The sequence below is a fragment of the Durio zibethinus genome, chromosome 13 (genome assembly GCF_047325235.1).
Source record: "Durio zibethinus cultivar Kanyao isolate XHJ-2024 chromosome 13, ASM4732523v1, whole genome shotgun sequence".
NCBI classification, from domain to species: domain Eukaryota; kingdom Viridiplantae; phylum Streptophyta; class Magnoliopsida; order Malvales; family Malvaceae; genus Durio; species Durio zibethinus.
Genome location: NC_143174.1, coordinates 12,503,959 through 12,576,047, shown reverse-complemented (window position 1 = coordinate 12,576,047; position 72,089 = coordinate 12,503,959). Strand labels below are relative to the sequence as shown.

Genomic DNA, 72,089 nt, shown 5'->3' with positions numbered 1-72,089 from the left:
AGTGAAATCCCATGCTAGTTTCATTTCATGAAACTTGTCCCCTTTTACTTCAATGATCCAGTCAAATTAAAAGTCTCAGCTTGTCAATTTCATTAATATGACTGATGTTTTCAAAATCGAATCATGAATTATTATCATGATTGTCTAAACATTCATTATTGAAATATGGAAGTGGGTGAAATATGAAAGGCATGTACATAAAAGTAATGAAATAAATGAGGAAATGTAATGAAAATGCATATATCACTTTATTGAAATGATGAAAGATAAATAAAAGACTCTTGAATGTTCCAAACTTTTATTATTTCTTAAAGTTCCTAAGGTGACGGACATTTATAAAAAATCCTTTAAAATTATGCTTCAGCGTGCTTAGGTAAAAATTTCTTGATGACACATGTCCCTACTTTTTGATCAAAATTCACCAATTCATTTTTTACCAAACTTTGCACTTTATATTTCAATGTTATGCAGTTTTTTGAAGAATGGCCAATAGTCACAAGTAGTTTAGCATCATACCATTTGGGGTAGAGAGGCTTTATAGGTTTTGAATAAATTGGTTTGACTAAATAGTTCTCAATGAGTTGAGGAAGTAGCTTAGTGTATGTCGTAGGAGTTGAATCTATAAGAGCTTTTTCTGTTTTCACCTAATTCTCAAGATGAGCAACTAACCAAGAGTTGGGTGACTATATGACTGGTTGATGAGCATAAAGACTTAGGGAGACATTGTTGATGGTTGGTTAGTAAGGTTGGTACATTAGGTAAATATAATATGGGGTGAAGCCTCTAAACTGTTACCCTCATAAATTATAGCTTAAACATCTCCTTATTTCTTTTTTAGCATAGCCCTTTTTTTTTGTATCACCATATTCAAGCTTTCCATTCTTGATGGCATTTTCAATGTTCTCTCCAAAAATTACCATATCATTGAAATTTTTAGTGGCATTTGAAATCATCCTTTTAGGGTAAGGAGCCTTGAAAGTATTAACAAATAAGATTGTGTTCTTTTTTTCAATGAGCAGTGGTTGAACTTGGATGGCAATATCCTTTCATCTCTGGGCATATTCTTTGAAATTTTCAATATCTTTCTTTTTCATGCTTTATAGAGATATGCGATCTAGTGCCAGATCTATAATGTGTTTGTATTACGTAATGATAGCCCTTGCAAGTTCTTTCCATCCACGAATATGAGATCTATCCAATTGCACATACCACTTAGTAGCTGAACTAATAAGAATGTCTTGAAAAATATTTCATTATGAACGTATGCAACCATCTTACGATAATTCATCGTAATATGTGTGATAGGGCATTTGGTCCCATCATACTTTTTGAACTTGGGCATTTAAAACTTTGATGGAATTATGACATCAGAAACCAGGCATAATCTAGTAGCAAGTATTAACCATAAAAGTTTTCTCCTTTAATGGCTTTAAGCCTTTATTCTATGAGATTTATCTTTTGAAAACCACAGCTTTTTTTAGTTTCAATAGAGCTTATCTTTAGCTTTTCTTATTCCTTGAGATCATTAAAGTTTGGAACTTGTGTAGGATCAAATGTCTGAATGTCAAGAACAAGGGTAATGGGAGCAGGAGCAGTAGTTGTTAGTATGTTGGTCTACACAAAAGGATAGTTTGTAGTGAATGGCATTTGGTGCTGGGCCTTTAAAGATGCATGTGTTGAATATGGACCAAAACCAATAGGATATAATGGATCAAACTCATTTTGTATCACCTTCTCTTCCACTACTTTGTTTTCATATTCATGTTCTTCAGCAACTCAGTAATTATTTCCAGCCGCTCTTTCAATTCTTCTTGTGCTTTTCTAGCTTTTGGTGCAAAAAATGTTTTCTTTTTCCATGATCCTTGCTTGATATGTAGTGTTGTAATGCCTTAGATTGTTTAAAAATTGGACTATCCTTGAACCTTGGTTTTCACAATTTTTTATAATTAAGATGACTTATTGTCATACACTTCAGAGAGATGTTTATATTGAATGCATGATGTAGTAAGGAAGACTTACCACATAACAATTGTTAACAAAGAAAATCTTTATTGAATTGAAAGTTATTTCTAGCCAATCCAATATTACTTCCATGAAAAGTCTAAAGTTTATTGTGGAAAATAATCCCTAATTTATCAATATTGGCTTTCCATTTCATTAAAGAAATCTAGTAGTTCTTGGCCATGTGCTTCCACCGATGGCACCCTTGTTTCCATTCTTCAACTTTTTCTACCATGTCTTTAGCTTTGTAAGTAGCCATGGTAATTTGATCAGCAAACATTTCAACTGGTTATGTTTTCTCACATATGCCTCATTTGCTTGCTCACATTCTTCATTCACAACAACCATTTGTGTTTCAATTTCGACCACTACCCCATTAAGTATTTAGATGTGCTTTTTGTGCTTCGGTGAGTGCTTCGTCTTTTTTTGCTTTTTTGCTTGCAATTGTCCATTTTCTTTAAAAAGTTGTGGATGACTGTGTGATCTTAAGATCAGAAAAAAGATTTTCTATTCATCCATTCCTTGTCTGAGTGCTTGAAACTTTTTGTCCATTATTCCTTCTAACTCCCCTTTTAGCCTTTTGTTTTCAAGTTTCAATTCATTTTTTTTTCAACTTGGAGCTTTTTTTTAGCAGTTTCCACTGCCAATAGGGGATCAAGAAGTGGTGATTTTATTGGACCATTTGGAGTTGTTTCTTTAGGGATTTTAATATTTTTATCTTGCCTAATGTGCCACATAAAGTACCCAAAGGTAACCTCATTTGAGTGTCTCCTCTTATGTTCCCTTTGAAGCAAATTCCAAGCTTGCAGGGCTTTGGCTATTTTTATGGAGCCATCAATTTCAACATATGAGAACTCCATTTTACTAAGTCTAGAAGTGGCTAGGATAAACTGTGTATAGTTATATTGTCTTTGCACCATGATGGGAGAATAACTTACTGCACCTCAAAGGCCTAAAAAAGGAACCCAAAGCTTATCTTCAAAACTATACAACACTGGCCCATAAGGTATCCAAAGAGCTCTCCATATTACATCTTGGCTAGTGAGCTTGCATAGAAATAAGATCTATGCTTCATTGGATTTTTATGTAGGCCATTCATTTTCATAGAATTCCTTAATAGTGCTTGTAGTGATATATGGCTTACGAAATTTACCACCATTATTTTTTATATGACTTTTCATCCAAATGGTTAACAATTGAGCATATTCAGGAAAACGACCCTTTCTATTTTGGCGACAATAATTTAAAGATTTAATAGTTTAAGCCAAAATTGCAAGAATATGTTTGATTGAGTAACCAAGTTCATAAAAACAATCCACCACTGTAACATCAATATAGCCAATTACTTTTAGAAATACCACTATTCCATATAGAGCCAATGCCATCAAATCCATTCCTTTTTCACTGTCAAAATATTTGTATATAAAGTCACGAACAATGTACCACGGAATACCAACTTTTTTACCTTTTTCTTTTACCAAATTATCAACAGTTTGGGCATTTATGACCATCATTTGAGCAAGCTTTTTTTGATAACCAATTTTTTTATTTTTCCAATACACTTTATTCGGATTGGGGAGATTCAAGTGGAGGAGAGTTGAATATTCTTTAATAGTTGGCACCATGTCAACCTCATTGAACACAAAGTAGTAATATGAAGGGTCTCAAAATTAAACCATAGCCTTAATAAGCTGATCATCAATAGGGACTAAAAGAAGTAATGCAAGGTCTATAAACTTCTTTTGGAAAGTTTCCTAGGTAGTAACACTCCATTGGTTCAAATACTAACAAATCACTAATATCATTTCATTTAAGATTGAGATGGTTTTTGGCAAGCAGAGTAGTTACATAATTAGCTGGCAAACAATCATCTCCTTTAAGCTAAGCTTCCTTAGACTTCATTCTCAAGCACATAGGGAACTTTGATTGGCTCTCCATAGAAGTAATTAAGATTCTTTTTGTTAAGATTGTTTAGTGACAACCACTCTTTATGTAAATCTCAATGATACATGCATACATAATAAAGTAGAAAGAAAAAAATGTTAGTTAACATAAAATAATATTTACAAGGAATAACAAAATATAAAAGGTTAGTATACAAAAATATATATAAGGAAAACATAAATTTACATGAATAATAATTGTCCCATCATGTGTCCTATTTAGGTTTTTTTTTTTTTTTGATTAAATGGAGGATAGGGCTCTAGCCTAGGTTTGGATCCTTAGGGTTTATGTATATATTGGGTTCAAAGGCTTGACAATCTAAAAGCTCTCAAATTGTTCCCTACATCATTGTCCGTTATAGACCAATATGGCACCCTAATCTTTACCCACCATTATAGGCTCAAACGGAAAGGTTTCAATTTGAGTGGGAGTTTTCGCTAGCTCACATGGAGGTTATCACCTCATGAGAGTGTAGGTACTTACTCCCTTCTAATAAAGGTTAAAGCCCTAAATATAGAGCTTATCTATGAATGCAAATGTGGTGTGTGTAAAGGGACATGCCGAATAATCAAATACATTAATGCACATAAAAAATTAAAATCTACAAAACAAGAAAACAAAAACAAATAGTTTAGTAATATGAAAATCACAAATAATTACACAATAAACTATCAAAGCAAGGCTTAAGATAATATATAACTAACTAATGGCTTAACCCTTTAATGTCCCCAGTGGAGTCACCAAACTGTCATAACATCCAAGTTAGGAGAACCTACCTATTAGACATAAAAACTATGGAGTCGTCACCAATATTTTTTACTAGGTGTGATCGACCTCCTATGTGAATCTATCCTTTTAAGGTTGTTCTAAGCCTAAGCTAAGAGCCTCTAAAAAAAATAGTTTCTAGTCTACATCAACATAATTAAGGTTTAGGAGTCGGTAACTAATAGGGAAGGTATTAGCACCACTTTACATCCAAAATTGGTACCAAGTTAATTATGTGTTATCTTACCTAAGCCTTGTCAAAGATGGTTTTATCATGCAAATAAATCAATTCCAATCTTTTAATTTATTTACAAAACATGGTGATACAAAAAATTCTATCAAGAATATCAAGCAATCATGCAATAAATATTAAATCATACCATGTAAAAACTATCATGCAAATATATTATAAATCTACCAAATATCATGTAATAATATCATGCTTAGATCATGCTAAAATATTCATGCAAGAATGTCATACAAATATATTAATTATCATGCAATAATAACAATCATGTAAATATATAATATCATGCAAATATATTAATAATTATGTAATTAAATATAATCATGCAATTATACACACAATAAATATAAAAGCATCCAATTAGCTATCATTCAAATATAATATTAATCATGCAATAACATATAATATCATATTATATAATAAATATAATATTATGCAATAATAATAATAAATAACTATGCAAATAAATATATTAATAACCATACAATCACACAAATAAATAAATTAATAATCATGCAATTAAATATATAATCATGAATTAAACATGCAATTAAATATATAATATTGCAATAAAAAATATTAATAATCAAGCAATCATACAAATAAATAAATTAATAATCATGCAATTAAACATGCAATCAAATATATAATCATGCTAATAATAATATTAATAATCATGCAAATAAACATGCAATTAAATATATAGTCATACAAATAAAAATATGTAAACCATGCAAATAAATATGCAATTAAATATATAATCATGTAGGTAGTAATGTATTAATCATGCAAATAAACATGCAATTAAATATATAATCATGCAAATAAATATATTAATAATCAAGCAATTAAATATATAAATAATCATGCAATCAAATTAAATATAATCATGCAAATAAATATATTAATAATCATGCAAATGTATTAATAAATAACACAAATAAATATATTAATCATGCAAACAAATATATTAGGCAAATAAATTATCTTGCAAAGATAATATTAGTCATACAAATTCATGCAAAAATAAATACCATGCAATAAATATAAAAATAAGAGTAAGCAATTAAATATTATTAAATTTTTTCAAAAATAAAAAAAAATGAAAGCAAATATTATTTCAATGAGTTCCGACAAATTTTCACCTTTTAAAAACTGATGTTTCCTACTATAAATTTTAGCCTTTCTTCCAAAAACTTCAACTGGATCTTCTTACAAATTTTTTTCGCTTGATTGCTTCTTCCTTATTGATTCAAAATTTTATCCAAATTTTCTCTCTTTTCAATGACTTCTATTTGATCATGAAGTGAATTGCTGTCAGGCCCCCCTTTTGATATTAGATTCAAGGTTTTTGTACAGGGATTGAATCCCTTTCGATTTAGAAGAAATTAATTCAATTGAATCTAGGATTTCTCTCCAAATTTTATTTTTTGTATAATCTTGCTTTTTTCAATATATTGAGCCCCAAGTCTTTTCAAAATTATTTAACCATTAAAGTTAAGATCTGAGATAAATTAAGAGTTGAATTGATTCCAAGATTTTTCATGCAAAATCCCACATTTTCTTTGTTATTTTTACTTTTTTTTATTTTTTTACCAATTAACTTTGACTCTTTTGACTAAAAAAGCAAAAATTAAACAAAAAATTAAACTTAAAAAATTAAAATACAAATAAAATTTAAGGCTTAATCTTTAGACTCAAAATTAATTTTTCTAATTAAGGCTCAATTGCATAATCAAAATTAAAATTTGAACCTCAATGCATTTCGAAAAATCCTGGATAAAACAGGGTGTCTACAACAACACGTGAATAACATATGACATTTATAATATTGAAATATCATCTTTTCAACAAAGACTACGTTTTCTTAGGAACATTGTCTTTATTGAATTCTGAAATTTTTTTTTCATATTTTTAACAAAGACTATATTTTGTATCTTAGAATTGTCATCTTTGTTAAATTCTAAAAAATATTTTTTTCATATTTTTAATAAAAACTACGTTTTTATCTTAGAAATGTTGGCTTTTCAATAAAAACTGTATTTTTATCTTAGAAACATTATCTTTTCAACAAAGATTGTATTATTTTTGTAGAAACATTCTCTTTTCAACAAAGACTGTGTTTTCTATCTTAAAAATGTCATTTTTTTAACAAAGTCGTCTTTCCAATAAATATTGCATTTTTATCTTAGAAATTTCATTTTTTAACGAAGACTGCATTTTTATCTTAGAAACATCATCCTTTTAATAACGATTGCATTTTCTATCTTAAAAATGTTGTCTTTGTTGAATTTTAAAAAATATATTTTTATATTTTTAATAAAAACTACGCTTTCTATATTACAAGCATCATTTCTGTTGAATTTTGAAAAATATTTGTTCATGTTTCAAAAAAAAGCTATGTTTTCTATCTTAAAAAATATTATTTTCTATGATCAACAACATTTCATATGTTAAAAATGTAATGATTCTAAAACTATAAAAAATTTAAAATTCATTTTTTTCTACAATCAACTACATTTTTCAAAAACGTTGTTTTTATTATAATTAATTTTTTTATAACATATTATAACATATAATTATGTTTCTAATATAACAACATTGTGTAGATGAAAAAGCCTAGCCTTACATGTCAAAATGGGTCTCAATTTATCATGTAATTACATTGATTTTCAAGGGTAAAATAAACTATAAAAAGTTATTATTAAAGGCAAAAGTGAAATAAATTTTACATTTCGTTAGGAATCTTTAAAAACTTTAGGGAGAGGTGGGTTTATAATTCAAGGTTATCACCCTTCTTTTTTGACATTGTTGAGAATATTAGAAAATCTCAGGAATCAAATTCCATAAACCAAACTAAGGAATCAAATTACGAAAAGTATGATTCCGACTAGTAATCTAACTTTCTCTCGAACCAAACACCCTCCTAGGGGAATCTTATAGAGAAAGTGAGAACAAAAAAAAAAAAAAAAAGAACAAGAAAAAAGAAAGAAAAAAATTTATTTTATTTAATTTTCAAATATCTTAATTGAGCGACATAGCAAACTTTCATCTATTTTATTGATGTCACATGAAATTTTATTTTAGTTAACTTTTTCATCCAAATAAAGACTTAATTGAATGCAAATAAATATTAAAGAGGTTAATTGATTGTAATAAAAAAAGCTTAGATTATTTTTTAATTATAAATCAAAAGCCTTTCATACCCTTTAACCCTTTTTTATCTTTTCATTCATCTTTCTTCCAATGAAAACAACTTGTCCTTTTTAGGTGACCTGGGGAACCACTTTGAGCACCTTTGATGGGACCTTATATCTAAATCATGAAAAGTTTTGATAAACAATTGAAATTTTATTTTTTTACTTATTGAAAATTTCTCAATTATAATAGCTCATTGTGTTTGAAAAAGTACACCATTTGTTAGAACATTTTCAATAATAATATATCACATGAATTACATATAATGGTAAAAAATTATGTTCTTTTAAAAGACATGATTATTTGCTAAAAGTTGTGTTTGAAAATTTGTTTTTATTTAAATATATTTGAACTATTATGTCTATATAAATAGATATATATTTAGATGTTTATGTCCATACAAAGAGATGTCTATTTTATTATAAATAGATCTTTGATTTTAAAAAGTAGAAGAATTTTTTAAATATAGCAATTTATGTTTTAAATTTTCCCTCCATTGTTCAAATAAATTTCAAATTACTTCCATAAAATTTTGCTGCAAAAATTCTTTATAGAAGATTGATAGTCCTATTATATGCTGATGAATGCTTAGTGGATTGATTTCATCAATGTAAATGTAGTCAATCATCGAACTTCATTGTATCTTTGAGATTATCATCAGTAACTCTTTTGCATACCAATTAACCAAATGATGGAGGCGAATAAATCTTAGGGAAAGTGGCATAGTTACATGCTTTGAAGCCTTTTGTTAATTTCTCGATTTTTTCCAACCCTAGGTTTTAACAATCTTAAGGTTTTAATTTGCCATTTTATGAGAAATTCTAGTTAAAAGCAGCAATGGTAGACAAAGATAAATTTATTTAGGAATTGAAACAAAAGTTATATCCGGGCTTGATTTATTTGGAACTTCACATAATTTATAAGATGTGTTTTGCATTAATTTCTTGTATCTTTTTTGTTTAGTAGAAGAACTCCACACATATCAATGTTATTTTATTTTTGATTGAATTTGGAGTCTGATTAAAAAAAGTTGTATTTCAATAGAATTCCAAAAGTTTCATTAAAATGGATTTGAAATTTTGGCTAGTACACGATAGTGTAAAATCAATGATGGATTTTTTTTATATTAATAGATGAGATAGGAATATGATGAAGATATCATGAAGCATGCAAAAGTTAGAAAGGCTATCCATAAATTCTTCCTACATCATCTGGTTATTACACGGGTACTTAAGTACTACGTAAGTTGATGGTCTTTTTGCATTTCTTCATAGTATATCTTCTACAAAAATGCATGGGAGACATTTTGTTCTTAAGAAGATAGTCACAGACTTATAAGTGGTAAAGTTTGTATGATACCACAATCATGTAGATGGAGATACTTGGTTTTTGTAAGCCATGGTGTAGTCTGCAAATATTCAACCCATAAGTAACAGACCATCTCAAGAACTTGGGTAAAGCTTTCGGCTTTTATGCAAAAAATGAATCCAAAATTAGTCTCCATATAGAACAAGAAAATGTCAAAGTACAATGTATATATTGAAATCCCTTATAATTTGTAAAATTTAATGTTACTATTACTAACAAAAATTTGGCCAATTATTGAATGGGTTGTTAATTAAAAGAAAAGGCAAGTCATTAAAAGCATTGAGACAATTGTTGACTACAAGCAATTTGAAGGAAGCCCACCAATGTCTTATTAACCGTGTTTATGAATTTGAAAAATTCCATTTTGAAAAGTTATGAAGAAGATGACATAGTTTACCATTAAAACAATTTAAATAAAGTTTATTTTAATGCTATCAAAGATTATAAAGATATATGGCATCTATGTACATAGGATTAAAATGGAAAATGAACAAGTCTCCATAGGTTTATATAATTTCATGGCAAGGATGTGTACTGATTATGCACCATTAATGTATGGGCTAGATATAATGGTGTTGGTTTTTCAAAGTTATAAGTATTGGATTGAAAATTCAATGAGTTAACTGCTGTTAATTTGCTATGAGTCTTTCATGAATAATAACCTTGATAAGTGTAGAGGGGGTTACCATTGTTACTTTCTATGATGGGCAGTTTTTTACTCATGACAATAAGAATGATTAATAATGTCCATAACAAAGGGTTTATATATGTATGATATTTTATAATCATTAATAAGCTTATTGATGGTCTTCTAATATGATTATGTTCTAAAAGGATATACAAAACATTTGTGTATATGTATGTGATTTGTTGATGAAAATTCATATTATTTGAGTATATATCCACAATAAGTTTTAAGTTTTGAATTGACTATGATAAAAAGCTATTAAAATAGCAAAATGATTGTCTTATTCTACCAAGGGAATTGAGGCCTCTTTACAATAATTTACATTATGAAAAAGACTATATGATGTAGTCACACATTTGGTGGCAATTAAAGGTGTAATCGAGTCGAGTCGAGCCGATATAGTGAAAAGCTTGAGCTCGAGCTCGACTCCCAACTTTCAGCTCGATACTCGATTCAAACTCGATCGAGTTTTATTTTTTTAGCTTGAGCTCGATTCGTGATCGAAATTGAGCTACTCGAGCTCGCTCGATTCATTTACTTGATAAAAATTCGATTATTTGTGCTCGAGCTTGAACTCGAATTTGAGATATTTTATTAATTAAAATAATAAAAATATATTTAAATATAAAATCTTGATTAGGCTCGTGAGCTACTCGAGCCAGGTATAAGAATACTCGAACTCGACCTGATCGATGAGTCAAGCTACTCGAGCTCGACTCGATAATAATCGAACCCGAATAGCTTATGAATACTAATATATCATTTATAACCGTAATGGCAATAACATTAATTTCTTGGGATATTAGAAAATATATAAAATGGACAAATTTGAAATTATCATGACAAGAATAAAAATAAAGTAATCAATATGAACTAAAAAAAATTATGAAAATTGTATAAAGGAAATCCATAATAGTTGAATTATTATAGAAAAAGCATTTTTTAAAGAATGGATATACATACATGGTGAAGGTGTTGATCTTATAAACCTTCAAGATGCAAATAGTATAAAAGTTTCACCATGTCATATGAAAAATTAACATAACTATGTTGAAATTTTAAGGATGAAGTTTAAACCTATAATACGAAATCACCCATGATGAAAACTTAACTCAACACTCAGTATAACATCAACTCTTAAGTTCAATGAGCCAAAGTACATCATCTGTATGTGACTGCAAGCACTATAATGTTGTACTTTCATCCCAAGTAAAGTGTTTGGTACGCATAATGATAAAAGAATGATGAGGTTATATTCTTAATAAACCCATAATATAAATATGTTAGAGTGTTATAGTTATGTGAACACTCATGATGGGAGCTACTTATGTGAATGTAAAGTATGGTCACTTCTAGAAGTTTAAGGGTTTGACTCTAATCACACTCGTAGAAAGAGGTTATAGATACATGACAAAAATAATGTTCCCAAATACCGAGCATTCGTAAGATGTTGAAATCTTTGTGTAAGATGAGTTTTGTTAATCAAATGGAATTGTTGATTCAAAGTATAGTCTACCATGCAATTTCAGTTAACTTTAATTTATTTTCACCGAGTGAAGGTTCAAATAATAAAATACTTTCATTTATGCAATTGATTTCCTAGATTATCATAAATATAGATTATATTAAAAATGGTGAGGGATTGTTGGAATATTTTCAATAATAATAAATCACATTAATTACATGTGATAGTAAAAAATAATGTTTATTTAAAAGACATGATTATTTGTTAAGAGTTGTGTTTGAAAATTTGTGTATATCTAAATAGACATATATTTGAACTATTATATCTGTACAAATAGACGTTTATTTGTATGGTCATATTTGTACAAAGAGACATCTATTTTATTATAAATAGATTTCTAATTTTGAAAAGTAGAACAAAATTTCATATATAGATATTTATGTTAAATTTTCCTCTATTGTTCAAATAAATTTTAGATTACTTCCATAATATGTTGCTGTATAAATTTTTATAGAAGACTGACAATCCTGTTATATACTGGTGAATATTTAATATTGATTTCATCAATGCAAAATATAATCAATCATTGTGTTTTGTTGTATACCAATTAATCAAACGACGGGATGAATAAAACCTTCAAAAAAATGATACTATTACATGCTTGGATACCTTTCCTCAATTTCTCAAAATTTCCGAACCCCAGCCTCTAACACCATTTTGTTGGCTCATTTCAACGAGATTAATTATAAGAACAAGCCAAGCCATATTTTGTTAGTAATTTGTAAAGTCTTGGTTTGATTTTCTTACAGCAACCAAAAAAATTAGAAGTTATTTTATTCATTTTTGACCTGCTAGCCATTCTGAAAGACCCGTGGCGCCAGTTGCCTCTGCCAGTCCGCCCCTCTTTGTTGAGAATATTATGGACAACATATGCTACGTTTTATTTGATGATGGTTGACAAGTGAAACAATCGGCAAACAAGCAAGGCAAGAAAATTAGGTTTTTTTGTTAATTTTTACTTTTTTTATTTGTTTTATTTAGATTAATTATTAATTATTAACTTTTACTTCTTATTTAAAAAAAAAAAAAACGTTTATCAAAAGAAATCATACCTTTCGCCAAAACTACATTTGTAGTCTGGTTTGGGGATTAATTACCATCATATTCAGGCAGGAATTTCTTTACTTCAATTTTTTTTACTGAAATTTATCTCAAATATTGTTAAATAGAGACCTTTGGTTGTTTTTTTTTCCAGAGCAGAAGAAACTAACCACATTCTGGCTTTAGATTAGGTCAAGGTAAACGTTGATGACATAAGACAAAATGAATGTCAGTACCAATATTTATCTTCCACTCCTGTAATTTTCCCACTCCTTCACAAGGTAGTCCTATTGCCCCATTATTCCAGCTAATTAGCAACAATTTGTTTCAAAAGTATAATTAGAAATAATATTTTGACCTTTTGACTTTTTTTTTTCAAATTCTTAACCTTTTTTAAATTATTTTTCTTCTTTTTTTTTTTTAAATTGAAAAACCTTTTTCATTTGAAGTTTGAAGGGTCTTTTAAACCTATAATTTGAATTAATACTATAAAAATTAAGTCTTTTTTATTTTTTATTTTTTACATAAAGTCCACGGTTTCAAGACAATGGGAGTAATCAGACAATATAATATATTCAATTAATCACGTGTCTACTGATAATTGGAAAGATTAAATGGAATGGAAGTATCAGAAAATGAATATTATATATATATAAATATATATATATTTATATATCAAAGTTATGTACTCATGTTTCCTTCTCATGCACTGTATTTATTTACTTCTTCACTAGTTTTCAAGTCTGTCATCCTATATATAAACAGTGACATATTGTGTTGTGGGAAACAGCGTTCAAGAGCAGAAGAGAGCTCCAACATGTGGTGGCTTAAGAAATCCATTAATTTCCATCTTCTCATCATCTGTCTGTTGATGGATTTTTTGTTGCTAGATGGGGTGATGGTGACTCAGACTCTAAACAACATCACCACCCCTGTTAAACTCGGTGTGGTTCTTGACTTGGATTCCTTGGTTGGGAAGATCGGGTTGAGTTGCATCAACATGGCTCTCTCAGACTTTTATGCCACTCATCCTCACTATAAAACCAGGGTGGTCTTCACCACCAAGGACTCCAAGGAAGACGTTGTTTCCGCCGCAGCTGCTGGTTCGTTCTCTCTCTCTCTCTCTCTCTCTTTATAAATATGTATAGAGGTGGAGAAGGGCGGCAGGCAGGGGCCATCGCCTCTAAAAATTTTTTTTACAAAAATTAAAAATAAATAAATTACTCAATCTCTCATATTAAAATAAAATATATCATATTTAATATTTTAAAAATAATAGATATAGATCATGAATTTGAGATAATCCCAATAAAAAATTATAGGTTGAATTCAAACTTAAAACTTTTACATTGAAATGAATAAATTTTATCAATTGAGTTAATCTCTCGTTGAGCCCAAAAAAATTCTTTTACATCGTTCTAAACCAATTACCGAGTCTACTAAAACTAATATGCGTTTTCCCTTTATTCAATTCACTGTTTGACCCTCTTTTATTAGGCGGCTTCGTCTCTCTATCTATATATTTGTCAAGGCTGTTACATTTCTCTTTGGAGGCTAATTAAATCAATTACAGTATTAATTTAATGAAGTTTAATAACAATATATATATATATAGTATATTTTTCGAGAAACAATTTTAGAAATATTTAATGATCAAGCAACAAAGCAATTTTTAAAAGCACATCTGCATATAGATCGAGTAAAAGGGAGTGATTTGGTCTTCTTATAGAAAGACTCTTCTTAATTATTTACAGTTAATAGACTTCTTTATATATATATATATATATATATTTTTAATGAAAGACTAATTAAAATCCTAGCTGGAGCTAGAAAGTGAACACCATTTCAGCTGTATTTTAATTCATACTATATATTCCTATCATTTTTGGCCACATACAAATGCAAGGATAAATGTTTGGATTAGTGGAGTACCCCTAAAATTAGGAAATTAAAATATGGCTGTATAGAAGGCAATTGTAATAAATTATTTATATATAAGAACATTTGCCCACTTTGCTCAACACACAACTATATATATATATGTATGTGTGTGTGTGTATGTATGTATGTATGTATGTGGAGAACATATATATATATATATATATTTACAAAAACTCCAATGTTTGACTTGAAAGCTGAAGGGTAATTAAGAAAATATATATTTGTACTAGATTTGATTTTTCTTGTCACTATCTCAGTCTGACCAAGTCTTCAGAATGGTTCTATGTTTAGTTTTTAATGTTTAATTCTTTCTGTTGTAGAGTGTAATGTTAATATTAGGTTTGAAAATTTAGTTTAGAATTTTGCCAATTTGCTTGGTGAACAGCTCTGGACTTGATACGAAACGTACAAGTGCAAGCAATCATAGGGCCAAGAAGTTCAATGCAAGCCAACTTTGTTATCAATCTTGGAAACAAATCTCAGGTTCCCATTGTATCATTCTCTGCAACAAGTCCTTCTCTGACTTCCCTTCAGAGTTCATACTTTTTTCTAGCTGCACAAAGCAGCTCATTTCAAGTGAAAGCGATAAGTGCCATTGTCCAGGCCTTTGAATGGGGAGAAGCTGTACCCATCTACATAGACAACCAGTTTGGAGAGAGCCTCATACCATACTTGACGGATGCCTTACAGGGGATCAACATTCGCGTCCCTTATCTGAGTGTCATTCCTGCGTCAGCTACAGATGACCAAATTGCTGAAGAACTTTACAAGCTAATGACCATGCAAACAAGAGTGTTCATTGTGCACATGACAATGCCTCTTGGCTCTCAGGTTTTGGCCAAAGCAAAAGAGATTGGAATGATGAGTGAAGGGTATGTTTGGATCATGACTGATTCCATGACTACTTGGTGGAGATCGATAGATGCCTCAGCCGTTGATTCCTTGCAAGGGGTTTTAGGTGTAAGGTCTTTTGTTCCCACATCAGAAAAGCTTGAAAGTTTTGAGGTTCGCTGGAAAAGGAAATTCCAGCAAGACAATCCTAATACTACTAATGCTGAATTGAACATGCTTGGACTATGGGCTTATGATGCAACTTTTGCACTGGCAATGGCAATCGAGAAAGCTGGCACTGCGAACCTCCGCTTCAACAAAACAAATATTTCCAGTAGTGGAGCTACAGACCTTGAAACATTGGGAGTCTCACAAAACGGTCCGCGACTTATCCAAGAACTATCAAACACTAAATTCAGAGGTCTTTCAGGAGATTTTCATTTTGTTAATGGGCAGTTACAACCATCAGTGCTTCAGATAGTTAACGTAAATGGAAATGGGGAAAGAAGGGTAGGATTTTGGACACCCAAAAATGGACTTGTAAGAAAATTGGATTTGACAAACACAAGCACAAATTCTACTTCTAAGCCAAAACTTGGACCCATTATATGGCCAGGGGATACTACCATGGTTCCCAGAGGTTGGGAGATCCCAACAAATGGGAAGAAATTGAGAATTGGGGTTCCCGTAAAGGATGGTTTTACTGAATTTCTTGAGGTAGTGTGGGATCCTATCTCTCAGAAAGCAACATCAATTAAAGGGTACTGCATTGATGTTTTCGATGCAGTAATGGCTAAAATGCCTTATGCCGTTCCTTATGAGTATGTTCCATTCGCAACGCCTGAAGGAAAATCTGCTGGTTCTTACAATGACTTAATGGATCAAGTGTACTATGGGGTAAGTCTCCGCATTTAAGCCTTCTCTGTATATTGGTTACTGCTATTATTCACTGGCATGAATTTAATGAATAGCTTTAATTTGTTTTTTCCCATTTGGCAATTGGCTATTATGAACAGAATTATGACGCTGTGGTCGGAGATACAACTATTGTAGCAAACAGGTCATTGTTTGTGGACTTCACATTGCCATACACGGAATCTGGTGTGTCCATGGTCATCCCAATTAGGGACAACAAGAAGAAGAATGCATGGGTTTTTTTGAAGCCTTTGACATGGGACCTCTGGGTAACGAGCGGTTGCTTCTTCGTCTTCATCGGATTTGTCGTTTGGATTCTCGAGCATAGAATAAACGAAGATTTCCGTGGACCCCCTGCACATCAAGTCGGCACCAGCTTCTGGTTCTCCTTCTCAACCATGGTGTTTGCCCATCGTAATGATCCTTTCAACTTTTCAAACTACAAATATGTCAAATTTTCGATACAACAATAGAACCCCATAAATATATTTTTTTTTCTTGAATTGAATAATATCACAGGGGAGACAGTGGTGAGCAATTTGGCTAGATTTGTGGTAATCATATGGTGCTTCGTCGTTCTCGTTCTCACCCAAAGTTACACGGCTAGTTTAACGTCACTTTTAACAGTAGAGCAGCTCCAGCCCACCGTAACTGATATAAATGAGCTCTTGAAGAGAAGGGAGAGTGTTGGTTTGCCGGATGGCTCGTTCGTTGAGGGGATCTTGTTGGGGTTGAAATTCGATAAATTCCAGCTCAAGAAATACAAGTCTCCAGAAGAACTTTATGAACTTTTTGCCAAGGGAAGTACCAATGGCGGTATTTCTGCTGCTCTGGATGAAGTTCCTTATATTAACCTATTTCTTGCAAAACACTGTGGCAAATATACTAAATTAGAAACAACATTTAGAACCGACGGCTTTGGCTTCGTGAGTTCTCTTCTCGGCTGTCAATCTCTCTCTCTCCACCTTCTTCCATCTTCCATATGATATGTTTAATATTTCATGCTCACTTTTTTATTTCCATTTTCTTAGGTCTTCCCTAAAGGTTCCCCTCTTGTAGCAGATGTTTCAAGGGCAATCTTAAATGTTACTCAAGGTGACAAAATGGAACAAATTCAAAACTCATGGCTCAAGAACGAAATTGTTTGTCCTGACTTCGACCCCTCTGTTTCTTCAAAAAGTCTTGGTCTTGAGAGCTTTTGGGGCCTGTTCCTCATTGCTGGGTCTGCATCCATATCAGCGCTCATCTTTTTTGCAGCAATGTTCTTATATGACCAAAGACATTTCTTGTTTCAGTTCCATTCTGAAACTTCAATGTGGAAAAGAATTCGAATTATTTCAAGAATCTTTGACCAGAAAGACCTGAGCTCCCATACTTTTAGAAAAAATGAACTCAGGGATGCAAGCAGCACCTGTAGTGTTCACAGTATAGGTGTTGTTGGAAGCTCCCCGAACACTAACCGCCCGCCAAGTCCATCAAGCTTGTCAAACCAGAGAGACTCTTTAGACTTTGTTTTGGTAGAAAAATAAATAATAGAATAGAAATAATAGAAAGGAAATTTTGATTTTGAAGTTACGAAGAATACTTTCTAATTAAAAGCAATTATAATTTTAGGATACAATAAAACTTCGAACTTTCTAATTAAAAGTAATAAAAATAGTTATATTAAAATATTTATTTATAATAAATGAACATATATAAAATTTTATTCAAATGGTTATGATTATTTATACAATCATGACTTATATGAACAATCATCTATTTATATTGAAATAGTTATAACTATTTGTCATATAATAATTGTTTCTATTCAAATATAATTATTCAAAATATGAATAAAATTAAAAATTAAGTTTATTCACCAATAATTAAGTCTTTCTATCAATGATGCATCACATTCTAAACTACCAACAATCTCCCATTAATTTGGAATGTTAGTGCTTAATTTTTAATCTTTCACACAAATAAATATTATAAACATAAGAAGGTATCTATTGATTTAAATCTTCAATTAGTGTATGTACCCTAGAATTCTAACAAAGTTGATGGTGTCTACAATTTAAATTTCAACTCCTAATGTTAAAATTGAAGATGTAACACAGAATATTTATTTTTTTGTCAGAGGTTTATAACTGATTTAGCATTTTTATGACTATGTACTGATCCTATTCATAAACATTTATAAGAGAGACCCAAAATTTTTTTGTTGAAACAGTACTACTTCTATGCTTATACAGGTTGAGTTTCTGTGATATCTCTATTGGTTTAGACATTTAAATAATAAAACTCCATTAACAGCACAAGAACTCATCCTCCCCACATAATGGACTACACTAGTTTCTAAAATTTGAATGGGTTTTACTAGTATTTAACAGATATATAATAATAACTTCTTTTTACCCATTCAACTTTGTAATTAAAAGTTACTAATTCAAAGTTCGGTTCTAATTATTTGTGTCTAATAGTAAGGGTTTAAACCCATTCTACTTGTAGTACTACTAATCAAATATCTTAGAATTCAATTTTGTTTTATAGTAATTACCACCACTTAAGATGAAATCTCTAATATAATCATTTCATAGGTTAATATGTCTAAACTTGTCATTTTGTATATAATTTATATGCTCTAGACATTGTTGCATTATTATTGTCATTTTAAGAAATATTTAGTATTGGTTGTGACCACAGCTCTATACTTATAAATATATCTTTAATACAATTATACTTTTAGTAAAATTGGATAAACTTAATGAATAAAGCAAGGCATTTTTTCCTTTCAAGATATTTAAGGACTTTTTTATAATTTTACTTTAATAAGTTGTACTAAACTTATTAGCTTACAACACTAAAATTATACTAAAATTACAACACTAAACTTATTTGCTCATAAAATTATACTAAAATCTTATAATACTATGGTGGTAATATTTATTTTTTTATTCTTATCACCCCCACAATATGCAAATATGCATTCTTTTATTAAAGAATGTCCCATTCAATTATCAATATATCATATATACTTAATCAAATTACCATTTCATTTATCTTTTCATATTTGAAGGTTTTTTTTTTTTTTTAGTTTAAGTAGGAGGTTTCCCAAATCCTCCTTTATTTAAAAATTACTAGCAAATATTCTATATCATAAGTTTTTTATGAAAATTTCAAAACTTTTATATGTTAACTCAATATAATAGTATTTATCAATAAATATAATGTCAAATATAACCACCCTCAAAATTATTTTCTTTTAGTAAATTCATGCTTCTATAGTCTCCTTTTGAGACTTTCATACTAACTCATGTATACTTGTAAAATTATTTTATCATGGACACTAAAGTGATATCCACCATGGTTTATGTCATTATGAGCAACCTTAATTTCATGTATAACAATACAATATTATATATAAAATTTGTGTCCAAATTATCAAATAGTTGAAACTTTCCACCCAATAAATAGAAAATGTTTTAACTAGTTACAAAAAATTATATAATTTCTCCAATTGAATTGAAGTTATCTTAGATAATATGTTTATTTCTAGTATAACATAAACAAAATCAACAAGAAATAATAGTTGAAACAACATTATATAAATGAGATAATATGAATCATACATTATTCTCTTGTTAATAAAATGCAATTATGGAATATGACCATAAAATATGATTTTATGATAAGAACATACATACTTGCTTTCTTTTTCGAAAAGATTTATAAATACACAAATTCTTTTATATCTTAAAATAATTCTTGAGAATTTTCTCGCTTTAATTTGATAACCATAGTCTTAACAAAATATAACAAGGCTATAAAATATTCATAATCAAAGCTAACAAGTACTCCGTATCCATTTTATGCTTATGACCATTCAATATCTTGATCAAGAAGATCCACATATGATATATAAAATCATGAATCATAAATTAAATAATTTAATTCAAAATCAAAAAATAAAAAAGAATACTCAATAAAAAAGCAAAAATTAATAAGACTCAATATCTTTTATGAATTAATAATCGTCAATTTTTTTAGTAGAATATGAAAACTAGAAAGATAGTAACAAGAAATTTGTCTTATGTTTAGTATTTATTTCACCAAGAAATCATTTGGATAATTGAAGCTTTCCAAGCATGTTTCAAAAGTCGATTTTGTCAGATTTGCCAATTTCTTTTCCTTTTATCTCCTTCAAGCAAAACATGAATTTCACATAATTGCACAATTTCTTAAAGGCAATTATGCCTTTAGGATACAACAAAGTCTCAACTCTCCAATCAAAAGTAATAAAAATGGCTATACTAAACGATTTATTTTATAATGAATGAACAGACAAATTTTATTCAAATAGTTATGACCATTTTTACAATCATGACTTATATGATCAATCATCTATATATATTCAAATAATTATAATCATTTGTCATATAATAATTATTTTTGTTCAAACATAATTATTTATAATATAAATAAAATTAATACAAAAATTAAGTTTATTCACCAATTGTTAAGTCTTTCTATCCAATGTGGGATAAACCATATTCTAAACTACCAACATGTTTTCATTGTAAAACGAGGAAGCATTACTATGCAACATGATGTGACTCCAACAAGTTCAACATCTTCAGATATATTCCCATCACCAAAAAGATCTTTTACTGAACTTGCTAATTATAGGCATGACCCATGAGTAGAATTGATTAAGACTAGCATGATAGAGTCAAAAATTTTTTGTTTTGCTATCTCTATTTATCAGTTTTATATTTAAAATTTTACTTAATTTAAAAAACTAAAAAAGAAGATGAAAGACAAAAAGCCAAATGAAGGTGATGTGTGGATATCTTAATTGACCTTTTTTTTCACAAAATTTATCTAATTAGAAAAATAAAAACCAAAAATATCAAAAAAATTAAAAAGGAAAAAGCAAATAAAAAGAGTTAATAGAGGTCACCACATGGACATCCCATTAAACTTAAAATATTAATTTTATAAATTAAGATATCAAATAATAATTTTATTAAAATAATATATAATAAATTTAATAATATAATATACTAGAGCCATGCTCGCCCTACTCGACGAGGCTATATGTAAAGATGGATTTAGACAAGTATAAACCAATAATGTCAAGTGTTTATTTTTGGCTTTGGTTTATTGTCACATTATAATCTGATTGGAAACTATTTCTATTAATGATAAAAGATTTTGAATCATGGCAAAAAGTTACTTTTAAGAGAGCAATGTATAACAAAAGAAATGTTAGGTTAAGTATAAACTAAATATGTCAGTGCAATAATAGGCGTGCTAACACTTTTAATTCTAAATATATCAAAACATAAAGTCAATAGCAATAATAGACATGGTCAATCAGTTGACTTTGTTTAAATCTTATAAGTTTTATTAATCGAAATCATAGAATTTCAAAAAGTTTCTAATCATAGTAATTATATTTTTCTACAATGTAGCATATATAGTATGTAGAGTAATTATAATCTCATAATTTAATCTTTGGCCATACATAAGATTGGCAAAATCATGTTGATGATGATAATGACAATGTGTGTGTGTGTATAAATAATATAGTAAAATCATTGTGCACATGTTGACCCACCTTTTATCTCTTCTAAAGCCATATGTTTTTTTTTTTACTACTTTATGAATTCTTTTACGTTTTTAATTTTTTTTTTTTGTTATCTTTAGTATAAGTCTTACTTATAAAATATGAGATAAGTAAGCAATAAAACCTCAAAGATAAATATAAAGGCAAAACCTAACCTACCTTTGAAAACTCTTGAGAAATTAAATTGGCTAAATTTGAAAAATGCAAAGCATATTATATATTAGAAAAACAAAAATGCCTATTCTTGATGAAAATCTGAAGTATAATTCTAAGCCAACCCCATTTCATAGTAATAGTATAATTTTCTCTAGTAACCTTGATAGAGCAAACAACACACCAACACCTAGTAAGAGAAAAAAAGGAGAGAATAAAATTGGAAATAGTATATATTTAGCTTCATGAGGTGTTCATCGAAATTTGAGATAATCATAAATTAGTTGACAACATAACAAATCACAACAAAGACCACCAATAGTAAGCATACCTCTAAATGCATGCAAAAAATGACTTGAAAATCGATTATTGAAATTTGCATGATGAGACTACCAATATCTTGTAGGCCACACATTGTATCCCAATGCTAGTCTTACTTTGGAGTAACTTTTAAACCACTATTCTAGTCAAGATATCTAATAATTATGATAGATGAATCAGCGTCTATTACAAGAGAATTTTTATGAACTAGGGAAGAAAAGCAAATCTCTCATCAATATTACATGAAAAAATGTGTTAGCATTCATTACCTATTTCTAGTCACTAAACTCAAATAGACTATCATGGTGCTATATCCTAGAACCATTAATAAATAACACTAAAAAACAAATCAATGAAATTAAAAGTAGTAATTAATCATGCATTTCACTAGAATTACACATTAATTATTAACATTGATTGGATTATAAAAACTTGATCATGCGGGATTTTAACTATACTAATAGAGATTTTATGACACAATACGAAAATGAATATTTAGCAATAGTCAAAATCATTACTAAATATCTATTTATTGTTGTTAAAATTATTTTGAAATGATTTTTTGTCATTGTGGCGTCATTGCTTTTAATCCCATTGTTTAAAAGTTAACACAACAATTTATAGTGTCATTGATAAAAACAAATATTATAACAACTTTTAGTTGTTGCCATATAAACCATATATTCATAACAATAAAATTTTTTGGTTGTCAAAATTTACATAACATTATTATTATGGTTGCAAAAAATTATTTGTAATAATATTTTTTTGGATGTCAATTTTTTACATAACGATAAAATGTAGTTGTTAAAAAATTATTTTGCAATGACAAATAACATTGCATAAGCTTCATTTGGCAATCATATAATTTCGTTATTAAAACTGTGACATAACAATATTATTTTTGTTACATAAAATATTTTGTAATGATAACACAACATTGTTTTAACTTTTTCAGCAACTATAGAATTTGGCTACAAATACTCTTACGTAACCATATGATTGTTGTTATATAACATATTTTGTAATGATTAAATATTGTTTGTTAAATTACTTTTTAGCAACCATAAAAGTTTATTATAAAAACTCTTAAGTAACAATATTATTTTAGTTATATAACATATTTTGTAAAGATTAAATGTCATTTTAATTTCATTTTAGCAACTATAAAATTTGGTTATAAAAACTTTATTTGTAACAATATTATTTTGATTACATAAAATATTTTGTAACGATTAAATGTCATCATTTTAATTGCCTTTTAACAACAAAAAAATTTGGTTACAAAAACCTTTTTTGTAATAATATTATTTTTATGACCTTATTACTTGTTGCAATATTTTTCATATGTAGTTGCTAATAATGTTTTTTGTTACCAATCATAAAATAATTTAATTTATTATTTTATTCATAAATATAATAAAAAAATATTTACAATAAGTCATCTCACATTTACAACAAGTCTAGCCATTAGAAATCAATAAATTCATTGGTTACTTTATGCTTTGATATTGATTTTTTTCGATCATATACCCTGAAACATTGGGCCACCTTTACACCTCCTTTATCCCAACATTTCTTGGATTGAAGAAACATACTAGGCTATGACCTGTAGGTGGATTCAGTGATGACATGATCACTAAGGCTCTTAATGCTTTCCAAGCTTTGCCGTCTTGAGAGGTTTCGTCTTTATGGAAGAGCCCCGCTAGAATGCCTCTTAGGAAAGGAAAACCATACCTCAATGAGTTCATACCATGCTTAATACCATTGCCATTACCCTTAAGTAACTGCAAATACTTGATCTCTTGATTTTTTTTATGATGGTTTCTTTGAAAAATGCAACCTGCAAGATCAATAGAAGATCAAATGCTAAATGACATATTAAATGGTCTGAAAAGGTTAAAATCTTCTTCAAGAAAGATAAAATTCTAGTAAAAATCTTAAGCTATAGCAAAAGCAAGATTTCCTCCTAACCAAAGTGATTACATCTTATCTAGGGCTAAGGAAGAGAAACCCTAAATATCTCCTCAAATTAAAAAAGAATAAAATTTTTGTAAATAGGTAGGTTCATGTATATGTTTGGCAAAATAAAGGATAACAGAAAGTTAAAAATGCAAACTAGATGATGGTGCTATAAGGATGCCAATTGATGGGCTCATTAATGAAAGTGACATTTTCATGATCCAATTTTAGATTGTAACTTTGTGGTTTGTCCATTGCCATAGAAATAGAATAATAAAGGTAGTAACAATTTTTGCTTAAGTACAAAACCACAGTCAAATTGAACATAAGTTGCTAATTCAAGTAACCTAAGGTGATTCAGAGAAAGTAAATAATTGGTGAACCTTAACATTCAATGAATGAATAAATGATCAAAAAGCAACTATAAAATGTTGATAAGAGTTTGATAAAGACCATACATGAAAAAACAAACCTTTCATGTAGAAGTAATAAAACACAAAAATTTAAAGAGTACTTAAGTCCATAATAAGATAATTTGTCTCTGCCAGTCAATATCACCTACACCAACAAGCAAAAATCCAATCACGATGTCCTAACCAAATAAATTATAAATAAGATAAGTCAAATCAAATGCATTGCAAATCATATGTAATGACATTGACTATCATATTAACAACATTTTCCAACATTTTACACTTATCAAATCATGCCATTAACACGCTCTTATTCTTGCTATGGTCTATTAACAAAATGAAGAAACATGGTAAATGCCCAAATAAACAAGTTTTAGGGGAATTCATAAAACTATATAGCAATGAGTAAACTTTTCCTATAACATACCACAATCATTTAGAGAATGCAAAACGCGCCACGAAATTCATGGTGTTATGATCATTCATCATAAAGCAAATCGAAATGGTATCCACTTTTCACCATTATAAAAAACAACAAACAAACTAATTTGAGTTTTCACTTGGCTAGTGTGGTATTAGTAAGTCGAAGCAATACGCATCAAATTTATGAAAGTATTTTCTATCAATTCACGCAATAGATGCTTCAATTAGTTAATTTAACTAAATTTTTTTTTAAAACCCCCCAAATTAAATCTTTACCTAAATTTCTTATATCTAATTGACATAAAAATTTAGATGATGCAAAGCTAATTCAAGAATAATGATGATAAATTTATAGGGGAGAATGCAATAAAATGACATAAAAACATCAAAAGTAGCAAAAATTCATACATTGATTTAGGTAGATTTAAAAGTAATACTCACCTCGTCGGCAATTAGTGTAATAAGAGCTAAGTTGCTAGCGAGGATTTGAGCTCTATAAGCCATTGATAAAATTTTCAACTAAAAAACTCACAATAACAAAAAAAAAAAAAAAATCAAGGACGGGCATGTAAAGATGGCTTCAAAGCTACGGCCTCTTATTTTAGATTTTGGAAATAATATGATAAGACAAAGAAATCTTTCTCATATGGATTGCATGTTCCTACTTTCGGCATTCTATTTGAAGATTTTCGTGAATTTGCTGAGGCCGATTAGATTCTAATGAAACTTTACCAAATGATACCGATACACTAATTTTGAGTAAAGAAACATTACCCATTAAAATGACAATGTTTCTCTACTCAAAATCTTCTCATATATATTTTTCTTTTTGGCCAAGAAATTGTCAGGGATTTTATGTGAAAATTAGGGTAGTTAAAATATGTTTGACCTATTTGCCTATTTTTTCCTTAGCTAAAAAACCCCTCTAAAGACAAAATAAAACTGTAGTTTATTTATGTCCAAATTGAAATAGAATTCATATTATTTTTAGTAAATTGCATCCATATTTGTATAATATTTTTATTTTTATTTTTACTTTTAAAATTTAATTTTTTTACAATCTTTTAAAATTATACTAAAATTCATTTATTTTATTAACCATCTTTAAAATATAGATGTTCACATGATAAAAAAAAAAATGTACTCATTTAATTTATGTGTTAAAATTTATGTCATTTTAACAAAAATATGACATTAACATGACATATTTTATTGAATATTTAAAAATAATTAATTAAAATGAATAAATTTTGAATATTTTAAAAAATTAAATTTTAAAATAATGAATTCAAATAGAACCTTATATATTTTGAATTCATTGATAACATTTAATAAGTTTTGATAGAAAATAAAAGAAATATTTTGAATTAATTCAAATTTTCATTTAAAAAAATTAAATAAGTTCCGTTATACTTAATTCAATTTTAAAATTTGAATTTTATATTGAAGATGGTGAAAGAAAAATGTTTATATATAGTAGTTATGTTAACAAAATGGGTTTTATATTTAAATTTAAAAGCATATAAAAGGCAAGTCAATTAGTCTTAAAAGATTAATTAAAGAGAATATTAATTGGTCAATTTTCAATTAATGTTTTTTACTTTTGACAGGTAACATGGAAAGCTAGCATATTACCTAAAAATTGAAATTGAGGAAAAAAATATAGAATTTAAGTTAATGTGAGACATGGAAAGAAAATTAATGTCTTGTTTTTTTCACATCTTGATAAGTCAATTAAAAATGAAATGAAATAAATATAATTTATTATGTGTGTTAGCTCAAGTGTAGGTAGTAATCTAATAAGGTGTTTTTTGAATTTTCTCCAAATTTTTTCCAAAAAAATATATTTCAATAAAGTTGAATGGAAAATAAAAATCAATAAAAATTTTGATGGAAATTTGATGATAATAACAATAATAAAGAAAATTAAAACACATATAATCAACATTGAAAATAAAAAGAGTAGGAATAGAGATATCAAACATAAAAATCTAAAGAAGTTTGGTCATTCTCCAAAGACACCTACATCCTCTTCTTAGCCTCATTTGCTAAGGAGTTCAATTCACTACTTGAAGAAATTCTTATAAGAAGCAATCCCTATCTTTTCTAGGCTTAAGATAGCAACCTCTACCCTTTGTAAGATTTTACCCAATATCACTACAAAGCTTTCAAGAGAATATCTCATCTATTGCTTTCTAACCCCAAGAATATACCACACTTTTTGCTTTCTAATATCTTTTGAATACAAAGGCTTTTGTAAACTATTAAATACCTCTCAAAGGTTGAGTGTTTACCTAATTTAGATATAAGGAATGATGAATGAAAAAAAATAATAAACTTAGATACAACAAATACAAAGATATAAACTTTGAAGCTTTAAAACTCTTAATTTTCTAAAAAGATATGAATGTATGGCTTGTTGGTGCTTTCTCTTTTCTTTCTCTGAGCTTCAATGGTGTGTTGGAATACCCTATTTATAGAGAAAATTTTTTTGGCGTAGTTGGGAATGCTTGGGAAATGAAAACACATGTTTTTCTCATTTGAAAGCAGTCATTAAAGTCTTTTTGGAATGAGGGGATCAATATGGTATATTAGGGGATCGATTGGGCATTGAATTTCACTCAAAATATGATCGTTACAGCAGACTAGATCGATCCAATATATTAAGAGATCAATCGAGTCAAGCTAGTTTTGCATACAGAGTGATTCTGGATGAACTGTACTGTTGGTTGTTTTATGTTTTACACTTTTACTTACTAATGTGATCATATCTTGAGTTATACAATTCCAAAGCAAAAACCACTTGAAGTTTTAGAAACTATACTTAAGGGGCTTTCTATCATATAAAATTCATCATCTAATTCAATGTATAAAAATAATAGTGAATTTTCAAATCTACACCTTGTGCAATTTTTAGACAACTACATATTTTTTTGTAAAAATTCAAAATCTTTTCTTAAAAAACTTGGATTTTGATTTTGTTTAATCCATTAGAAAGTAGACTTAAAGAGCTTTCCAAATATATAAAATTCAAATATTAAAACGTTGTGAATTAATATAAAAAATAAAATAAGTTCAATGTTGAAAAACTTTGTTCTTATAAAACAATTTTCTTAAAATAATCAATTTCTCAAAACCAATATTATCAAAATTGTATTGAGTCTAAAATGAATAAATTCAGTTTAAAAACAACAATCAAACTTGCATTGAAGTTCAAATAAATAATCTTTAAAAGATAGCTTTGGTTTGAGAAATACAAAAATATAAAAAAAGGTTTGTTTAGCCTTTGAAAAACATATTATTTATTTAGTACCAAAAATAATAAAATTTAAGAATATGTACTAAATAAATCTTTTTCAAAATCTTAATCAAGCTTATTTAGCTTGATTTTTGTCATTTCAAAATAAGGATCAAATCAAGGCTAACAATTTTTCTCTTTTGATATGGCAAAACTTAAAGATAACTTTGTTTAATGAAAAACTTTCTTTGAAATATTTAAGATTTTTGAAATCCATTTTGAAAACTCCCCCTTAAACAATGTATTCTTCATCCTAATCCAACATACATATATGTTAAAGCATATATATTTATTAAGCACACACATATATAAATTTGTATATGAATACAAATTTGTTCGTAAAATATTTCTCCCCCTTTTCATCATAGCAAAAAGGCATAACAAATATTCACAAAAGCCATTAGCAAATATTCACAAATTCTCCCCCTTTTTGCCAAAGCAAAAGAAAGAGATCAATTTAAGGCATGGCATAAACTGCAAGTGAAAATAATTTCAAGAACATAATGAATACATGTATTCAAGTGTAATATGCATAATAAAGTTCATATACATGTATTCAATCACAACCATACAAATGAATAAATTGTATCCAATTTAAACAATATAGCACAAAAAAATTCATTCAAATTGACTACAAGAAACATAAGTAAAAAGATAATAGAATGTTATGAATGCAACTTATAAATCATGTTTTCATAGATTGTGCTTAGAACCTAAAACATCAATAGCAATTAAGCATAAATTCAAGCACATATATTCATGTTCATACTAAATCTTAATGATTTGTTATCATAAAGGATACCAATTATTATCACAAAACAAATCATTTTAATCAAAGTAAAATTGTATTCTAAGATTTCTCTTTTTTTTCAAAATAAGAAGTGATCAATTTAAGGCACACACAATTTTGTATAAAAGGTACAAGCTATATCAAGGATAGGCATATATACAAGCATCCATGAAAGTTTAAAAGATTTTTAGCAATTTTGTCCAACAACTTTAAAAAATCACACATACTTCAAGCATATGAAAGATTCAATCAATAAATCTAAAATGATAAAAGCAATCTTTCATATGTATATCCTATCCAATTAAATTCTCAACAAGAACCATAGTTCATATGCATATAATAAAGCATGAGTACAAATGAGCAATGAGGTTCCATCATCATGTTATGACAAAAATTATGCAAGCATAATTTTCCTAACATGATGAAAACAAATGCTATAGAAAAGAAATAATAAAAGCATAATCGTTCAAATATATTTTAAATTATTTGAATGCATAGCAATATACTTAATCCAAACATATGCAAGTATTCAAACATAATTCAATCAAAATCATACAAGTTTATGCAAAAACATTTCAAATAATATATAGCATTATACCAAAAAAGATATAAACATTTAGATATAATGTGGTACATGCTATCTCAATGATCTCAATCGATGAATATGTACAAAAAATTTTAAATCATAAGTTCATAGTCTATGACTCAAAGCCATTTAAAGATCAAGAAATCAATATAGTCAACTATAGTCATGTTCAAAGATTCATCTTAAACAAATATTCATGCATTAAAACTATTAATCTCATCAAAACAATTAAGAACTAGGCATGAATATCAATGAAGGTGAATTAATCAATCCAAGCTTTCAAGAATATTAAAACAATCTCTATCAAACAGTTTGGTGACTAATTTAAGCAATGTGTTCATATATTAAACTACAAAATGATATATTTGCACATAATCTCTCATGAAAAACCTTTAAAGCATTTGAATTAATAACATTTATGTTTATCCTTTTCAAGTTTTGTTGTTGTGCTCATTTAAGTTGAATGAGGCTTTGAATCCTCCATTCCACATCATTGGATCAAGTCTTTAATTACTTGGGTTTGATTAATGAAGATGACATGCTTTGTTTGCTATACTTGAAATTTCAAAATATAAACTCATTCATGCACCATTTAAGTTTTCCTAACATAGACCTAAAAAAATTCTTGACAAAGAAATATTTATTAGTAGCATTAAAAATATCAATTGATAAAGAATCTACCGATTGTTAGAAAATGAATTCCATATTCTAAGTCATTAAAGGTAAAAGAAAATTTATTTACTAAGCACAAGTTGGTAATAGCAAAGATATATATATATATATATATATATATAAACTTAAGCTAAAGGTCTTGGTCTTGTATCAAGTTAAGTATCAAATATCACAATATTGGCACTAAACAAAAGTTTTAGTATGCAAAAATCATTCCTTTTAAATCATATAGAAATAATGAACACAAAGAAGATATATTCAATATTCATGTATTCAAGAGATCACCAAAGAATATGTCAAGACAAATTTTAGGCTATATAAAAATTTTGAAGCAATAAGGAAGACATATTTATCATCCAAACATTTTCAAGAAAATTTTAGCACAAAGGAATAAATATGTCTACACAAATCATAGGCTAAAATGGATAATGACTTAAGGTAAAAATAAGTATTACAAGAAAATTACATACATAAGTCATATTGCAAACATGTCAAGTAAATTTGAATAATAATAATTATCACATACACTTGATAAGAACAATAAATGAACTAACAATATACTTCTTTTACAATCAAGTAATTCATCATGCATCAAATTTAAAATTACAAACCAAGAAATAAGTCAATTAAGTATAAGAACAAGCATATTTCAAAAATATTTCACAAAAACAAAAAATCAAACAATTTAGCATTTTTCAAAAATCAAGTATTTTAACCACATAAGCCTTGTCTCAAGAGATAATTTCATCCACAAGTGGATATGAGATTTATGAAAGTAATGAAATTAAATTTCAAATATGAGAACTAATAATTCAAGCATTTGAAGTAAAATTTCAATTTTAACCTAAATATTTGTTCCCATAACATTAAAAATATAATCAAATAAATATTCATAATGCATACTATTTTTAATTAAAAAAATATTTTTTAAAAAAATTATTGAAAATTTTATGGTCAAAGTCAAAATTAAAAGTCAATGATCATGGGTCAAAGTCAAATGATCAAAGGGGTGTAATATAAGCTTGGCACATGAGATTCCAACCCATTTAAATAACCAAATTCAATTTGGTTCTTTTTTGCATGAATGATTCGATTATATAAATGAGGAGATCAATCTTGTCAAGTGTTTTGAACCACTTTTGCATTCTAGAACAAAAAGGAATCGATCCTTTTTAGGGTTTTAAGCCAATTTTTCATTTTGGGACAAATGGATTGATCGAGTAAAATAGGGGATCGATCCTTTTTTCTGCTGAAGCAATAAAATAGTAAAAAATTGTAGCTTTTCTATTTCAAATATGAGATTTTGATGTTTTTACTCAAAAAATAAAATTTAAACATATTAATAACATTATTTTAGACTTGTGATATAAGGCATTAGGATAAAAAAACATTTTAAAGCAAATGATTTTGCAAATGTTCTAACTTTACCCATTTTAAAACTCATGCTATGAAATGTGTTTGGACAAAGTTTTATAACCACTTCAAACAAGTTTGAAATGATCAAATAAATATGATAAAAGCACAAATACTCAATAAATGTATATATTTCAAAATTTTCAATGGTCCAAACCCTATTTATGTAATGAATATTATCATAAAACCCTTGAAACATTTAAACCTTTATGACTTCCATTCAAAATACTTTGGAACAAGTTTGTAAATATTTTCTCATAAATAAGAAAACTTGTTTGAGTAGTAAAATATGTGCAATATGAACAAATTTCTTCGGCAAGCTCTTTGTATATATATTATATAAAATGCATTAAGACCATAAAATCATTTTTGTAGCACTAAACTCATTTAAGCAAATTTATTTATGCTAAATAAAATAGGATAAACCATTCAAAGCTTAATATTTCAAAATTTTGATTTTTGACACTTTAAAACTCATTTTTGCTTGAAAAAGACCTTAATAAATTTTAAAACTAGTCAAGCTCATTTTTAACCATCTTGAACTATTCCAACAAATTTCAAAATGTCAAAGCAAAGTTGTTCAAATAGTCATTTGACCTTATAAACAAGGAAATCAGAAAGCCAACTCTTAAACTCTATATTTTCTTAAAAAAGGCTACTAAGATGGGTGAATATGTTTACATTCACATTTAAGCTCATTAAACATAATGCCCATATATGCTTAAAAACAAGATTTAATTTTTTAAGCTCTAAAAATCATTTATAACTTGCATTTAACACAATGAAAAATTAAAACCATTGCAAGTTAATTAAGTTTTTTTGTTTGAGCAAGTTTAAATAATTGAACTCAAGGTATTCAAATTCATTTTTCATAAAAAAAAATCACAAAAATAAATTTTCTTATTTTAAAGCTTGACTTTTGCAAAAATCATTTTCAAAGTCAAACTTAAAAATTCAAAATCATTAAGCTTTGTTTTCCCTAAGTTTGTTTATAAATATAAAAACAATTAAGCACATAAATCAACACACTAAGTAGCAATAATAATTCCATAAAGTATGATATCATCAATATCCAATATTCATGTACACAATCATGCTTAAGCACAAGTTCTAAAAATAAACATATCTCAAGAATGTACAAAATCAATTTCACCAACTATGAGAATATATTTATATCATACATTCAAGTGTAAAAAAAAAACACATAAGCTTATTTTTTCACAATCATGCAATTTATAACATATAATCAATTTCAACCAAAAACTTCATTATCATGAAAGCATATGACAATTAAGCACTCAACATTCAACAAGAATAGGCAACTAATTTCAAATTCATAAAAGTTTAGAGGTTACTCATCTCCATTGTATGTCTAGAGTTTTATTCTTCAAAATCACATTGTAGCTCCTTCTAACACATTTATAAGAGACATTTTTCATTTGATTTTCAATACCTAAATTATTTTAGGTCTTTAAGAGTTAGTGATCAAATCTCTCTTTCCTTTTGGAATCCATACTTGCCTAATTTTAAATGGATATTTTCTCTTTATAGAACAAGTGGATATGGTGTGACCATGAAATTTTAAAAAATTACATTTTGTCATTTTAACACTTGAATTGTTCTTGAAATTCTCTTGCTTTTCATTTATCAAATTATCAAACTTCCTTTTTAAATCAAAATTTTATATTTTCAAATTTTCATTTCTCTTTTGACATGTATCCAAATTCATTTTCAACTTTTCAATTTCTTTTTCCAAATCATTCTTTGTATTTATCAAAAAATCATTTTCAAGATTCAATTTAGAAATGATTTTCTTGTCTTTCAAATTCATTGACTCAAACTCCACATACAACTTATTAAAAGCATCTTGCAATTAATCAAATGTATAAGAGTTTGAATCACAAGAGTTAGAAGTTACCTTGGGCTCTTCAATGGCCATGAAACATTATGCAATTTCATTAGAGGCTTGCCTTTCACTAGATTCTTCTCTTTTTCTTATTTCTTCAAACATGACTTCAAGCTTCTCCTATATCTCTTTGGAGGTCAAACAATTTGAGACCATATTGAAGTTGTAAAAATCTAAAGCTCCATAGAGCAAGCACTTGGCATTGACATCATCTATTATTTGCTTCATATATTTCCTTGGAATGAGTATCATGCCCTTTTTCCATCACATTCCATGCTCTAAAGTCTTGAACCATGATGAATACTTTCATCTTCATTTTTCATTCACAAAACTCATATTTTTCTATCTTAGGAGTTTTAAGCATTTCCTCACCATCTTGGAATTTATGTTGAGCCATAAGACCTTTTCTTAAGGTGTCAGACCTACAAAAGAAACCAAAGTTCTTATACCAATTGTTAGCTCTAGTGTAGGTAGTAATCCAAGAGAGGGTGAATTAGATTTTCTTCAAATTCTTTCCCAAAAATATATTTCAATAAATTTGAAAGAAAAATAGAAATCAATAAAAACTTTGATGGAAATTTGATGATATTAACAATAATAAAGAAAATTAAAAGACATATAATCAATAATGAAAATAAAAAGAGTAGGTATAGAGGAATCAAACACAAGAATTTGTCGAGGTTTGGTCCTTTTCCAAAGGTACCTATATTTTCTCTCTTAACCTCATTTACCAAAGAGTTCAATCAACTATTGAAGAAACTCTTACAAGAAACAATCCATATCTTTTCTAGGCTCAAGATAGGAATCTTTACCCATTATAGAATTCTGCTCAATATCATTACAAAATTTTCAAAAGTATACTTCAACTCTTTCTTTCTAATCCTAAGAAGAAACCACACCTCTTACTCCCAAATCTTCTTTGAATACAAAGGCTTTTGCAAACTATAAAATACCTCTCAAAGATTGAGTATTTGTCTAATTTAGTTACAAGTAATGATAAATGAAAAACAATAATAAACTTGGATACAACATATATAAAGATATAGACTTTAAACTTTTAAAACTCTTAATGTCTTGAAAGATATGAATTTATGGTTTGTTGGTGCTTATTTTCTTCTTTCACTTAGCTTCAATGGTGTTTTGAAATGCCCTATTTATAGAGAAAATTTGTTTGGAGCCATTGGGAATGTTTGGGAAATGAGAACACATGTTTTTCTCTTTTCAAACTAGCGTTAGAGCCTTTCTAGAGCGAAAGGATTGATCTGGTACATTATTAGATCAATTGGTTATTGAATTTCACTCAAAATATGATAGTTACAATAGATTGGATCAATTTAGTACATTAGGGGATCGATGGATCGATTTAGTACATCAGGAGATCGATCAAGTCAAGCTAGTTTTACATACGGAGTGATTTTGGATTAACAGTATCGTTGGTTGTCTCTTGTTTTTGCACTATACTAACTAATTTTATCATATCTTAAGTTATAAAACTCCAAATTAAGAACCGTTTGAAGATTTAAAAACTAAACTTAAGTGACTTTCAATTCAATTAAAATTCATCATCTAATTCAATGTTTAAAAATTGTAGTAAATTTCCAAACCTAGCTCTTATACAAATTTTAGATAATTGGATAATTTTTAATAAAATTCAAAATTTTTTCATAAAAAATTTAGATTTGGATTTTGTTTAATCCATTAGAAAGTAGACTAAAAAAAGGCTTCCAATGATATAAAATTCAAATATTAAAATTTTATGAATTAATACAAAAGAATATAACAAGTTCAATGTTGAAAAACTTTGTTCTTATAAAACAACTTTCTTAAGTTAATCTATTGCTCAAAACCAATATTATCAAAATCGTATTGAGTCCATGTAGACACCTATCTATGTCTGGGGTTTATTGAATCAATTTTTATTATTGTCATTTTTTGTTACTAGTATTACATTACTATACTTTATTATATTATTATTATAGCATATTATATTATATTATTACTATATTAGCATTATACTATATTATTATTATATTATAGTATATGATGTTATATTATTATAGTATATTATATTACTATTATCATTATTATTATATTACTATTATTATTATTATTATTATTATTATTATTATTATTTTGTTTTTATTCTTCTTTCCTTTTATTAATCTGTAATGAGAATTTTGGGAAATCAAAGTTTTGAACCAGCTAGATCAGAATCCCATAGTCAAGGGTTTTTAATACAGAATCAAGTCAGGGTAATTGTTGAATTCAATTGGGACCAAATCAAAGGCCTAAGATTATGCTCGGACAGAACCTAGGATTCAAGCCTGGATTGGTTCTGTCCAATCCCTAAAATTTGTATTGAATGAAGCCCATAAATTGGATAGTTTCTGAAGAACACACACAGTGGATTTGGAGAAGGAAAGGCTTGGTGGTTAAAAATTTTGAAAATAGGTTTCTGGTTAGTAGGGTTTCTAGATTTTGATTTTAAAATTTTTTAGGGATTCTGGGTTTGGATTTAGGTTTCTGGAGTTTGAATTGAAGTTCTAAAAGGTTTTTGAGGTGATCTTGGAAAATCTAGGATTTTTTTTGGAAAATCTAGGATTTTTTTTGGAAAATCTAGGTTTCTAATATGAACTTTGAATTTTGCGGTTGAATTTTTCAGTGAAGTTTGAATTTTTCGATGGAATTCCAACAATTTTTCTAGAAACTGGTGAAATTTTTTAGTTTTTGGTTTAATATCCTTGGTGTTTCTAAAGAGAGGTTAAAGTGTTTAAAGGCTAGAAAGAGAAGAGAACAAGCTTCCAAAGAAAACGCAAAGGATTTAGCTTTTATACCAACCTCATACAATGTCATTTCTAAGTGCCAAGATCTGCATGTAACCCGAATAGGATTCGTGCATCACCCGTGGTTTGACCCAACCTGATCGTAGGTTTTTTTTTTATTTATTTTATATTTTGAATTCTTTTTATTTGTTTATTCTATTTTCAGTTTTATTATTTACTTTACTATCTCTTATTATGTATTTATTTTTATTAAGAATTTATTATTTGTTAAATATTTTATAAAAATCTATTTTTATTTAAAAATAATAATAACAATAATCTTTTCAAATAAATTCATGAATCCTACCAAACTATTGGAGAATTTTCATGGATTTAAATTTTATGGAATCCACCAAACTATTAGGAAATTTCATAAATCAGTTTTCAAATAAATAAAAAAATAATTTTTATCCTTCAAACTATTGGAAGGCTTGCTTTTCAAACTAAGTCCTACCAAATTATTAGGAGACTTAATGAATTTTCTCAAAAATAAAAATAAAATTTTATAAACACTTTTACTTAAAATTTTACCAAACTATTGTGATATTTGCCTCAAAGTAAATCCTACAAAATTATTGGTGGACTTTACTAATTTTTCTAGAATAAAATACATTAATAAATCCAACAACGAAGCCTCTTCAGAGTGGGACACTAGTCTCCATAGATACTTCTGAGGTGAGAGAATTATCTTAAATTACTACCAAACTATTAGGGTAATTTTATGATTAATTCTCAATATTAAATATTTTGGTAAAGCATAAACAATTTTAAAAGCTTGGATAATTTGAAATCAAACTGTGCCATCTTTTGATGGTGCTGTGAGGGTACTATAACCTTCCTCATACGTAATCGTAGTCTCGAACCAAAAATCTAATTTTGTAGATCAAAATCTACTATTTAAAGATACCTAAGTCAATTTTAGGACTTTTTTTAAATGGGACAGATTCAATCAGGTGGCCAATCACACTAAACAAAAAAATTTGGTGGTGACTCCCTTAAAATCATGTCTAGTGGTAGGTTGAAGAATCTTATGTTATGATAGTTTGACGACTCTATTAGGAAAATCGAGAGTCAAAGTAGTAAATGATTTTCTTATTATCCAAGCCTTGCTTAACAAATTTGAGATTATTTTCTTTCTTTCCTATTTATTTCTTTTTATTGCTTATATTTGTTTAGTTATTCATTTATTTTATTGTATATATCTGTCATTCAATCACATGTGCATAACATAAAGCTCTTCACATGAGCTATACCCTTAGGAGGGAGTGAAATACCTACGCCCTCATGAGATTTCATGTTTTTGCATGGGCTTGTGAAACACTCCCACTTAAATTAAACCTTTTTGCTTCTAGCCTATGATGGGCAAAGATCGAGGTGCCTTGCTAGTTTATAATGGACAATGATGTAAAGAACAATTTGAGGACCTTTAAAAGGTAATCCAAACTACATATAGTTAACTTTAAGAGCCAAACCATAGGTAGAGCCATGTCCTTCCACCTTTTATAGTTAATCCAATATTTAAGGTCATGTTGTTATTTTACTGGCTTTTGATGTTTATCCTATATTTTCTATTAAAGTGACTAACTATTTTTCTTATCTTTTTTTATTGCTTTTCTTTTTGTGCATATTCATAAACATATATGCAGATTGTATATTTTTCTTGCCCTAAAAGTATTTTCAGCAATAGCTTTCATAGAACCCACAAAACGTCAGGTTTGCGCTTCGTCTATACTTTTCAAATGTGATTCACCCATAGATGTAAAGATAGAGTTAGAAAAAAGGCAACAAAAAGAAAGAGATTGTTTATCGCCTGGTTACATCTCTACATTACCAAAAAAAGTTTGTTTGCTCTTTAAACGTAATGATTTGAAAAGCCTATCAAATATATAGAATAGCATGGCTCCTTCAAGATAGTAGGCTTTTTGTCAGAAGTTTGGGCATATTGCATATCTTTTGTTAGTGAAGGTTGATAACTCACTCTTTATGGCAATCATACAATTTTGGGATCCTTCTTATTATTGTTTTATCTTTAATGAGGTTAAGTTGGTGCCAACAATAAAGGACTATTTGACTGTAGTGGGCATGCATCTTTAGTCTCCAAAGAGAGTGTATGTGAAGAAGCACAAATCAAGGAATTGTAGAAAGCTGGTTTATATTTTAGGAGTGGGAAAGAAGCTCATAGATTCATATGTCTAAGAAAAAAGAGAGCATAAGGGTATTCCATGGGAGATTCTCCAAGATTTCATCATTAAACATCTAGATGAAGATTAAAGAATGAGGGTGGTTGCTCAGCCATATATGGGGTAGTCATTTTCCTCAAGGTCTTAGGCTACATCGAGATAGAAGTAGTGGATTTATTTAAACAAATTCAAAATGAGTGTAATCTTTCACCAGCTATATTGACAGAAACTATCAGATCTCTAAACCTTTGTAGACAGAATGGCAAAGCACGTTTTATGGGTTACATACCACTATTGTATCTATGGATAAAGAGCCATTTTGAATCCAAGAAGAGTGCTTTCTCCAAGCTTTATTTTAGCAGTCGAATTCTAGTTAAAGAATTTTGTCAGAGTAATTAGCTAGAAGCAAAAACCTAGAAAAAATGGGATTGTTTACTATAAAAGCTCACAACTTGTAAGGTGAAATAGTTAGCTCTATAGATGAACTAAGAACCCATGTTGCATCAATGTGGAAACAAGAGAGGGGTTCCACTCTTAGGTCTATGGGGGGCCAACAAGCTATGCATTATTGATGATAAGGAGACAGTATAGAGTTGAACAATTTATTCCTATGACATACAACTTAGCTAGTTTGACTGTTCGTATGAGGAGCTTGAAACTTTTTAAAGAATTGAAACATAATCAAGGCCTGGAAGAAGCCCAAAAGGGTAAGCCCTAGACTATTTACTGATAAAGCCATTTAGTGATATTTGATTTGGAAAGCTAAAAAAAGCCAAAAATCACACCTATGATCGAGGACCATTGCCAGATAATAAACCAAGAGTTGGGTAAGGTACTTTTAGAGTTAGAACCTGCAAGAAAGAAACATGAAGCGAAAAAAGAGAAATTGAAGTAAGAAATTCTAAGGCTTCAAGAAGAAAAGGAACAGGGGAAAGACAAAGAAAAAAAATTAAAAGTTCAAGTCCACAAAGATTTCTAGGGAATGTAACAAGACTTAAAAGGTTATTAGAGAATGGGATGATGCCCTTAAGGAGTTGATAGAGCTGCAGCAAGAACAAAGAGGTTGCGTATATCGATATAGGTTAAAAAAATAAACAACATAAATTTGGCTTATTAGAATGAAAAGTTGAAACGAGAGTGCCCAAATAAATGATGATTATGTCAAAGCTCAGTATAAAAATGAAGTGCTCAGAGAATACATCTAGACACTAAAATAAAAGCTAAATGAGTAGATAAAATAACATCATGGCACTTACAAAAAAATACAAAGAACTATCCCATTAGGTGTGGTTCAGCAAAAGAGAAGGGCTAGGGAGATAAAGGTACATAGAGCATCTTACAGCTTAGATAGGCAAGGCAGTGACCAAGGCAAGAAAAATGGTAAAGGAGGCTGAGACATTGAGAGCTTTGGTCATACCAGCAAGGGAGTATGGACAATGACTGTTGAACTTCATTAAAGAAGCTAAGGATCAGTATGAGCAAGTTAAGTGCTTTTATAGAGAGAAAGTATTAGATTTAATGTAAATAGACTCCTATGGAATAAATGAAAATTCAATTTTGTTGAAATCTTTAAAAAGGAAAATATTTTTTTCTTCTTTTTTTTTTTTCATGCATTGCATCACATTCATTCATTATCATATCATGATTACTAATTTTAAATTATGGTACTAAGGTACAAGAATAGCTACACATTCGTATAACACCCAAGCTAGAGCTAAGAAGATGGAACATGATAATGCAAACCATTTTGAAAGGTTAAAAAACACCTAAGAGATAATTAAAGGAAAATTGAGCAAGATTCTAGAAGCTCTAGAGAAAATAAACAAAAAAAAAAGTAGTAAAGGAGGTTGTTTCACTTGAAGTTACTGAGTCACTATATCCTTTAGGTTTCGATCCACATCAGACCTAAAACACTCTAAGCTTTCAGCCACAACAAGCCACATTCCCAAATTACAATTACTCAGGAATGCCTTATGTGCCCAGTCAAGAGAATGTATAGAGTTATAATAATTTTGTCTTCACTGAGAAGGTAGTTGAACCCATATAAATCCCTAATTTAGATGAAGAAAAAGAGAAGTTATAGACAGTTGTGCCTTCGAAAGACTCTAAGACCGATCAAGCCATGAGCATGATTGAGAAAAAACTACAAGCTATGGAAGGCATTGATTTCTTTAGATCTATGAGTGTCGTGGGGCTCTGTTTGGTACCATATATGATGATCCTACCTAAGTTCAAAGTGTAAAAATTTGAGAAATATGATGATACTAAGTGCCTCATTACACATGTCAAAATGTATTGTCGTAAGATGATGGCACATGTTAGTAATGAAAAGCTACTCATGCATGTTTTTCGTGATAGCATAATCGGGTCTACTGCAAGATTGTATGTTTAGTTGGATAGGACTCGCCTAAGATCGTGGAAAGACTTGACTTGATCTTTTATTAATCAGTATCACCATATCATATATATGACCCCTGATCACCTTTAATTACAAGGAATGGAGAAAAAAGCATCTGAATCTTTTAAAAAATATGCCTAAAAGTGGTAGGATGTCACTACTTAGGTATAATCTCCCCTAATAGAAAAAAAATGATAGTGCTATTTGTAAACACTATAAAGTCATCGTACTATGAGAAGATGATAGGAAACACGACTAAAAATTTTGCTAATATGGTGATTTTGGGAAAGATTATCAAAAATGCCATTAAAAATGGTAAGCTTGAAGGGGGCCAAATCTTCTACTGGTAAAAGGGTGCCCAAGTAAAAAAAAAGTGAGGCTCAAACTGTAAGTCTTAGAAGGGCAACGATTTTGAAACTATCCTCGACCAACCTATCCTATATATCACTATACTATAAATCATGCTTCTACTTCATCTTATCAACCATCCACATAACCTTCTTATCCAACCACACTAAGATCCCCTGCTCACTTAACCAACATATCAAGTGGTATTCAAGAATCACAGGCTCAAGAAAGACTGACATTTGACCCTATTCCTATAAGCTACACTGAACTATATCAAGAGCTCTACAAGAACCACCTAATTGCCCCTATTTTTGCTAAACAAGTTGAACCTCCTTATCCTAAATGGTATGCCCTATTGTGACTACCATTATGGAGTGGCTAGCCATTCTACTGAGAATTGTAACTCTTTGAAGCATAGGGTGCAAAATTTAATTAAGGAAGGGCTGATAAGCTTTGATACCAATGAGAACTCAGCACCTAATATCAACAGGAATCCACTGCCTAATCATGCAGTTAATACCTTAAATGAAGATAAAAGGCATATAAAAAAAAGAGTGAAAGAGATTAACATGTCATTCAGGCAACTATATGATGCTTTATATGAAGCCAGATTAATACAACTAGTAGCCCTATGTATCTATCACGAGAGATGTGTCCCAAACCAAATATACAAGTATCATATTGAGGCTTCAGGACATTCCATTATGACATGCCAGTAGTTTCATAATAAAGTACAAAAATTAATAGATTCTTACCAAATAGAGTTATATGAGGAGTTAGAGGCCTTGAAAAATATTGAAGTGGCTATGATAGACAAATGGGTACCAAAACCCATCACCATCTACTACAATGAAAGGGTCAAATTAGTTGAAAATAAGTTTGTTCCCAAACAAGCAACCTTCAAGGTCCCAGACCATTCCCTTACAAACATGAGAAGGTTATACCATGAAAATATGGTTATGAGGTAAGAGTCCAAAGGGAGGAAAAAGTTATGTCAAAATCTAAAACTGCCAACATAACAAGTGTAGGGGGCATGACCAGAAATGAAAGGTGTTATACTCTAAAAACCTTGGAGAAAGCAAGGAGGGAACAAAAAAAATAGATTGAACCAAAGGTAATTTCAAAGAAAAATGTCCCAAAATCTGTACCAAAAAAAAAGCTTGTGAGTTTTTGAAGCTGATAAAGCATAGTGAATACTCAGTGGTGGAACAATTGAATCTTTTTATTGTCACTTCTGCTGAACTCAAAACCACATCGCAATGCCTTGTTAAAAGTATTGAACCAGGCTTTTATGGCGCACAATGTGTTCGTAAAGTATGTGAATCACTTGGTAGGGAACTTAGTGGTACCACATCATATTTTTTTCAGTGACGATGAGATTTCGCTCGAAGGTAGAGGAAACACCAAGGCTTTGCATATCATTGTCAAACACAAAAGCCATATAATAGCTAAAGTTCTTATTAATAATGGATCAGCTATCAATGTCTTGCCCATGTCTACCCTGACTAAGTTACCATTTGATAAGTCTTACATCCAAAGTAGTCATATGGTGGTTAGAGTATTTGATGGGACCAGGCATGAAGTTTTGAGAGATATTGAGTTACCCATACAAATTGGGTCATATGTTTTTAATATAAAGTTTTAAGTCATGGATATCTCTCCATCATATAATTGTTTATTGAAAAAGCCATGGATTCACATGGTAAGCATTGTTTCTTCTTCATTACATCAAAATATCAATTCAATGTGGAAAGACAATTAGTGATTATGCTAGTGAAAAAAACTTATTGGTGACTTAGCCTATAAATGCCTTGTATGTAGAAGCTATAGAAGAGTCATTGGAATGCTTTTATTAGTCTTTCAAACCTGTCAACGTAGTAGGTGAAGGGCTTAAGTTTAACAGGATTATGATTAATTAGATTATCAATAAAGGTTGGAATTTTTGGTTTGGTTTAGGCAAAAGTCTACAAGGGATAAAAGAGCCACCAAGGATTGAAGACAACAATAAAAAACTGAGTCTGGGTTGTAAAATACATGAAGTGTGAGTAACAGTAGGAGGGTAAAAATGGGCTAATGGTTGTTCCCTATTTAAATAAGACCTTTGTTCTTAGAGGATACATACATCCAAGAGCTGAAGAGAATATAGGAGAAAAACCAAAGTGGGAAGAAACTTTTACCAAATTAACCATTTATATAGTAGGTGAAGATAGCCAAAATGAAGAAGGATTGGTTCACCCATGCCCATTGGACTATGAGTTGAAAAACTAGAGCGTCATCTAGCTACTTGTTGTTTTTAATTTTCTTTCAATGTAATTACAGCTCCTAATTGCTTATGCCTAAAAGCATTGAGATGATCTTTTATGTTTGGCCCTTTTATTTTTTACTATCTCAATAAAAGATAAGAGCATGTATTTTATCCATTTTTTCTATTTAATTCATTCTCCCATCAAAGCATCTCACCAATATTTCTTATTTCATTTATTTTTAGGTCCCTAAATAAAAATAAAGGTAATCATAACAATGATCAATGATTTAATTTTGAAAACTTAATTAATACTGATGAACTTGACATTAAAAAAGACTGAAGAATACACTTTACCTCCAGATTTAATGAGATTAATTAAACAGGAGAATAAATCTATTGAGCCTCATCAAGAAAATATTGAAATGATCAATCTAGGTGATGTCAAAAATAAAAAAAAAAAGTCAAGGTTCGTACTTACACCTTATAGTTGATCGACAATGGTTAAAAGATTTACTTTGAGAATTTATAGATATGTTTGTTTGGTCCTACCAAGACATGCCTGGGCTCAGCATTGAAGTAATGAAACTTAGGCTATCTCTTAAGCCTGAGTGTAAGTCAGTCTAACAAAAGCTAAAAAGAATAAAACTAAAGATGTTGCTAAAAATTAAAGAAGAGGTAAAAAAGCAATTTGATGTGGGATTTTTACAAGTGGCCAAGTATCCTAAACGGGTGGCTAATATAGTTTATATCCCTAAGAAGGATAGAAAAATATGAATGTGTGTAGATTATCAAGATCTGAATAGAGCTAGCATGAAAGATAATTTTTCTTTACCTCATAACAATACATTAGTGGTTAATACTGCTCGACATTTGGTGTTCTCTTTTATAAATGGATTCTCTGGCTATAATAAGATAAAAATGGCCTAAAATGATATGGAAAAGGCTATATTTGTCACTATGTGGGGAACCTTTTATTACAAAGTCATGCCCTTTAGATTGAAAAATGTTGGGGCAAGCTATCAAAGGGCTATGGTGACACATTTCCATGATATGATGTACAAGGAGATTAAGATATATGTGGATGACATGATTACAGAATCTAAAAAAAAAAAGGGATCATGTAGCTAACCTTAAAAAATTATTTAAGAGGTTAAGGGAGTTTCAGCTCAAATTGATTCCATCCAAATACACGTTCTGAGCCAAGTCAAGGAAGTTACTAGGATTTATAGTCAATGAAAGAGGGATAGAAGTTAACTTGGATAAACTTCAGGCCATTCAGAATTTATCTTCTCCAAATACACCAAAAGAGGTTCGAGGTTTGTTAGTCAGATTGAACAACATTTCTTGATTTATCTCACAACTTACTTTCAAATGTGATTTCATCTTTAAGCTCCTCCAAAAGAACAACCCTGGTGAGTGGAGTCAAAAAGCTTTTCATAGGGTTAAATAATACTTGTTAAAACCCCTAATTTTAGCACCACCTGTTTCAAAAAGACCATTGATTCTATACATAGTGGTGCATAAGAAATCGATGGGATGTGTACTAAGATAGTCGGATGAATCTAGTAAGAAAAAAAAAGCTATCTATTACTTGAGTAAAAAGTTTACAAAGTATGAGTCCAAGTATTCATCATTAGAGAAGATGTGTTGTGCTTTAGCTTGGACAACTAAAAGGCTTAGGTAGTATGTTCTACCACATGACTTGGCTTATAGCCAAGCTAGACCCAATTAAATATATCTTTGAGAAGCCATTATTATCAAGAATAATTACAATGTGGCAAGTGATGCTTTTGGAGTATGACATAGTCTATGTAAGCCAAAAAGTGTCATTGCTAAACTCTTGGCAGATTGGGCCACTAAAGATTATGAGCCCATGAAACTTGATTTTTCAAATGAAGAATTAATGGTCATCTCAGGGTTAGAAGAGGATAATGATGATGAAAAAACATGAAGAATGTATTTCAATGGGGTTACTAATGCTATGAGGCATTGGATTAGAGCAATTTTAATATCTCCAATAGAACATTAGTACCCTGTTATAGCAAGATTGAACTTTAACTGCACTAACAACATGGCTGAATACAAGGCTTGTGTCATGAGATTACATGCTACTTTAGACAAAAAAATTAAGGCATTAAAGGTGTTTGGGAATTCAGCCTTGGTCATTTATCAACTAAAGGGTGAATGGGAGACAAGGATTCAAAACTCATTCCTTATCATAAATACATCTTAGAGTTGTGCAAACAATTCGAGACAATCTAATTTGAACACTTGTCTCATGAAGAAAATTAGATTGCAAATGCCTTCGCCACATTAGCTGTAATAGTACAATTAGTAATAATGCTGAAATTCAACCTATTAAGTTAGATGTCAGAGACATGCCAATGCGTTGTGCTAGTTTGAAGGAGGAAGAAAATGGCAATCCCTGCTACCATGACATTATGCATTATCTAAGAGATCAACAGTACCTGGATCAAGCGACAAAAAATGATAAGAAAGTACTAAGGAGATTGGCTATGAGATTCCTTTTAGATTGGGAGGTTTTGTATAAGAGAAGCAAAGATCACGTGTTATTACGTTGTGTAGGTGCTTTTGAGGCCAAGAAGATCATTAATGAGGTGCATGATGGCATATGTGATGCATATACAAATAGACATATGATAGCAAGATAGATTATGCGAGTAGGTATTATTAGTTAACAAAAGAGAGAAATTGCATTGATTATGCTCAAAAATATCACAAATGCCAAATTTATATCGACAAGATTCAAGCCCCTCCCACTACTTTACATATTATGGCACCATCTTGGCCAATTTTTATGTAGGGAATGGATATTTTTGTTTCAATCACCCCAAAAGCATCAAATGGGAATAGATTAATTTTTTTTATGATTGACTACTTTACTAAATGAGTTAAAGCAGCTTCTTTCACAACTGTAACTCGATTAATAGTCTACAAGTTCATCAAGAGAGAAATAATCTATAGATACAGACTCTAAAAAATAATCACCTCAAATAATGCGAAGAACTTAAACAGCATAATGATGCAAGAAATATATGTTCAATTCAAAATCAAGTGCAATAATTCAGCTCCTTATCAACCAAAGATGAATGGGATAGTATAAGCTACAAATAAAAATCTTAAAAAGATTCTGAAAAAGATGATTGAAACATACAAGACTAGCACGAGAAACTACCTTTTGCTTTGCATGCCTACCGAACATTGGCATATACCTCAGCAGGGCAACTCTATTTTCCTTAGTCTATGGAATAAAAGCTGTATTACCAGTGGAAGAAAGTTAAAATTTTATCTCTAATAGTCTTAAAAGAAGTAAGGTTACAAAAAGTTGAATGAGTCCAAAAGCACTATGGACAGTTAAACTTCATTGAAGAAAAAAGATTAGCAGCGCTTGTCATGACCAATTGTATCAAAAAAGAATAATGAGAGCTCATGAAAAAAACATTCAACCTCATCAATTTTGATAAGAAGAATTAGTGTTGAAAAGCATTCTCCCAAGTCAACATGATGACAAGGTGAAGTGGACTCTAATTTGGGAAAGAACATATGTGGTAAAAAGGGCTTTGTCATAAGAAGTCTTAAGTTTGTCAAAAATAGATGGAGATGATATTCTTGATCCCATAAATTCTGATGCCATGAAGAAATACTTTGCTTAAAAAAAAAGAGTTCAAGTTGAAAACCCAGAAAGGCAGTTTAAACTAAGTGGAGGTTATCTAAGTTGAAATCCTATGAAGGTGACTTGGATAAGGAGGATACAGCATCACTTGAAAGACACACCAAAATTAATGAATTTTGAGGAACTCTGAAGTGTTAGGGCATTGTATGGTTGAGATTTTGAAAGAATTCCAAGATTTGTTGTCATGATTATCTGATTGTTTGAGGCACTACTACCCTAAATAGCCATCCTTATATGCCTTTATCTTGTTCCTTTGCCATCATTTGTAATTTGCTTCTTCTTTAAATAAATGATATGCATTTCACCTTGTTTATGTTCCACTTTCAATATTCACCTTTTCTTTTTTTTTTATGCCTTGCCATGAATAGAAGAAATGTATACTTTACCTTTCATATTTTGAAATTGAGATAATGATTAATAATTAAGTAACACCATAAAAGATTGTGTATTACTTAGAGAGAATTGAAAGGGACAAGGGTCAAGGATGAAATCTTTAAAATAAGATAAAGTCTCTAATTTTAAAAGCTTCCTTTGGAACAAAGATAAATGCTTATCTTGAGCAATAAATGATGGTTTGTAATCTCTTTGTGAGAAATATACAAAATACGAAAGAAAACTACTGAAGCCTTAATACCACAATTAAGTTTCATTTGCATCATAGATAGGACATGCACTTACATCATTACATTATCATCACTTGATCTCGGCTTAGTTCAAATTATCTTTGTGACTTGCGATTCAATCTCATTTGTTTGATCTTGGCTCAATCTAGATTGTCTTTCTTAACCTATGGTTCAATCCTAGTCACTTGATCTTGGCTTTGTCCAGATCATCTCTTGAGCATGGTTCAACCATGATCACTTGGCTTTAACCTCGACTTAGTCTAAGTTTTTTAGACGTGTAATTTAATCCCAGTCATTCAATCTCGCTTCGTCCAGATCATTTTCTAGACTTACAATTCAATCCTAGTCATTCAATCTCGACTCTGTCCAAATTGTTTTCCAGGCTTGTAGTTCAATCCCAATCATTTGACCTTGACTCTGTTTAGGTCAGTTCCTTCAGATTCGTAATTTAATGCTAGTTGTTTGATCTCAACTCCATCCAGATTGCTTTTCTAGACTTGCGGTTCAATCTCGACTGTTTGACCTGGACTTGATCTAGGTCAATTTTTTAAACTCGTAGTTTAACCTCAGTTGTTTAATCTCAGCTTTGTTTAAATTGTTTTTCCATACTTGCAATTCAATCCCAGTCATTTGACCTCAACTCGATCTAGGTTAGTTTTTTCAGACTTGTATTTTAATCTCTATCATTCGATCTCAACTCCATCCAGATTGTTTTTCTAGATTTATGGTTCAATCTCGATCATTTGACCTCAACTAGGTCTAGGTCAATTTTCTAGACTTGTGGTTTAATCCTGATTGTTCGATCTTGGCTCCAACTAGATCACTTCTCTAGACTTATAGTTCAATCCCGATCGTTTGACCTTGACTCGGCTCAGGTTAATTTTTTAAACTCACAGTTTAATCCCGATTGTTAGATCTCAACTTTGTTCAGATCGTTAATCTAGACTTGCGATTCAATTTCAAATGTTCGACCTTGACTCGATCTACGTAAACTTTCCAAATTTATGGTTCAATCACAATCGTTTGATCTCGGCTCAGTCCAGGTCACTTTTCTGACTCATGGGTCAATCTCGATCATTTTCACTTATTTGACTCTTGTTTTTATATCGAAATAGAGTGAATATCTAGGTCTTTGCATCATCCCTATATAATAAGGATGTGCAAAAAAAGGCAGCTGTAAACACCTATATGTGTCTGAGGTTTATCAAATCAATTTTTACTACTGTCATTTTTTGTTACTAGTATTACATTACTATTATTATATTATATTATTATTATATTACTATTATACTATATCATTATATATTATAGTATATGATATATATTATTATAGTATATTATATTACTATTATCATTATTATTATTATTATTGTTATTATTATTATTATTATTATTATTATTATTATTATTATTTTATTTTTATTCCTCTTTCTTTTTTTCAATTTGTGATGAGAATTTTTGGAAATTGAAATTTTGAATCAGCTAGATCAAAATCCCATAGTCAAAGGTATTTAATGCAAAATCAAGTCAGGGTAATCGTTCAATTTAATTGGGACCAAATTAGAGGCCTAATATTATGCTCAAGCAGAATCCAATCCTAGGATTCAAGCTTGGATTGGTTCTGTCCGATCCTTAAAATTCCTACTGAAAGAGGCCTATAAATTGGATAGTTTCTAGAGAACACACACGATGGATTTGGAGAAGGAATGGCTTGGTGTTTAAAACATCTTATAGGTTCTAGGTAGTAGGGTTTCATGATTTCGATTTTAAAATTTTTTAAGAATTCTAGGTTTAGATTTAGGTTTCTGGAGCTTGAATTGAAGTTCTAGAAGGTTGGGAAATCTGGGATTTTTCTAAAAATTTTGGGTTTTTGGGATTAACTTTGAATTTTTCGGTTGAATTTTCTTATGAAGTTTGAATTTTTTTGGTGGGATTCTGACAATTTTTCTAGAAACTGATGAAAGTTTTCAGTTTTCGATTAAATATCCTTGGTGTTTCTAGAAAAGAGGTCAGAGTGTTTGAAGGTTAGAGAGAGAGAGGAAAATAGGCTTCTAAATAAAACACAAAGGATTTAGCTTTTTTACCGACCTCATACGACATCATTTTTTAGTGCCAAGATCTACATGTAACCCAAATAGGATTTGCGCACCACCTGTGGTTTGACCTAACCCGATTGCAAGTTTTTTTTTCATTTTATTTTATTTTATTTTTTATTTTATTTTTATTTATTTTATATTTTGAATTTTTTTATTTTTTTATTTTATTTATTTATTTTATTTATTTTTTTTATTTATTTTTTTTATTTTACTGTCTCTTATTATTTATTTATTTTTATTGACCAATTTATTATTTGTTAAATATTTTATAAAATTCTATTTTTATTTTTAAAAAGATAATAATAATAAATATTTTCATATAAATTCATGAATCCTACTAAACTATTAGAGAATTTTTATGAATTTAAATTTTATGAAATCCACCAAATATTGAAAAATTTCATAAATCAATTTTCAAATAAATAAAAAAAAAATTTTTGTCTTTCAAACTATTGGAGGATTTGCTTCTCAAACAAGTCTTACCAAATAAAATTTTATAAACAATTTTACAATAAAATCTCAAAAAATTATTGAGAGATTTGCCTCAAAATAAATCCTACCAAACTATTAGAGGACTTTACTAATTTTTTTTTAATAAAATACATTAATAAATCCAATGATGGAGCCCTTTTAGAATGGGACACTAGTATCCATGAATACTTCTAAGGTGAGAGAATTATCTTAAATTGCTACCAAACTATTATGGTAATTTTAAGATTAATTCTTAATATTAAATATTTTGGTAAAGCATAAACAATTTTTAAGGCTTGGATAATTTGAAATCAAACTGGTACCATCTTTTGATGGGTATTGTGAGGATGCTATAACCTTTCTTATACATAATCGTACTCCCAAAACTAAAATCTGGTTTCGTGGATCAAAATCTACTATTTAAAATACCTAAGTCAATCTTGGGATTTTTTTTAAAATGGGACAAATTCGATCAGATGGCCAATCATACCTAAACAAAAAAAGATTGGTGGTGACTCCTTTAAAATCATATCGAGCGATAGGTCCACGGATCTATACATTATAACAGTCTAAAATGAATAAATTCACTTTAAAAACAATAATTGAACTTTCATTCAAACTCAAATAAATAATCTTTTAAAAATAGTTTTGGTTTAAGAAATACAAAACATATAGAAAGGTTTGTTTAGCCTTTGAAAAACATTTTATTTATTTAAAAATAATAAAACTTAAGAACATGTATTAAATAAATCTTTTTTAAAATCTTGATCAAGCTTATTTAGCTTAATGTTTTGTCATTTCAAAATAAGAATCAATTCAATGTTAACAACATGAAATGTTTTAAATTTTAAAATCAAATCAAAATAATTTCATATAAGACAAATGTAATTTATTTAAGATTGTACACATGTAAAAAAATAAAACATTCACATTGGATATATTTATATAAGATAAAGAAGATAAATTATTTACAATTATTTTGGCGTTCTAGTAAAAATTAATTTTTTTTGTATTAATCAATAAATAGATGGCCTTAATTTAGACTACCCTTATGTTGACAAGTGTATTTTTTTCATAAAAGTATATTTTCAATTGTCAAACTATTTTCTCAATACAAAAAATTATACAAAATTATTAAGACATAGGATCACATATAGTGCTTGATTACTTATAAAAAAGTATTTTGAACTTAAATGACACCACCAAATTAAAAATGAAATGAATAAAATCAAGTCTAGTTAATTTTTATTTGTTTTTATTGTAGATTGGTAAATAAAAGTTGTTGATATATATATATATATATATTTGATGGCAAAATATTTTAATAGTAAGTTTAATATCGATGTATTCCAACATTGAATGGCAAATAAAGATAATAGGAAATTCGGTAATTGTATTGATATATGTGATTTCAATAAGCATATTATTTGAATGGCAAATCAAATTTTGAAATATTATGAATTGGATATCGCAAAAAAAATTAAAAGGTAAAATAATTAAGCATATTATCTAAATGAATCATAGTATGAATACAATTTTTTTGTCATTATTTTAAAATGGTACAAATTAATCATGCATTATTTTTTTGGTATTGGGTTAAAATTGTTTCAACTTGAAATTTGATAGTAATTCCCTTCACCTCTTTTTTGGAAAAAAATCAATTTTATTTGATGAAAGAAAACTTTATTTAGGAATATTGTGAAAATCTTTAGGTTAAAGAATTACCTTAAAATTTTTCAACATCTAAGTAAAATTTAAAGATAATTCTTTCAACTTGAGATCCATCATGACATTCCTTTAAAATAAAAATACATTTTTTAGAGATGATAATTGTTATTGACTCTCCAACTTCTAAAAAGAGTACCAAAAATTATTTCCCCTGAAATGTTATTTTATGCAAATAAATCGATAATGCTAATTAATAAAATGAATAGTAGTAATTAAAATACATATGCATGTGAAATGAAAGCAAACAATAATCTAAAAATAAATATAAGCAAATGAATGTTATGTATAATGATTAAATGAAAATTTGAAATTGGTTTTTTAAATATAAATAGGTTACCCAAACTCCCCAATGTCTAGGTAGAGTTTAAGTATGATTATTTATATTTAAGATCCCATTTTTATTTCTTTTATTTTGTTTGATTTTATTATCATTTTTTGCTAAGGAATCATAAGAAAAACTTAATGAAATAAAATTTCCTAAGTACCCTATCCTCCATGCGACATTTAGCAACATATTATTTCATATGAGATTTTCATACAAGTACTTTGAATTTTGGGATGCTTTAGGTGTTGAAAAGGATTCAAGGTTTTGGAATTTGACTTATTTCAGGGTTTGGATAATTTAAGATTTTGGATTGGATTTAGGGCTTAGGTTAGATTTAGGGTTAAGGGCTAGGCTTAAGGTTTAGGGCTTAAGGCTTAGAGCAAGGTTTAAGGTTTCAGCTAGGGTTCAAGTTTTGGTAAGGTTTACTAAATTTAAGGTAACTTTAGGGTTTTGACTAAGGTTAAGGTTAGGGATAAGTTTTAGATATTTTGGATTGAGGGTTTCGGTTTTAAAGTTTAGGGTTTAGGTTAGGTTTTGGGTTTTTGTTAGGTTTAGGGTTTAGAGTACATTTATGGTTTCAGTTAAAGTTAGGGTTTAGGTTAGGGTTTATGGTTTGACTTGGTGTTTAGGGTTAAGACCATGGTTTAGGGTTCCACGATTTTTATGAACTTTTCCAAAAATCCCCAACATTTAGGTAGACTTTTGAAGCAAGCCAAAAAAAAAAAACTATGGTTTTAAGTCTTGTTTAATTAATGTTTTAATGTGTAAATGAAATGATTAATTCATGACAATACTTGTGATAATTAAATGCTAAACATCAAATTAAACTATTACAAGTGATGAATGAAATTAAACTATCATGACAATACTACGGCATTTTCAAAAACACTTGAAAAACTTGGTAAATGATTACACTTTTGTTTTATCAAATACTTAGAAAATTCCTATAATACTATTTTTTATTTTAAAAATTTTCATCAAACACTTGGAAAGCAATATACATATATATATAACATTTTTATTAATAAGAAGATTTATCAAACACATAACAAACTATCAAAATAACTAAGTGAAGAAAACCAATTTTTCAAATCACAAAACATGTAGTAAACAAATCATAAAACAAAAAAACAAATAATCATAAGATTACACTACTAAAAGCTCATTAAAACACATAATAACAGCCAATAAACCATCAAAGGAATGAAAAGAACCACATGGATGAAGATGAAAAATGCTTGAAAAGTAAGAAAACTACCTAAAAAACTTTATTTCACAAGAGATTTTTTTTTCAAGAGCTTTTTTTGGTGGTAGATTTTTGGTTGTTAGAAAAAAAAGTCTTTATAGCTCTATACATGTTAATTTAAAAAGCCAAAACACCCTTCTCAACCATCAGATTAAAATGCATCTAAAGGTAGTAATTCTTTTGTCTTTTTCTTCAAACTTGGTGCCCATGGCTTACAATATAGGCCATAGGATCACTATACCTTTAAATCTAGTGGCTTTAAAAAATTATAGCACACAACTTTGCTGCTAGTGCAGTTATTTCAGTGGGGAAAGATAATTTTACCCTTATTAGTGTTTTTAAGTTTTTCCATGATTTTCCTTAAATCCTATGATCCAATGTTTATTTTCATGATTTTGATTCATCACAATTCATAAAATAATATTTAATTATGATTTGGAGCTTTTCGTAAAAAACCAACTCCAAAAAGGCCAACTTACAAAATTGATATTTAATACATCAAAATTCATAAAATAATATTTAAACATGATCTGGAGCTTTTCATTGAAAGCCAACCTAAAAAGGGCCAAATTATGAAAATGCCTTTAAAAGGCATTATTGTAATTTTACCTTTTTTGAGGTTCAACAAGATTTTTAAGAACCCAATTCATAATTTTGTTACTAAAAAGCCTCAATAGTCTTAGTCGATCACAAATTCCAAATATTTGGGTTAGGTTTGACCAAGTTTGATTGATGGTCATTTTGGTTATTTGAACTCAAAATTTATTTTTCCAAAGATATTATTTCTAAGCATCAAGCTTTGACAAAAATTTGACTAGATAAGTGATTTTGAACAATTTTGACAAATCTTAACCTTAGCAACATCAAGGGTATTTTGATCAAAACATCCATTTTACTAAAAACTCAATATTGGTTTTTGAATCTTTAGGAACCCAATGCCTTGTTTGATTCTACCAAAATGTCCCAAAATTTGACTCTATTTTGATTAAAATCAACTAATTTCAAACAAGTTTGACTAAGTTGACTTTTAGATCTAGCTTTAATTTTTCTTGATTTTTTTTATTTTCCTTACATCATCCTAAAATTCAACTTACTTAAAAATCTTGAAATATGTGAAAAATCCTAAAAACTTGGTCAAAACGTAGGTCCCAAGTTTTAAAGCATCATAATTGACTAGAACATGCTCGAACAAAATTAAACGTCTACACTTACAAACTTAATTTATTCTAAATATTATAAATTTATTCACTAAGGAATTTAAAATGTGGATAACATGTTATTTTATCCTTTACCTTGGTACAACTTTGGAAGCCCCTTTTTTTGACTTGCTATTCAATTCTAGGCTACACCTAGCATATATAGATCTCTCAAAAGATTTTATTGCAATATTAGGACCATTCCATTATTGGTTTTTCAACCATTTCTATCCCTACCATTTACTAAGGAATCAATAATAGGATCACGATATAAGATTCAATTAACATTGATAAAATTTTTAACCTTTCTATGATCTTTTCAAATGTGACCCCAAGTTTCTTGTGGGTCTGATCCAGTTGAGTTTATGCCCTTATAAGGCTATCATGAGAGTGACATCTTAAGCACAAAGGATAGAACTTTATGCCCTTATAAATTTGTTCTCTATTTAGTACCTCTTATCAATGTGACATTGAAATAATGATAATCACATGTAATAAACAGCAACACCTTACTGATCTAAAACTTTAAGGAAATTTTTGCTTGAACAAAGATCTCAATTTTTTTTTGTTCAAAACCTTTGACTTCATAGGCATTGAATCCATGACTGTAAGGCCAAGCTCTGATCTAATGCTTTCTTAGTGGACCCTTTTTATATATGGATTAGACCCATGTCTATCACAGGCTCCAAAATTTTTAATGGAGAAAATATGAAGGCATTTCCAACTTTGGATTAAAATGACATGTAACCTATCATTATCTAGTTTAATTGAGAAAAAATAGGTAATAACTTTCTCTCAACCTTTCACTTCAAAGCTAATGTTTAATTTAGAGAAAATGGATTACCATGCTCAACTCCTATATTGCCAACGTGATTATGAACCACGAAAAGTAAACCTTGAATCACTAGAACTATGGCAATCGAGAAATAAAAGAGAGTTTTAGAATTTTCTTCAATAGAGACAATGAGAGATGTCGTGAGGTTGAAAGAGAGAATGCTATAAAGAGTTAAATGGGAAAATGAATAAAGAAGAAAAAAAAAAGAAATTAATGGAAAGTAGCATGAAAAATGATTGAAAATCTATTTTGATTTGGGAAAGAAGAAAGATTTAAAATGAAAAATGATCAAATAGAAATAAAAACAATGGTAAAAATAGAAAATATGTGAAAAAAGACAAAGAGATATGTGGGTTAGGTATGCTATTTTTAGCAACCCTATTTTACAACAATCGAAAATATCATTACAAAATATTTTTATATTTACAATGACTTTTTATAATCATTGCTTAATTGAATTTTTAAATATTTTATACAACGACAAATTTTATCATTGTGAATTCATTTTTTATTCGTACCAACAAAAAAAAGTTGTTATGAAAACTTATTTTATTTGTAACGATTTGCAATGTCATTGTTTAAGTTATTTTTTAATATTTTATATAATGACCAAAAACATGATTACAAAAGTGTTTATCGTATTTGTAACAATAAAATATTACTATTATGAAACTTGTTTTATTTGCAACGATGTTTCAATGTCGTTGCTTAATTTATTTTTTTAATATTTTATACAACAACAAAAAAGTTTTATGAAATTTTTAATATTTGTAACGATAAAAATTGTTGTTGCAAAAACTTGTTTTATTTGCAACAATTTTTTAATGTAGTTGTGTAATTTATTTTTTAATATTTATACAACAACAAAAAATTTGTTATGAAAATTTTTATTATATTTGTAATGGTAAAAAATTATTGTTGTGAAAACTTAATTTATTTGTAACGATTTTGCAATGTCATTACTTAATTTGTTTTTTTAATATTTTTATACAACAACAAAAAAGTTGTTACGAAAATTTTTAATATATTTGTAACAATAAAAATTATTATTGCAAAATGGTATTACATTCGCAATGAATTCTCATAATCATTGCTTAATTGATTTTTTAAAAATATTTTAAATAACTATAATTTTTATCATTGCAAATTCCTATTATATTTGTAACAACAAAAAAAAATTGATATGATAATTATTCATATTTTCAACTACTTTTCGATTATGTTGCTTACTCAAATTTTTAATATGTTATAAAATGACAAAAAATTTGTTTCAAATATTTAATCATGACATAGATAAATCCATTAAATTAATTCAAAATAGGCACTAGTTTGGAGGAATGAAAAAAAAAAAAAAAAAAAAAAAAAAAAAAAAAAACCCAATTAAAGTTTCAGTAACAAGGAATTAAACTTGTCACTTGAACTTACAAGAATATATAACAACTTTCAACTAACATTAACAAATACATATGTGCACATAAATATATGTAAGTGTGGCATATGCACACTCAAACAAGTAGAGAGAAAGTGAGTGAAAGAGTGGTAATATAGATACTTACAACAAATAAAAATATAAATGTGCCTTCATTTAAAAAAAAGTTTCTTAAAGAATGATAGGATTTCCACTCTCATAAAAAACACAAATACATACAAGTGTCCCTTAAAATAATTAGCACTCCATCAACCCAAAATTGTTAGAAAAACAGAGTAAATGGTAGAAAGAAGAAATAAATATGAGGAAACATGAAGTATAAGTTCACTAGCTAAAATATATAAAAATCAAGAAAAAAATTACTAGAATGTATTAAACTGTATCCATTTTATTAAGATATCAAAAGGTAGAACTAATATGCAAAATATTACTAAATATTCCAAAAAAACATGTTGGTCTAATACAAGTAATTTATTTATATCAATGAAATCACATTAAGTAAACTCAATCATCATATAAATATAAGTCAATATTTATATCATCATCAGAACCATCATCTACATCCAAGTCCACAATGAACTCATCATCATCTTCATGTATAATGAACTCCTCATTCAAGTAGTTGCATTCATCGTTGCTTCTATCTATTTTACTATCTCAATAGGAATTGTTTGCCCAAATATGTTATCCCTTTATAGCCTAGTTACTATAGTCGTATCATCCAATGATATGTTTATATGATTATATTCATCATAATCATCTGGTTGGTAAATTTCTTTATCATCTACCAACTCGTTTATGTCATCAATGGCAACTGGGATGTTATATAAATCACACGGAGGAGCCTTCATCATAACAAGCCAATTAAAATCTTTTGGTTCTTGAACAAAGTAGACTTGCTCTACTTGGGATGCTAACATAAATGGCACATCCGTGTTTAGAGTGCAATTGATATTAACACTTATAAAACCACAAGCGTTAATCCTAAATCCAGTGCATTTATGTAAAACATCCCACAATCACATTTAAAAACCATTATATGATTTCTTCTAATATATTGTAACTAATATATGTCTATCAAAACACCATAACATTCTTTGTCAGGGAAATTATTATCTTCTCACACCATTAGTCCACTATTTTAAGTTTCCCTATTTCTTTCACGATCATGCGTGTGAAATCTAAAGCCATTCATTATGTAACCACTGTATTCTGTAACAATACACAAAAAAATTGTGCCAAATTAAGCAAGCCTATTTCTACATTTCCCTTAGTACATAATTTTGACACCTCTCAAATTAAGGTATAAATTAATAAATTATATCAAAACAAATAAAATTAAGATTAAAGTTCAACCAAATTTCAATTTACAATTAATACGAATATAAATAATAAAAATGTTTACTTACCTATCCATAAAACCATTAAGAAATTCAACATTATGTCTCTTTTCCTAATTTCTATAAAAAGTTATTTTCAACTACTCCTTGTGCTATCTACAAAGCATTTCATTTCATTAATAATAATTGAATTTTGTAAAAATTATAATGAAAAAATCATAAGTGATAAAACATACTTTATATAAGGTAAGACTTCATCACAAATTTTAAGACATGAATGGGCTTGATTTAACTCTATTAAAGTAAGCTTATTCACTATACCCCTCCCTACGGTATGACCCACTTGGACAAAAATTTGAAGGCCATCATTTAATTGAGACACAAGACAACCATCATCATTGTGCATTTGATGATTGAACTTGGTGTTCATCAATGTTCTGAGCACGTTGTCACAAACATTCTTTTCAATGTGCATGACATCAAAGTTATGACGCAAAATAAATGTCTTTCAATAGGGCAATTGAAAGAATATGCATTTTTCTCCAATTAAAACACTATTAGTTACATTGTACTTTTTTTCATTATTTTACCTAAGTACATTGTTGGAACAAATCAAAATACCTTAGAATTTCTTCTCCATCCAATTGTTTTGGTGCTTCTTTCATCTTTTTAGTTCCATCACATGACACTTCATCTTTTTTCCCCTTGTGTTTTTTGGGTAAAAATCGTTGATGACACATATAACACACTTTACGTACACTTTTAAGTGAAATAGAAACAGCGTCTTTGTGGCATGAAGGGCTTGCATGATATATTTTTGTTGACTACCCTAATAGATATGCATAAGTAAGAAAATCACTAATCCATAGAATTATTGCATGCAATTTAAAATTTTGCTTATTATAACCATCATATGTGTCAAACCCTTCTTTCCATAACTTTTTGAGTTCTTTAATCAATGGTTGCAAATACATATATATATATATATTCATGGAGATTTACATCTTGGGATTAGAAGCAAAAGCATAAAATATGGTTCATTCATATACATCCAAAGAAGTAAATTATACAATATAAGTACTATAGCCCAAATACTATGTTATGAGCTCATGTTTTAAAAAGTTTCGAACCCATTACAAGCTAAACCAAGTCTCACATTTCTAGGATTAGAAGCAAATGCAAAATGATGATCATCAAATGACTTTCAAGCAATAAAGTTTGTAGGATGTCTCAGTCTACCATCATATACTCAATTTTTTTTGTGCCACCTCTTATAACACGTTATCTTTTCTTACATATAGCTTTTACAATCAGGATTTAAGAGGAAAATATTGCAAAACTTTGTAACGGATATTGTTACTTTCTCCATTTCACTTGCATCTAGATGAGTGACAAATTGATTACTCATTTGCATTTTCATGTTGACCTTAATAAAGTATACAATCATTGCAACATATATCTATGTTCACATAGTTAAGTCCTAATTCAACTATTAATTTTTTTTTCCTTATAATATGAAGAAGAAACACTATCTCCATTAGGAATTAGTACCCTAATCAATTCAAGCAAAGCATCAAAGCATATATCGCTCATATGATACTAGCACTTTAAGTGAAAAAGTTTAGCAATAAATGATAACTTTAAATATTTTTTCCTAGCAAGGTACAATTCTTGTTTAGAATCCTTTAATAGTCTATAGAATTTAGCAATCTTAGAATTGGGTTCTTAATGTATACCTTCTATATTATTGTCCATATAAAAAGCACCAGTGAACTCTACTTCCATATCCATTAATTCATATGCATCATGTAATATGCCAACTATATTGTCATGTCCATCCTCTTTGTTAGGGTCATTACCATCACAAACTTCCAATAAATCATCTTCTATTTCCCCATGTAAAAGCCAAAAGGTGTAACCATTAAAAAATCCATACTTGAATAAATGAAATCTAATCTTAGATCCTTTCCTGAAAACCACATTTCCATAGTTGCTATAAGGGTGTCAAATTCTATCATACATGTCTAGTTGGCCAAATGTAAACTTTAAAAAGGCATCAATCCCTTGTACATACTCATCATTTATTCCATCATCAATGTTGTAAGAACCATCTACAATGAATTCAATATTATAAAAAGGGATCCAAGCAGTACTCATCTTAATCACAATTTAAATCACAATAGAATTAAATTGATATAATTACCAATAAAAATGTGAATAAAAACATAAAAATATTATTGATAAATTTCAAAACCAGTTTGAACAATTTTCAAGTCAAGCAATTATGATAAACTTCCTAAATATTGCATTACAAGTTATATAACTAACATATGGATATCCTAAAAACTCTCTAAAATTATAAAATGATAAAATGAGCAAAAAATATTTAGACAACGTAAAACACCCAATCATACCATCTATCCATCCAATAGAGGCAAATATGAAAACATCCAAAACTTAGGATCACAAGGTATAAATTTGACATATGGGTATTACAAAAATAATATATTTAAAATTTCAAAATAACAATATAGGCATAAACAACAAAATATACCTAATCATACCTTGAAAGCAAACAAAGAAAATTACAATATTGGCAAACAACAAAACAACTAAATAATTAAAGATATGTAATATTAAGAATAAACATAGTAAGGAAACATGATTTATCTTGAAAGCAAGAGAAGCAATTGGGTACTATGCATGGAATGCACGAGAGACTCCTTGCAAAAAGCTTATTTGTTCATTTCTTTTCTAGCGATGTGGCTGTTGTCATATGTTTCAATCTATGTTTTTTAGTCATTCTTCAAAGGTTGTGATATTTGTTTTAGTTGCTTAGCTGTAAAACTTACTTAATTTTCTAACAGATAAAATGTGGCAAGCATACAAGACAATGTTTCATGTGTTAATCAACCCATAAAGAAAATGTATGCATATTTTGCATTCAAAGCCCACCCCATGGAAACCCAAGCCCTTATTACATTATTGTCAAATTCAAAGCCCAAGCTTATTAGTACAACTCTTCCCCTTTCCATCTTTGAAACCCTAAGTATTGTTAAACTTAACAGCTAACTATGTAGTTCATACATTTATATAACCTTCATTGTCAATTTCTTTCTTTAACATGGCATCATCTGACAATACAGTCTAGTTCCTAAAAATCATGCTCAAATTAATTATTTTACATGACTTAATGGTAAGAAAAAACAAAACTTAAATATTTCAATTTATTCCCTTTTTCCCTAAATGCATCCATTCCAATTTGAGATAAAACACGAAATTGTCAATTTTTTTTAATTAATGGAAATGATTTACATATAAGTAGTTATGTTTAGACTTAAATTTGTTTTCTTTGATATGTTTATTTCTTTTGCTTTATAAATGAATACGGATATTAAGTTTATATTGTTGCTATCTAACTGTAATTTTTGGCATAATACGTTGTATTAATTTATCCCAAATACTAAAAATAAACCAAACAAAGGCTGGGTATTGAGCTATTCCATACCGTAGATATTTAAAGCATGTTCGTTATGGCATATGTAAATGGCAAATAACCATGGTTTATTTGAGACTTGTTATCTATCCTAATGTGTAGCACTATTTATTTTAGACTTGTTATCTATCCCATGGTTTATTTAGTAGGGGAATAAAACGAAGCTTTTTCTTTTGCCAAAAAATTGACTCCCTATACTATTTTTTTCATATGATTAAGTAAATTATGATTATATTTTGAAATGCATGTTACTTTGTCATTTGATATATGTTAGCCTTAAATTGATTAAAAGTTTTGAAGTGACAAAACAAAATTTTGCCTAACTTGAATCAAACTCTCATAATCTTAAATTGAACATTTTTCCAGCCTTTTATCTTGCCAAAATTCATTTAGGAACTAAATCAAAGCAAATTCTTGAAACAAAATGTATTAAGGCATGTTTTGGATAAAAGGGATTAATCCCCTAAGGGGAGGGATCGATCCCCTTCCTTATCTAATTAATCTTCTGGCCAAAAAAATCCATCCATTTTTCTTCTAATAGCTAAACTCATGAAAATTCATAAAGAACCAATCGATCCCCTCCCTGCAAGGATCGATTGGTTGGGGTTTAAACTTACTCGATCGACCTACTTTTTATACAGAATACAAAATAAGGTTGAAAATCAATAAAAGGGATCGATCCCTCCACATAGAGGATCGATCACCTAAGCACTGGATCGATTAGGTATACTACTTGATCAATCAGGTATATGGCTTCTCGTACAAAATTGGGCTTTCATATTTTTTTTGTCTAATATTTTGCCCAGAAAATGCCAATGGCTATTTTTTTGTCTGATATTTTGCAAGTTTAAAGCATTAAATGCAAAGCAATGGCTATCTACTTCTTTCTACATATAAATAAAGGCTTCCACTGCAAATTAAAAATATGAAAAGTTAAGAGAACTTATTACTTCCTCCAACCATCTTATTCAAGCATTCAAACCAGTTTAAAAAGAGAAAAGTGTAAAAAATCCTTCTTGTGTCAGTTTTTCTCTAAAATCCTCTTGTCAATAATGCTTTGTACTTTAAGCTAGCAAACACCCAACCTTAGAGAGGTTCTTTAAGTTTGCATAACACTTCAGAAACTTTGTATTATGAGATTGTGAGCTTAAGAGGGAGGATAACCCTTAAGAGTTTATGGTGTTGATTGTGTAAAGCTTTGAAAAGCTAGGTTGTAACTTTCAACACATAGTGGATTGAACACCTTAGCAAGTGAAACTAAAAGAGAGGACATAGGTGCCTAAAAAAAGGATCGAACCTCTATAAATCTTAGTGTCTAATTCTCTATCTCTATCTTTTATTTTTAAGATAGTTAATTTACTTTCATTTATTGTGTTCATTTGCTTAGATAAATTATTTTACAAAATTTGTGCTTATTAATTATTAATTTTTAAAAATTTTATTATCAATCAATTCATCCCCTCTTGGTTTATTTCAAGTCTTTAAGCTAACAATTGGTATCAAAGCTAGTACTTTTTTTTATAAGTCTAACAACCCAAGAGTGATCCTGAAAATAGCTCAAAGAAATATGGTAATCAATGTGAAACAACCATTCTTAAACTATAACAAATATAGTGGGCAACAAGAAGTGTATCTCATGATAAATGAAACAATTGGTACATCTCTTAGAAGTGAATGCCATTCAATTGTAAGACCTCTTCTCTTTGTTGGTGATAACTATTCATATTGGAATATTAGGATGAGATTGTCTATTCAAGCCAATGATTATGACGTTTGGTGGGTTATTGTAAATGGTCCTCAAATTCCAAAGAAGAGATGGATGGTAGGGAGGTGATCAAGCAAGAAAGTGAATGGGATGTCAATGATATGAATATGGCTTAACTCAATGTCAAAGTAATGCATACACTCTTTTGTGCATTAGGGCCTAATGAGTACAATAGAGTTTTTTTGTGTGAAATTGCAAAGAAATTTAAGACAAATTAGCTATCATTCATTAAGGTACAGATCAAGTGAAAGAGATAAAAATTGGCATGCTCACTCATGATTATAAGTTGTTCAAGATGAAACCAGACGAAACCATTAGTGAAATGTCAAATCGCTTCACCAACATCATTAAAGGTTTAAAGGCTATTAGAAAGACTTACTCAAATATGGATATGGTGAAAAAAATTCTTAATAGTCTACCAAAGAGCTAGAAAGCTAAAGTGACAGCCATTAAAGAGTCCAAAGATCCTTATACACTCTCTTTGGATGAACTAATGGGTTCTTTCCTTACCATGAGATGAAGCTCAAAAGGGGATAAGAACCAATCAAGAAAGGTGGTATTGTTCTCAAATCAACCTTTCAAGAAGATGAAAAAAATCTTGGACAAGAAAATGATGATGAAGATGAAGAGACGATCATGTTTGCAAAAAGATTTAAGAAGTTCATGAGGATGAACAAGTCCTCAAGTAGAAAAAGACAACAAAGGGAAATGATTAAAGGAGAATCAAGTAGAAGAAAAAAGGGATTAGATTATTTGTTAAGAATACAACAAACTAGGTCATATTAAATTTGATTGTCCTTTGTGGAAGAAGCAAAGCATGACAAAGCCAAAGAAGAAAGTAATGGTTGCAATATGAAGTGATAGAGACTTCTCTGATGATGAATCAAATGAGAAGGAAGTAGCCAATCTATATCTCATGGCTCTTGATGAGCCTAAGGTAACTTCTAATCCATATGATTTAAATTCATATACATTTGATAAATTACAAGATGCTTATAATAAATTAGCCATAGAATTTGAGAACATAAACATGAAATATAGGAAAATGATCTTTAAGTTGAAACTAGAAAATAAACTCTTGACTAAAGCAAAAGATGACTTAAAAAAGGAAATTGAGCTCTTAAAGTTGAATGTTAATGATTTCACTAAGAAAAATGAAAATTTACATAACTCATTTTCTAGATTTTATATGGGACATAAAAAACTCAATGACATGCTTGAAACACAAAGAGCATTCTTTGATAAAGATGGATTAGGCTATAATGGTGGTAACAAAGAGACTTATTTAAAAATTTTCCTTATTAAGCCAAATGATTCATCTAGCATATGTGCATATTGTCATAAATTGGGTCATTCTATACAATATTGTTCCTTGAAGAAAGTCACTTATAAAGGTAAGCTCATTAGGAGAGTGTGTATTCCAAAAGGAGTTAGCACATCTCAATATGAGATTACTAAAATGAAATGGATTCCAAAAGGCACAAAAATTGTTATTACTAACACTCAAGAACCCAAGAAAGTTTGGGTACATAAAACTAAATTTTAATTGTGTTTTTGTAAATGGATGAGCATTGCTACAAAGCAAATTCAAGCAAGAACAATCCATGGTACCTTGATAGTGGATGCTCAAAACATATGATCGGAGACAAGACTCCTTTTAAAGACTTAAGAGTTAAAAGTGAAGGACATGTTACATTTGGTGACAACTCTAAAGGCCAAATTGAAGGGATTGGCTCTATTGGTAACAATTCTTCTACTACTATTGAAAATATTTTACTTACAAAAGGACTCAAGCATAACTTTCTTAGTATTAGTCAATTATGTGACAAATGACTTAGAGTTGTGTTTGAATCCATGTACTGTCAACTAATTGATATCAAAACTAACAAACTAATTTTTGTTGGATATTGTCAAAGAAATATTTATGTAGTGCATCTAGATGATCTTTCCTCTAAATATGTTTTTTTCATGGTTCAAAAAAAAAATGAAAGTTGGATTTGGCATAGAAGACATGGACATGCAAGTATGCATGTAATTTCAAAACTCTCTCAAAATGATTTGGTTGTTGGTTTACCAAAATTGAAATATGCAAATGACAAGGTTTGTAATGCATGTACTCAAGAAAAACATAGAAAAAACTTTTTCAAACTTAAGAATTGTATTTCAACTACTAAACCTATCCAACTACTTCATATTGATCTTTTTGGTCCTACTAGGAAAATGAGTCTTGGTGGAAAACAATATGGGTTTGTTATTGTTGATGACTTTACTAGATTCACATGGGTTCTCTTTTTGCATTCAAAGAATGAAACTTTGGAAAAAAAATCATCACTTTTAGCAAGCAAATACAAAATGAGAAAGGCTATTAAATTTCTAGTATTAGAAGTGATCATGAAAAAGAATTTGAAAATCTTAGCCTTAATGTGTTTTGTAGTGAAAATGGTATTAGCCATAATTTTTCTACTCTTAGAACTCTTCAACAAAATGGGATAGCAGAAAGGAAAAATAAGACTTTAGAAGAAATAGCTAGAACCATGCTTTGTGAAAATAATTTACCTAGATATTTTTAGGCGGAAGCTATAAATACCTCTTATTATATTATAAATAGAGCTATGATTATGCCAATTTTGAAGAAAACTCCCTATGAACTTTGTAAAGGAAAAAGGCCTAACATAAGTTATTTTCATCCTTTTGATTGCAAATGTTTTATTTTGAACAATGAAAAAGATGATCTTGGAAATTTTGATGCAAAAAGTGATGAAAGGATTTTCCTAGGATATTCTTTGAATTCAAAAGCCTATAGAGTCTTTCATAAAAGAACATTAGTTATTGAAGAGTCTATACATGTTATTTTTTATGAATCTAATCCACCTCCGAGAAAGGTGCCTTTTGATAATGATGTAGGTATACTTCAAGAATATATCAATGATGCATCACATGACATTGAGGAGAACATTCAAAAAGAATATGATAGATTTCTAGAAGAGCTATAACTTATAGAGAAAGAACTAAATTACCATAAAGAAAGGAGATATGTCAAAGATAGTGAGATTATTAGTGATCCAACTCAAGGGATAAAAACTAGATCTTCTTATAATGTGTGTAATTATGTTACTTTTCTATCTCATATTGAACCCAAAAATATAGATGAAGTCTTAAGAGATGATCATTGAATATTGGCCATGCAAAAGGAATTGGACCAATTTGAAAAAGCCAAGTGTGAAATCTTGTACCTAGGCCCAGTGATCACCCTACTATAGGCACCAAATGGGTTTTTAAGAATAAAATGGATGAGCATGGCAATGTTGTTCGAAACAAAGCTAGGTTGGTAGCTCAAGGGTACAGTCAAGAAGAAAGAATTGATTATGATGAAACCTATGCCTCAGTTGCAAGGTTAAAAGCCATTAGGATGTTGCTTGCATTTGCATGTTTCAAAAATTTCAAGCTTTTCAAATGGATGTCAAGAGTGCATTTCTAAATAGTTTTATAAATGAAGAGGTGTATGTAGTGCAACCTCCCGGTTTTGCAAATCTTAAATTTCCAAATCATGTTTATAAATTGAAAAAAGCTTTATATGGTCTAAAACAAGTTCCTAGAGCTTGGTATGAAAGATTGTCAAAATTTTTAATTGAAAATGGTTTTATTAGAGGAAAGGTTGATACTACACTTTTTATTAAAACAGAAGAAAAAGACATTCTCATAGTGCAAGTTTATGTTGATGATATCATATTTGGTGCTACTAATAAAGTTCTTTATCAAGAATTTACTAAGACTATGCAAGGTGAATTTGAAATGCGCATGATGGGAAAACTTACATTCTTCTTGGGATTAGAAGTAAAGCAAACCAAAGATGGTACCTTCATCAATCAAGCCAAATACATCAAGGATTTGCTCATAAGGTTTGGACTAAAAGAATCAAAGCCTTACTTAACATCTATGAGCACTTCAACAAAACTTGACAAAAATGAAGGAGGTAAATGTGTTGACTCTAAATTATATAGGTCTATAATTGGTTCATTGCTATGTCTTACTGCAAGTAGATCGAATATAATGTTTAGTGTATGTTTGTGTGCTAGATTTTAATCATCACCTAGAGAATCACATTTATCTGCCATTAAAAGTATTTTTATATACCTTAAAGACACCTCTAATTTAGGATTATGGTATCCCAAAGGTTCATCTTTTGCTTTATAAGGCTATTCTGATGCGAATTTTAGTAGTTGCAAAATTGATAGAAAAAGCACTTTCGATACTTGTCAACTATTTAGGAATATGCTCATATCATGGTTCTTCAAGAAACAAAATAGTGTTATTCAATCCACAACCAAAGCTGAATATGTAATGGTCGGTAGTTGTTGTGCTCAAGTTTTATGGATTAAGCAACAATTAGACGATTTTGGAATTACCATGTGTTAACTCAAAAAGTTGAAATAAACCAAGAGAAGGAGTGAATTGGTTATAATAAAATTTTTAAAATCAATACTTAATAATCACAAGTTCAGCAAAATAATTTATCTAAGTATATAAACACAACGAATGAGAGTAAACACGAGATAGAGTTAGAGAATTAGACACCAAGATTTATAGAAGCTCGATCCTTTCTTTAGGCACTTACATCCTCTCCCTTAGCCTTTCTTACCAATGAGTTTAATCCACTATGTGTTGAAAGATAGAACCTAGCTTCTCAAAGCTTTACACAAACTACTCTCTTAGGTTGGGTATTTGCTAATTTGAAGTACACAACAGTATTGATAAGGAAATTTATAGAAAAACTTATACAAATAGAATTTTTTACACTTTTCTCTCTTTGAACTGCTTTGAATGTTTGAACAAGATGATAAATGAATAGCAATAAGCTCTCTTAGCTCTTCTTGCTCTTGTTCTGTAATGAAAGGCTTTATTTATAGGTAGGAAGAAGTTGAAAGCTGTTGCCTTACATTTAATGCTTCAAACCTGTAAAAATTTCATACAAAATGTAATCGTTGGGGCTTTTTGGGCATCAGGGGATCGATCCCCTCCTTTAGGGGATTGATTGGGTCAGCTTTGAAACACCCTAAAATTTTGCATAAAAGGTCTTTCCCGATAGATCGAGTAATGCACCTGATCGATCCATTCTTGGGTGATCGATCCCTTATGTAAGGGGATCGATCCCTTTTTTAAAAATTTGAGCGAGAAAAGCATTCTGTGTAAAAAGTGATCAATATTTTTAAAGAAGGGATCGATCGGGTAAGCTTAAAACCATAACCAATTAATCCTTATAGGGAAGGGATCGATCGATTCTTACTAAAATTTCACAAATTTTGCTTTTAGAAGAAAAATGGACCGATACCTTTGCTAGAGGATCGATCTGGTAAAGGAAGGGATCGATCCTTTCCTTTAAGGGATCGATCCCTTCTATCAAAACATACATTAATCCCTTTTGTTCTGAGAATTTATCTTGTTTTAGTTTCTAAATGACTTTTGGTAAGATAGAAGGGTAGAAAAATGTTCAATTTAAGAGTAGAAGAGATTGATTCAAGTTAGGTAAATTTTTGTTTTGTCAAATCAAAACTTTTAATCAATTCAAGGCCAACAATCTCTCACTTTTTGATATGACAAAACCAAGTGAAAATTTGCTTAAAAAACATTTTTCCATTTGAAAAACAAGCTCCCCCTGAATTTAAGCATAAATTTTAAGGCAACTAAAAGCCAAACCAATGTCAATATCATTAAGTAAAATTTTGTTCATACCATTAAAATCATCAAGATCATCAATACCATTAAGATCATTAAAGCAATTTTTCATGCTATTATCTTTCTCTTTTTTTGTCCTAGCAAAAAGGATGAAGTGAAGCAAAGCAAAAGAACAATCAATTCAAGGTCACACTAACTCAATTGCAAGCAATACACCAATCAACAAACAAGATATCAATTTCACAAGCCACAATATCAAAAGCCATAATATCACAAGCCATATGAGGATGAAAGATAGATTTCATTAACATAAATATCAAGCACCAAAGTTTACAAACCATAATGCAATGTGTTTTTAAAGACAAATTTACAACATAAAAAGATATGAAAAAACATGAGAAATGGCACTAAAAAAGCTCATTAATAAGGAGGTGAAAAATGAGGAGACTGATGACGATAAGGAGACTAAATGAAAGGCTACCCCATGTGCTATTGTGCAAATCGCATTTGGTCAATGTCAACTTTAATTTGGCGAACTTAGACAACTAGCTTATTTTGAGTTTCTTCCATATTTTCCAATCGAGTGTTCATACTTCTAAACATAGAAAACAGACTATTCATTTGAAGCATAAGCATTTTTAAGGCACTTTAGAAATCAAATGGTGGGGTAGAAAATTCTCCTTAAGGTTCAAGAATATCTGAAGTTACATGCTCTTCCCCCTTTTCTTGTGCAGCCCCAATATCTGTTTTCTAACCAATAATCCTGTTGCATTTTAAACATATCCCATGCTGTGCAAAGTAGGAGCACCAAAAATACTAAATGGATCACTGAACAACATCTCCTTATTTCTTCTAGTATTGACATCCAATTTCCTCAAAAGATTACTAATGGCAAACCCATAGACTAAGGTGTAGTCTTTATTTTATACTACCCTTATCATATCATTGAAAATGAAATGAACGAAATTAGGTTTTTGTTGATGCTTGATCTTATACATCCACCAGTAATCTTGTTTCCTAATGGTTGAGTATTGTGTTCCAAAAAGTGCCAACACATGAGTGACAATAAGATGTAATAACCTATCATGCATTGACAATCTAGAGGCTTGAGTGGAAGCAACTTGTAAATAGTTATTTTTAAAAATATCTTGAGCTAATTCCATCATGTCACACATAGTATTGGTTTTTCCCTCATCATCTAGCATGAATGTTTTAGCCAACACTTGCTTGGTAACCATAATTTCTTTCCCCATCACATATGTTCTAAATCTATCAAGATAGTATCTATGTGACCCTTCAATTTGAATACAACTAGCATTGCTATAAAATACCTTCACTAGATTCTCAAATAAAAGCCTATCCATGTACAAGTAATTTAGCCATCCAAATCTCTCAAAAGCATGTAAGTAAGAGAATTCGATGGATTGTAGGAATTCAAGTGAAATTACCCTTCCATGCTTCACTTCTTTATGAGCAAAATGTGTCTTATATTTTTTCCTTTGCATCTAGATTGGCAACATTTTGATTGAAAAAAGGCTTCATTGATGAGCTGGATGCCTCCCTTGGGAGATTCCTCTCTTTTTCAGCGCTTACTTTAGTCTTGAGAGCTATGAGAATGATGGAATAATGGAGATAGGTAGGTTTATGTCAAATTGATGAGAGAATTAGTGATTGTAGGTGATAAGGAGTAAAATATGTGTGGAAGAGGCAAGAAGGATGAGTGAATGTGGTAGTTTCAAAAGGGGATCAATTTTTTAGAGTGAAAAAAAGAAGTTGAGATTTTTTAATGATTTAATGAGTTTAAGAAATATTTTTGCAAGAAATCAAGTTGAAATGAAGAAATTTGCAAAAGATTTTGTTAAGAGGGATCAATTTTAAGTGAGAAATGAGTGAGAGTTCTTAGGGTTTGAAAAGAATGAGTTTGGGGAAGAAGAAAAATAGGTGAAGAGGCTAAAATGATCAGCCAAAGGAAAAGGGATCCGATTTTATCAAGTCAAAACGGACGCATCGAGCCCATTATGCTTAACCCGATCGATCTATTTTGAGAGGGGATCGATCAGTTGTGTTTTTGCATTAGATTGATTGATCAATTATAATGGGGGATTGATCGGTTCTTCATGGTTTCAACTAAGTTTGGCTATTAGATGCATACCCGATTGATCTT

General features: G+C 29.2%; 1 protein-coding gene across 1 annotated transcript; it reads left to right on the top strand.

Annotated features, from left to right (window-relative positions):
- The first annotated feature begins 13,674 nt into the window (after window positions 1–13,674).
- LOC111303992 (glutamate receptor 2.8-like) lies at window positions 13,675–21,148 on the top strand. The gene is made up of 6 exons (XM_022900527.2): window positions 13,675–13,880; window positions 15,104–16,446; window positions 16,566–16,878; window positions 16,984–17,390; window positions 17,496–17,974; window positions 21,016–21,148. The coding sequence occupies exons 1-6, from the start codon at window positions 13,676–13,678 to the stop codon at window positions 21,146–21,148; spliced, it is 2,880 nt and encodes a 959-aa protein (XP_022756262.2). The 5' UTR covers window position 13,675.
- Window positions 21,149–72,089: the final 50,941 nt, after the last annotated feature.

Bases quoted from the DNA above. Each gene is read 5' to 3' on its own strand.
- LOC111303992 (XM_022900527.2), top strand. From the start codon at position 13,676: ATGGTGACTCAGACTCTAAACAACATCACCACCCCTGTTAAACTCGGT. The intron at 17,391-17,495 runs GTGAGTTCTCTT...CCATTTTCTTAG, and splicing joins GAACCGACGGCTTTGGCTTC to GTCTTCCCTAAAGGTTCCCC. The intron at 17,975-21,015 runs TGTTTTGGTAGA...AAACTACCAACA, and splicing joins CAGAGAGACTCTTTAGACTT to TGTTTTCATTGTAAAACGAG.